The sequence below is a fragment of the Folsomia candida genome, unplaced genomic scaffold (genome assembly GCF_002217175.1).
Source record: "Folsomia candida strain VU population unplaced genomic scaffold, ASM221717v1 Fcan01_Sc013, whole genome shotgun sequence".
Classification (NCBI taxonomy): Eukaryota; Metazoa; Arthropoda; class Collembola; order Entomobryomorpha; family Isotomidae; genus Folsomia; species Folsomia candida.
In genome coordinates, this window is record NW_019091205.1 from 3,640,693 (window position 1) to 3,711,839 (window position 71,147).

The 71,147-nt window shown below is 36.5% G+C and overlaps 9 protein-coding genes and 1 long non-coding RNA gene across 11 annotated transcripts in view; 7 read left to right on the forward strand and 3 right to left on the reverse strand.

The window, feature by feature from the left end:
- The window catches only part of LOC110855593, a 1,672-nt gene extending 377 nt beyond the window's left edge, over positions 1-1,295 (forward strand). Inside the window, exons 1-4 of the mRNA XM_022104001.2 lie at positions 1-41; positions 297-426; positions 676-725; positions 811-1,295. The exon at positions 1-41 is cut by the window's left edge and continues 377 nt beyond it. Of these exons, the coding sequence (XP_021959693.2) occupies positions 1-41; positions 297-426; positions 676-725; positions 811-876 (287 nt within the window). The 3' untranslated portion in view covers positions 877-1,295. The remainder of the gene's footprint in view (positions 42-296; positions 427-675; positions 726-810) is intronic.
- Positions 1,296-3,726: 2,431 nt separating this feature from the next.
- On the forward strand, positions 3,727-6,674 carry LOC118437515. Its single transcript, XR_004836142.1, has 3 exons — positions 3,727-3,929; positions 4,074-4,175; positions 4,476-6,674. It is a non-coding gene; the product is annotated as an uncharacterized LOC118437515 (long non-coding RNA).
- A 6,716-nt stretch (positions 6,675-13,390) lies between these two features.
- On the reverse strand, positions 13,391-17,379 carry LOC118437441. The gene is made up of 4 exons (XM_035856444.1): positions 17,134-17,379; positions 14,860-15,011; positions 14,599-14,734; positions 13,391-13,928 (listed from the first exon to the last, which is right to left on the reverse strand). Exons 1-4 carry the CDS (start codon positions 17,210-17,212, stop codon positions 13,594-13,596), a joined length of 702 nt encoding a protein of 233 aa, XP_035712337.1. The 5' UTR covers positions 17,213-17,379; the 3' UTR covers positions 13,391-13,593.
- A 715-nt stretch (positions 17,380-18,094) lies between these two features.
- Positions 18,095-21,997, forward strand: LOC118437298. 2 transcript variants are annotated; one of them, XM_035856233.1, is made up of 5 exons: positions 18,095-18,716; positions 19,236-19,385; positions 19,843-20,452; positions 20,898-21,114; positions 21,195-21,997. In XM_035856233.1, exons 3-5 carry the CDS (start codon positions 20,105-20,107, stop codon positions 21,281-21,283), a joined length of 654 nt encoding a protein of 217 aa, XP_035712126.1. In that variant the 5' UTR covers positions 18,095-18,716; positions 19,236-19,385; positions 19,843-20,104; the 3' UTR covers positions 21,284-21,997. Both variants share the same exon structure in this region, with proteins under 2 accessions (XP_035712126.1, XP_035712127.1).
- A 1,525-nt stretch (positions 21,998-23,522) lies between these two features.
- Positions 23,523-26,317, forward strand: LOC110855671 (L-gulonolactone oxidase). The gene is made up of 4 exons (XM_022104081.2): positions 23,523-23,687; positions 23,758-23,872; positions 24,066-25,332; positions 25,673-26,317. The coding sequence occupies exons 2-4, from the start codon at positions 23,760-23,762 to the stop codon at positions 26,168-26,170; spliced, it is 1,878 nt and encodes a 625-aa protein (XP_021959773.2). The 5' UTR covers positions 23,523-23,687; positions 23,758-23,759; the 3' UTR covers positions 26,171-26,317.
- Positions 26,318-28,278: 1,961 nt separating this feature from the next.
- LOC118437301 lies at positions 28,279-32,908 on the forward strand. Its single transcript, XM_035856238.1, has 7 exons — positions 28,279-28,389; positions 28,474-28,584; positions 29,024-29,249; positions 30,132-30,305; positions 31,492-31,709; positions 31,791-32,105; positions 32,506-32,908. Exons 1-7 carry the CDS (start codon positions 28,300-28,302, stop codon positions 32,632-32,634), a joined length of 1,263 nt encoding a protein of 420 aa, XP_035712131.1. The 5' UTR covers positions 28,279-28,299; the 3' UTR covers positions 32,635-32,908.
- Positions 32,909-43,579: 10,671 nt separating this feature from the next.
- On the forward strand, positions 43,580-45,895 carry LOC110855595. The gene has a single exon (XM_022104004.1). It carries the CDS (start codon positions 43,580-43,582, stop codon positions 45,893-45,895), a length of 2,316 nt encoding a protein of 771 aa, XP_021959696.1.
- An 18-nt stretch (positions 45,896-45,913) lies between these two features.
- On the forward strand, positions 45,914-48,712 carry LOC110855596 (ATP-dependent DNA helicase pif1-like). Its single transcript, XM_022104005.1, has 4 exons — positions 45,914-46,022; positions 46,240-47,111; positions 47,215-47,976; positions 48,452-48,712. Exons 1-4 carry the CDS (start codon positions 45,914-45,916, stop codon positions 48,710-48,712), a joined length of 2,004 nt encoding a protein of 667 aa, XP_021959697.1.
- Positions 48,713-51,474: 2,762 nt separating this feature from the next.
- On the reverse strand, positions 51,475-52,318 carry LOC118437385. Its single transcript, XM_035856350.1, has 2 exons — positions 52,217-52,318; positions 51,475-52,146 (listed from the first exon to the last, which is right to left on the reverse strand). Exons 1-2 carry the CDS (start codon positions 52,287-52,289, stop codon positions 51,749-51,751), a joined length of 471 nt encoding a protein of 156 aa, XP_035712243.1. The 5' UTR covers positions 52,290-52,318; the 3' UTR covers positions 51,475-51,748.
- A 4,592-nt stretch (positions 52,319-56,910) lies between these two features.
- Positions 56,911-59,500, reverse strand: LOC118437425. Its single transcript, XM_035856418.1, has 6 exons — positions 58,973-59,500; positions 58,583-58,879; positions 58,325-58,483; positions 58,062-58,252; positions 57,841-58,006; positions 56,911-57,763 (listed from the first exon to the last, which is right to left on the reverse strand). Exons 1-6 carry the CDS (start codon positions 59,184-59,186, stop codon positions 57,579-57,581), a joined length of 1,212 nt encoding a protein of 403 aa, XP_035712311.1. The 5' UTR covers positions 59,187-59,500; the 3' UTR covers positions 56,911-57,578.
- Positions 59,501-71,147: the final 11,647 nt, after the last annotated feature.

The window sequence follows — 71,147 nt, forward strand, 5'->3', positions numbered from 1 at the left end:
GGAAACAATTATGGTCGGATCAATATCACTGGCCGATTTTGGTAATGTGTTATTAAATACACTTTTAAAAATAGTGTCACCCTTTTAAAAAGAAGATGAACTCTAAATTCTAAATTAGGTAAATAAACTATGCTAAATAAATCCAAAGCAATGTTAATTTGATACAGAGTAAAGTTTTCTTACGACTTCAGAATTTAGAATTTATACATTTATTTTTCAAAATGGGAACATTATTTTTAAGAGTGTGGTAAAGATGTACACCTCCTGCGTGACCTACATTATGATTTTATCATTAGATTTCGAACTCTCCATGCGAACAAGATTGTCGTTGCCCGGCCTGGCGAATTCGACCCGTTTGTGGCTCAGACGGAGTCACTTACAGAAATCACTGTTACCTTCACTGTGCCAGAGTTTGCACCGGAATACGTAAGTGCTTATGTATGTATGTATTTATGTATGAAACTGATTGAGAAAATTAGTTGGTGACAAAATTGTTGCCAACCAATATAGATATGTACACTATTATATATGTAAATATACATTACCAAGTGTGGTAACGATTTGGTACTTAAGAGCTTCGGTTCTATGTACTAAAATTTCTCTCCACTTAATCAGAAATTTATACCACGTTCTATTTAATTTCCCGATTTTAATTTGAGGTTGAATCATTTTCAGGTATCCAGATTGTTCATGAGTTCCAGTGCTATAGACCACAACGCCCCTGGGTATGGAATTTATGTGTGGAAATATTTGGAATATTTATGAAACTTGTAAATATCAATTTTTAAGTTTGTCTAATTTAACGAATAGATTCCAGACAGTAGTCCACCAGCTAAATCACCTACAAACATAGGATGGGGTTGGATTCCCCGGTAAAACTGGAAGAACGTATTAATTTTTTGGTATTACCGAGCCACCGTTTGGTATGGAAATTATACCGGGCCGTCAAATTTGTTATCGATATGGGAAAACTTTAACACCGGACTGATACCACAAGGCCTTAAATACTTATGTATGGTAGACTAATATGCGAATATTACTTGGTATTATTTCAATACCGGATTTTTAAGGGTGCATACATATGCAATCAATATAACAGCATCGTTTAAATTGTTATGTAAAAATGAGAAAGATTTTATTTAGCATTTTTGGTGACATGTGTATTACAGTTTTTAATAAAACTACTGCTTAATAAAGTAAGGTGCTTAAATCTGTGTAAATCAAACCAAATTTGTATGTAGATAAGTCATATTTGCAAAAGTAATAAACCAGCTTCTGTTTGCTTTAGTAAAACACTTGTGAAGAATGTTGTAGAACCGTTTTAAACAATTAAATAATGGGCATACTCACTTTCGCATGGCGAACTCAAATCTTGCAAATTTAATATGACACCATATGTGGCTTTAAGTTTGGCGAAATTCACTGAATTTCAAACAATTTACGGGATTTTCACCTTTTTCAGGAAATCTATATTGCAAATAAATGAGCATAAATATTTTTATATCGCTGTGTTCACTAAATAACTTACAAAGACGTTTGACGTGAGCACGCCTAATTTGACATCCACGTACATATGTACATACATATTTAAACATGCACATCTGCATGTAGCACATGTGTTTACTTATTGGCATACCTATATGAACACATGTCGACTATATATGTGCATTCAGAAGCCTATATTTCCCACCTAACAATGTACAACAAAAAAGTAGTGTTGATCTTGTAAATGTACTCTCAATTCCACGTACATTAAGCAAACTATACTAAATCCCGAGCAAACTTTGGTCTTTATCAAGTTAACCTTACCCTGGAATTTGTATAGGTTGCTTAATTTTGAATTTAGCCCGTACGTACTTTTTAAAAGGGTGACATTATTTTTAAGAGTTTACATACAAATACGCATGCATGGATACATACATTTTTCCTTCCATTTTTAAGGCATAATGCACATTCAAGACACAAAGGGATGTACATATTTAATTGTGCAAATGTATAGTTATTCTGAACCAGCGAATTTTGCAGTGGTATCAAAAAGTGGATACATGCATTGCATACATTTTATGCACATGCAGCTCAACAAAACCAGTATCTACCTCAATGAACAAGTGTGCATAGGCATCTCTCTCTCCTCACTCACGCACTGGTCTTGTTAACAATGCAATTTTTTCGCAACAACAATGGCACCACACCCAAGTTCAAACTGCATTGTTAACGATTTATCATTCAAATATTGACTTTCTAAATATTTATTAATGAATTGATTTGATATACATGCGTTTCTACACGTTAGAAATAAATGGAGCCTCGTCCAACTGAGTTTTTAAGAAGGGCCCGTAGCTCAGATGGTAGAGCGCTCGCTTAGCATGTGAGAGGTACAGAGATCGATACTCTGCCGGTCCATAGCCACTTTTTTGACTACGTTTTTGCTGAATTTTTGGTATTTTTAAATAGTCGAAATCGATATGATGTGCTACAAATTTAATTTACTTAATATTTTTCCACGATTAAAGACGCATGCTTATACCTGAAAGGTTATTAATCTTGTTTGATACTGAATTTTCTTATGTATGAAATTGAGTTCATTTGTCATACTATGCAGTGCTGAAACATTGATACAGATTTTAGGAAAATTTGTATCCGAAGTAAAATACATATTGAGAAATTCAGTATTAAAATAATACCAATCCGTATTCATTCCGGCAAAGTGTTATTGAAAAGATGTACCGACAGTGTAGCAAAAAGTAGCTGGGTATAAATGTTTTACCATACATGTAGTAAATTTGTACGGGCCGGAATAATTTTAATATGTACCAACTTAAATACCGAGAAATCTATACTTGCCTGATAATACCAGATTTTTAACAGTGTACCGCATTACAAAAATAACAGTGAGATCAATTAAGACTCCATAAAAGCCATATTCTTCATCACGCACGATGCCCATCCTGCAAAAAGTTTCCCTAATTACCCAATTAATACAGAAAAATGGCCTTGCAAGCTGTGGCGTCATGTCTTATTTCAGATGAACAACTTACATATATATTTCCTTGGGATGGAAATGTACGAGACATCAAAAACCAATGTTCCACCTGTTTCGGGAATTTTTTACCTGAACCTTTTTTCGAAATCTGTACATTTTTTTTTTCATCCGCCATTCCTTGCACGCACTTGCTACATTTTTATATCCGTAAAAAATAAAGGTCAGGATTTTCAAGGTTAGACAAGAAAAATTGCCCTCGCAGATCTAAAATGTTTCCCTTTCTTATCAGTCATCATGGAGCGACAACACGCCAAACTCTGTGGGGGGCGTGCATTAAGCATTTTGTATATTTTCAAAATTTCCTTAAACCCAGGGAAATGTCTTCATTGATGCCTAAATATGCTCAAATTAATGTGATACCTTTTCCCCAAATTCCATGACCATCCTTATGCACGGTACCTCAGAATGGAGGGCCTTACTCGAAGAACGACGATCATTTTAGTAAAGATTAAATCTATTTCTTGACACGAAAGAATGATGGGTACCCTTGAGTGGCCTATTTATTTTTATTTCCCATCCCATGATTGATCTCATCTCAAACACTTTTCACGTGAAAATGGAGTGATCCTTCCCAATTAAGAAGGAATGCGACCCTTTTTTCTCGACACTGTTTCCATGGAAACGGAGAGATAAGCCAAAAAGTGACGCTTACTTTGTTCACATCCACATTTGAGTCTGGCGTCTCCTCGGAGACTGCAAGAGTTCGATGAAGTCTCGTAATTTCTCGTAATTTTTTTTAAGTAAATCGTCTCACACAAATATGTAAAGTGGACAAAGTTTAGTGCATCCTTGAATTTGCGCATAAATTTTGGATTGATTTGGTGCTATTAAGCATCAAAGTTTATACAAATCCAGACCTGAAATACAGAGGTTAAAATCGTAATTGGTGAGTATACTTTTTCTCATAATTCGTAAAAAGCATGGCCAAGTTTAAATAACGAGAGGGTTCTGAATTTTAATTTTTTACGGCCATTTTTTTATTTATTTTTTCATGCAAGAGTTAATTGTCTTTGATTCCATGCACTTGCAGAAAATTTCCATCAAAAACGAGACGTCATTGAATGATCTGAAAATGTGGGAAAAAAATTCCAACAAAGCTACGAAAAGCTGAAAAATTCTCCGATTTCTCAAGGTGAGAAAATTTTGATCTCCAAAGATGAGTATATTCATTATGAGTGTTGACGTCGCTAGAAAGAAAAAATAAAACAGAGTTTGCAATTTCATAAAAAATAGGGGTGGGAAATTTATTAATTAGCTATTTTCAACACATCTCCAAGTTAATGTTGTATTTAGGTTTTTGAAAATATTATGTTGCGATTCGGACATGCGAAGTCGTACTGAATGATAGGATTGATACATGTCAAACTCATGGGTACTTTCTGGTTGGAACCGTGTACACAGAATGTGATCAATTTACATATTAATTTTACAGATTACACGTTTGGAAAAATCTGTTGCAGTCATCTCTGTCCTTTTTCGGTAGAGGTAATCTACAAATCCACGTCCGAGTTGTGCATGAAGAACGGAGAAATTACACGTGCGAATTCTGTGACACGAGATTTTCCCAGTCATCAAATTTTAAGGTTCACGTGGAGGCGAAACATAGGAGCTGATCCATTCCTGCGACAAATGCGGGTTCATGACCTCCTTCATTCTTGGCCATCCACGCAAAATGGCACCAGTCTGCAAGTCATGAATGCTACTTCTACCAGAAGAAATTTGTCCTTTTTTCCTGGTTTGGTAAGACACATTCCCAATCATGCCCTGAAAAATTAGGATACATTTGGTAGATTTGTGTTTTTAATTGGGGTAGATTCTGTGCACCAATTAGTTTAATTGCACAATTATTTTTTCCGTATGTATTTACAAGATAGTTAGAAGATAGCCATTAAAAATGTTAGTCGATTGGTAAATATCTCTCCTATAACTGCATTTGTGGCGTCGTTCACCAAACTAACGACACGATCGCCAATTTGATTTATATTTACGAGGTCTTGCCTAAAGACCACCGGGATTTGCTATCTTGGTATGATATGTAAATAACGACCAATATTAAAACTATAACAAAACAATGGTATAGACTTCCTTCCGAACCACTTCTTTCAGCAAGCTCTGTGTACAATATGCCAATTAAATGGTACATGTATAAAATTATAAATAGGTATGGAAATTCTTACATGGCGGTTTAAAATTGCCAAAAAGTTAAATACTTTATTTTCCCAGGATTTTTTTTGGCTCTTACGTTTTTTCTGTAGAACTCGTTCACCTCCAAGATCGCTGCATTAATTTTGTCCATCCTAATATGGACAAAATAAAGTATATTGGAAACAGATTTGCACACACCTAAAAATTAAAGAAATCGATCCCTTTTCACGTAAAAATCCTGATTTCTTGAACTCATTATGAAACTCTGGTACAGTTTCATGTAACTCATAAAAAGTATGAACTTTTAGACAATATAACGGCTGCATTTGCATACTTTACTCTGTTAGTTTAACTTTGATACAAGAAAGAGGGATTCACCAGAATCCCATTTCACGGGGTTCTGAGGGAATAGTTTTTGAGGTACTTTTATCATACAAGGTTAAAACAGTGTTACTAGTATTAGACGGTGGACGGAATCACGTGAAGCTACTGATTCTTCTTCCCGTTCCAACATTTCGATTAAAGTTGATTACCTGATAGAATTAACAAATTTCATTGGTGTATTTTTCAAGTAAGTATGACGTTGATTGCAAAAATTACATGATCGATAATTTGAACTTCTCGGTGTAAGTACCGGGTAAAGTGGTATTGGATGCATATAAAAATTTAAGAAATACTCGGCCGAGCACTCAAAAATACTCGGCCGAGTCCGAGTAGTGAGAAGACGGCCAAAACCTGCCGAGTACTCGGTGCATGTCTAATTAGAAGAGATGAAATGTTGACAATTTGATAAACCAGCATATGCATACTTAATACATATGTAAATATGCAAACTTAAATTAATACGTACATAATTATATACGATTCACACATCGAAATACTGTATACACATGTTTCTACTACAATTTCTTGAATTTTAAGAGGCTTTCTCGAAATAAATGGGTTTTGTTTTATGTATAAAGCGATTTATTCGAGCTTTCAAATCTAAACTTGCAGGATCATCAGGAAATCAGAATTTTAGCAATTTTTGCGAATCGAAAAATCATATTAACAAAAATTTGCCATCTTCATACATACATTTACCATTATTTGAATTGCAGCAAAGCTTTAACCGTGTAATCGATAATGGCCTGATTATACATGCATACAAATTCTTTACTAATCTTGATTTGAATCTCTCTACCCAATCCGATGTAAATTTGGACAGGTTGCATAGCTCGTAACCGCTTCCGGTACATTTTTCCGGCTACCGTTCCCAGTCGTGAGTTGACATCACTCATCCAAAATCTTATCATTCCTTCACTCAATGACGTACATTCAACAACAAAGCATAACACGGTGTTTAATAGTGTCGTGACCAACACGGTGGAAATGGGAAACATTGGGTAAACACTTTTTGGGAGATAAGTCCTCATCGTTATTGTTGTCGCCGTGAATAATTTTACTTATTAAGTAGCTTCAGCTACTTTATGTGAAGACTTTGTCTGTCTGTCTGTCTGTCTGTCTGTCTGTCTGTCTGTCTGTCTGTCTGTCTGTCTGTCCGTCTGTCTGTCAGCAGGATATCAGGAGAACGGATCGAGATAATCGAAATCGGTTTTCGCCATCATACATAGGACCCCAGGGGGAGGATCCTATCAACTTTTGGGGGCAACCGGACCACACCCCTTTGGCGACAGGGGGTGTGGTCGGGGCAAAATGAGATTTTTAGTGCAATTTAATCTATAGGTGAAATAGAGTAAAATTATGTGTTCCGGAGTTGTGCCACACCCCCTCGGCGCCAGGGGGTGTGGTTGGGGCAAAATGAGATTTTTAGTGCAATTTAATCTATGGGTAAAATTAGGTGAAATTGAGTGAAATTAAATGAAATTAAGTGAAATTAAGTGAAATTAAGTGCTTCCCCGATTGTGCCACACCCCCTCGGCCCCAGGGGGTGTGGTTGGGGCAAAATGAGATTTTTAGTGCAATTTATTCTATGGGTAAAATTAAGTGAAATTGAGTGAAATTAAATGAAATTAAGTGAAATTAAGTGAAATTGAGTGTTTCCCCGATTTTGCCGCACCCCTTCGGCGCCAGCGGGTGTGGTTGGGGCAAAATGAGATTTTTAGTGCAATTTAATCTATAGGTGAAATAGAGTAAAATTATGTGTTCCGGAGTTGTGCCACACCCCCTCGGCGCCAGGGGGTGTGGTCGGGGCAAAATGAGATTTTTAGTGCAATTTAATCTATAGGTGAAATAGAGTAAAATTATGTGTTCCGGAGTTGTGCCACACCCCCTAGGCGCCAGGGGTGTGGTTGGGGCAAAATGAGATTTTTATAAAAAATTAATCTATAGATGAAATAGAGTGAAATTAAGTGTTCCCGAGTTGTTCCACACCCCCTCGTCGCCAGGGGGTGTGGTCGGGGCAAAATGAGATTTTTACAAAAGATTAATCTATAGGTGAAATAGAGTGAAATTAAGTGTTCCCGAGTTGTGGTGGGACCGTTTGGGGTGAACTACGTCTGAAGCTACTTCCGTATGCGCGTTTGCGACGGTTTATTTTGAATAATGCTATGATTTTTATCTGATAATTTTAAGGTTTTAACTGTATGTAAATTAATGATTTGAGATTATTGGGCATGGGCAATGACACGTTATGAAACAGTTTTATGAATATGAAATTATTGTATGTATGTATGTATGATGGAAAATGCTTGTGTAACAAAAAGTCAAGACAAAGTCGTATGTAAACTCGGGCCACTATTTTAGCCAGTGAATGTAAATGTAAGAGAATGATGTGGCAATCAAGAAAAGAGGAGTTTTTAGTCAGGGAAAAGAAGAAAGAAATTCAGACCCGATCGAGCCGAGGAGGAGGAAACTTACCTTCAAATTAACTAGCCAGCTTTTAAATATTTTCTCGATATTTTTAAACAACTAAGGTCTCACTTCAAGTCGATATAAAGTCAATCTATACGTAATCGCCCTATGTAAAATAAAGCTCCGTTTTGAGTTTGTAAGCCCAAATTTCAAGTAGTTTCGCGTATCATTTCGCACGAGTGCATTTACGCCTACTTTCGAACTCGGCATAATAAGACGGAGCCACCCCCATCGCCATCATAAGTTCCTGAGGTCAAGCTGAGATATCCCCCCAATGAGCAGACAGCTCACGCCCCCAGTTATGGTGACCACGTTGACAAAAATTACGACCGACCAGCACCCAAAGAGAAGGAAGGACGCAATGACGGCGAGGTAAGGTCCGAGTCGGGCGAATCCAATGATAATCGTGTTATACAGAATTATGTAAATCCTATAATGAGTATAAAAATGAATTTAATAAATCATAATTCACAAAAAGTGTAAAATAGACGATTTCTTCATTAAAAATTGATTCAATTCAAAAATTGGAAAAGCATATTCCTTCATTGCTCATTTATTTAAAATTGAAAGATAAAAATTTATTATGCAATCGTCCTACATTCATTTTGTCTCAAAGGCACCTTATCAAATGGATATTAAAATATAGTGCACTCACAGAAAAATCGACACCGAATTGACACCATACCGGTGTCTATATATGACTCTACCGGTTTGGTGTCAAATTGACACGGCGCGGTGTCAATTACGTTGCACACCGCGGTGTCAACCCAACATGCCGTTGTGACAATACCAACACCGCGAATGGAAAAGAGGTTGTGCTCAGTTATGTTGACTCGACACTGCTAGGTAACGAAATATGTGTATTTTAATATATGCATGTCACCACTCGGTGACAAATCGTCCCCGGATTGTGACAACTGAAGTACAAGTTTTAGTAACAAATATTTTATTTTACATTCAGTAATATTAGCCCTTAAAAAATTAATCAAGTATTTCAAACATATTCACAAGTAACAAATTATTACACTTATTAAATTAAATAGTAAGTTTTACTTCATACCTTATGCACTTTTACAGAAAAAGCTTATGTTTTTAACACGGTTGACGGTGATGGTCTGAAATATGAGTAAATTTTTCAGTTAAATTAACTTTGAAACAAGATATTTCATAATAATTAAATAGGTTGCCGGTTGGACAAATCTTTATTCGTCACTTTTGGCTCCTTCGTTGGGTCCAGCGTCGAATTTTAGCTGTATTAGAAACAATAAGTTTATACATCTATAGATGTATAAGGTGACAAAGATAAATCAATTCATTCTTCATAGACATGAAATGAATAAATATTTGCTCAAAATTCAATCATTCAAAAAATTCTTTAAAAAATTTAATTCATAATTTATGAATTTGTTGAGTAAAAAATAAATAAATTATTCATTCTATCTTGGATACATCAATGAATGTAAAGAGGTATGAATATGAAACAGCTTGAAAGAAACGTTAAGATAATCAAACTCAATAAATCCAACCAACCTGAAATGCGGCTTCCCCGACGTTCCCATTTTCTCATAATCCTTCCCCAAAAGCCGAACATCGTGCCTCAGTAACCACGACGGACACACGAAGATGCACCCCACCGCGAGAAATATTCGTCCCGACGAGAGCGTCGCTGCCATTACCATGACTACGGAAAAAGCCTTAAAGGTAAAATACCAGAATGACGAATACCTCTTCCAGTCTGGCCGTATAAAGTGTTCCACCACGAAAGTTAGCGGATCCAGGCCTTCAATTACTCCAAAAATGCCCATCGTTGGGGCCAAGTAGGCCCAAAATAGGGGGACATAGCTGAATACTTTTACCAACAGGGTTTCCCTCTTGGTCAATTTACCCCGATCCCTTGGACTCATAACATTCCCCCAATTAAGTAGCAATTCCTCCATGTCAAATAAAGAGTTTACTGTGGAAACGACTTCATTCTGACAAACCAGGGCAAAGCATGACAGACAGATGGCACCACCACACCCCATAATGGATCCTGCTACGGATAACATTTGCATCGGTGTGGCAAACAAGTCTTGATCTGGATAATGACCAAGTTCCATATATTTTTTGAAGACGTAGACAACTTGGGCTAATTTGGGGAGGACGGCGCAAATCCCCAGGGTAACGAGGCAGTCGAGTCCCCATCCTAGCAGGTCTTTAGAGCTATGCACGGCAATGAGTCGGTGGGTCTTTTTACTCCAAATTATTTGAAGTTTGGTGAATTTTTCGATTTTTAGGCTGTACGAATCTATAATTTGGTAAATTACTTGAGCCATTTCGACCAAACTGGGAGCGAGGAGAGAGCGATGTACTGGTTATTCAAGGGACAAGTTGTGTCGTAAATAAATGGCTCGGAAAATTAATTTAATAGGTTTGCAAATTATTTATGCTACATTGGTAATTCTGTGACGAATATATGTACTTCTGTATTTCAAACGTATGTATCACATATCCAGTGATAAGTAGTTCCGCTTTGGTAAAGTCAGCTACATACTTATTCTAATTGTATATGCAAATTGCATCTATTGGTAGAATATTTATGTAATGCGTCATCTAAGAATTTTAATGGGCACACATCTGTACATACAGGTAAAAATACCACGCAAAAATTACACTAAATTACATACCCACGTTGGCTAAACCTAGCCATATATTATTCATAATTCAGTTATAGCATCATGCATTAAGCTAAAGGGCGCAAAACACTCTGCACAAATAGCTAGCTAGTATAATATCCTTAAAATTTCTAATCCACGCTAATACTGCCTGACACAAGATCTTCCTTAATTCAACTATCCCAATCACTACCGAAGTGCAAATTAATACCCCCCATAATACAAACAGAGTAAGAATCGCATCCCCCAATCTTATTGGGTTGTCCTCGCGTTTGGGTAGGATATAATTCGAATAACGTGCATACCTTCTCGTCACCTCCTCAAAATCTAGACACGCCTGAATCCCAGATTCAAACAGGGATTGAAAATATTGCGGAACTTTAGAATTTCCCTCACCCTCAAATGTCCAGCCGCCCAAAGCATATTTTTAGATGTCCTTGCCTCTGTAGAATTTTCTCCAAAAATATTTTCTGGACATGTCCTTAAATTTGTAGCCCATTTCATAAGCGTCAGAGACAAGGACGGATTTTCCGCACTTCAAAATCTCATCATTAATTGTATTTGGTGGCACTATCGACATGTTATCCCAGTTGTTGACATGAAAATCAGAGTACGTAAAGTTGCCGAACGTAAGTGAGTTCCTCTTACCGAGGAGTAGGATTACTATTGTGTCCAGAGGAATTGATTCTATCCATTGGTGAAATACATCACCAAACTGATGCAGTTGGTGATCGATAAAGTGGGAAACTATATCGAAAGCGGTTACAATGATTAACATAAAAAAACCTACCAAATCCGGGGACAAAATTTTGTAACAATTCGTTGAATCTGGTGGCCTAGAGAATCGCTGACCCATTTCTTGAGTCGTCGTAGAAATCCACCCGGTTAAGTTGACTCCTTCCTTATACTTATTGAGAATATCTTTTTCCTGGCAAATTAAATCTTGAAAAGTTTCAGGTATATTAGTTTCAGGAAGCGGAGAATTTAGACTAGAAATCATTAACCCATTATAGCAATTGGTTAATATGACCGAAATCATAATCCAGCTTCCAATCACAAATCTGAAAAAATGTTGTCTCTCTAGATGCACAGGGACATATCCAGTTTCTTCGAAAATATTCGCCAAAACAAATGACCATGGACAAAAGGCTTGGTATGAATTAATATTTTTTAATTTTTTGAATAGAATGAGAACAATTGAAACAGTAACAACTGAAGCAACAAGCATTCCCCATAGTAATGGTTGGAACGGAGATACGTAGAACTTAAACGATATGATCGTCTCGGAATAACAAGTTATAAACCGGTAGCCGTGAAATCTAAATGCCACTAATCGCCTTCTGGCCCATTTCTCCGAAGTACTATCCATGAAAGAAATCCCCAACCTAGCACCGTATGTGTGCCTCCTCGGGTTATCATGATAATGCAGACTTGCATTAGCGTGGCAAAAGACTGACTGTAATAGGTGTTGATAAACTGATGTGTTTGACAATCGATTGAACGGGTTAGCATAGAAGGCTAGTTTACTAATATCTACGAATTCGCTGTTCATAAACGCAACAGTTATTTCTTTTATATCCAACCTCCAAACCATAGGAATGGAGAGTAAATTGCTGAACAACGGGACAATCTCTTCATTTGCGCTATTTTTACAATTCATCGTGTAAATGCTCTTTGACATAACGCCGATAGGTTGGACGCAAAGACTGAATGTCCCATCTTGAGATAGGAACAAAACTCCAAGGTAGTCAAATATGGGTGAACCTGCGTCTGGGGTTCTGTACGGATATTCAAAGATTGTATTAAATTTTGATTTTTCTGTAGCGGAGACCAAAATTTTGAACACATTTTTATAAATGAAGCTTGACGAGTGCACAGGTTTCCCATGTTTATATTGATGGTCTGATGCACCCATCCATCTTGTGTAGTATGGCTGATGTAAAGTTAAATTTCCAGGAAAGTAAAACTCAAACACAATAAAACTGACTCTGCATTTTGAATTTCCGAGTTTTGATAACTCCATGGCACTTTTTATAGGAGTGCTAGAATAATCAGACCCGTTTATGTGAATTAAAGTGATTGGGTGAAAAGATATAGAACTACCAGGTTGAAGAATGTGGTCACCAATGTTATCGTAAACAATCTTTACATGGCAATATTCTGATCTAGGTAGCAACTCAGGAATGCTAACATGCCTAAAATCCTCAGAAAGTTTGCATATGATTTCGTCAAGTAGCTGCAGTGAAATGAATAGCGCGATAGTTTTTAACCGCACTGAAATTGAACCGAACATTTTAACTTTCACATTTTGTAGATTTTATGAACAGCTTATTTTGATGAGCTGGATAACATTAATGCAATTAAACATCGCTTGGTGATTTATGTATATGTATGGATAGAAATGTATGTATGTATTTACAATCAACGGCGGAAAAATAAGGTATGCAGGTAAACAGGTATGCATGTTCACATTTCGTGCTTATATATTATCCATTTTCTTGATGAGATTTTGCACATAATTTGTTTTTTACATGTATACACGTGTCACCTACTAAATAATTCACTAATAATGTCACTCTAAATAATTCGGTATGATGTACTAACGACCTTGTGATACCTGATTGTACGTTTGATAAATGTATAAGACCCAGCCTCCACAATCAACTTGAAAAGGAAAAGGATTATGCAATGCATGTTTCTTGTTTAAATAGCGGCGGAAATATTTACAAACCCTGATACTTTATTGACCCAAGCCATACAAAAAATTTGACATTCTAAAAAATATATTAATGTACAAAATTTACCAAAAAATGTAGCCTGTCTACTTATGTATTTAATAACAATCTTTAATAAAAAAAAATGTTCTCATTAAACGAAATGCCAATACTTTCTAATCGTTTAAAAATAAAAATACATAATAAACCCAGAAATCCAGGTTAAAAATCCGACAACTTGCTTCCTGGCCGAATTCCCTTGTCCATTACAACCATTTCCGGAACAATAACATTTCTCCAGGACTCTTACATTCCCAACGATCGGATATAAAAAGTTGTTAAGTCCTCTGGAAATGCATTCTTTCCCATCGGTTCGAATTTCACTTGGTGTAAGTTCACATCCCCGCAAAATTACGAGACCCCCGTCACCCTCCAATTCACCTGTGTATGTTACACAGGACACAATCTGAGGGCCCTGATTGTGATTAGGTGCCTGCCCCATGGAATGTCGGATGCTGGCTGGAAGAAGAAAATGACAAGTTAGGTTTTGGCATTGTAGATTGCATCAAAGCACAAGGTTTACATATGCAACATGAGTGTGAAAGGATAGCTAAATACTTAATAAAATGTGGATATTTGAATGTGTATACATAGGTCAGACACTAATTACACCACAAAGTTTTTAAACATACATAAATACGCTCAAAAATTAGAAATGTATATAAAAATTAATTTTTTTAAAAATTTATGTATGTATGCTGATAGAATCCAGGTACAAAGTTATATGAATTTACAATGCGTGTATGTACATATGTATGTGTACACGGTAGAAATACAGTATTAAAATAATTCCAAGTGGTATTGATATGTGACTCTACCAAATGAAGTGGTATTGATACACACGTACAGATTTACAGATACTACCGTATAGAAATACAAAGCTTGATATTACAAGTTTGTCATACCGTTGGTAGCAAATTCTATAAACCGTATAAATAACCTAGTTAAGTTTACTAATACCTCAGTTTAATACCAAGAGGTGGTAGCCTAAATACCGAGAAATTAATACGTTTTATACGATACCTGATTTCAAACGTGTAGCTTTCACCTCACTTTCGAAAAATTCGGTTATAATAATATTTTACAAAACTAGCACAATTATTAAATTTTCATTAAAAAAAATATTCACCTTCGACCTCAAGGTTTCCGAACCCGAAACACTCCTTTTTCCTGAATCTTGGCAACGGTGGCGTCTGAGCACATGAGCTGTGTCGTAGAGTTTGGAAATGTTTGAAAATATGAACACGTGTAGCACTCGAAACGACCTGAAAAATTGTTTGATTTGTTTCCTTGGAAAATTATTGCATTCATAAAAAACGATGAAATTAATCAGCTCACTTGGAATAATATGAACGTTATGTGGTATTGAAGGAAAAATATTGCAGTCTACATTTCTCGGTTTGTCGCACATGCTGGACCGTGGATTGAAGTAGAGCCCTTTTTGGCACGCGATTATCCAAATGGTTCCATTGTCACATTGATAAAATGAAGAACAGTTGGACGGGTTGGCGGAAACATGGCCATGTCGTGTACAAGATAAATCTGCAGATTAAATTAACTTCGATAATTAGCTGGATTTTTTTTCAAAATTTACTTTTCGAATTTGGTTTCCTCCAAGCTATTCATGTACATATTTACATAAATTTATAAAGTTGTGTAAATCACAATTGTTTGACGTAGACGGTGTATAAGGCTACACTCTTAGGCAACTGGTATTGAATTATTTCGAATCATTACCGGACGGAGTACATATATGATTCTACCGGCATCGGTAATATTGATCATTACGGCGTAGTAATGAGGTGGTAATGAAATCTATACCACTCAGAATCAAACTATTACCAATCCTGTAAGGAATTATTACCAAATCAATACCAACACGGAGTACATATGTGACTCTACCGGATGCTTTACAGTGTACCTATACATATACTCTTACATAGGTACATATACTCTTAGAAATTCAGTATTATTTAAAATAATCCCAAGCGGTATTGTTGTTGGCCGCACTTCTTGTTGATCTTGGTGTACACGACATTGATATTTTATGGTTATTATCCTTCTTAAAATTTCGTAAGCAGATTGTTAAGTTTGAAAAGTCGTTTTCAAATCCCAAGAGATTAACATGCGGTACACCAGCCGGTACCAAACTAGCTGCTCTTCTGTTTATTATCTTAATTAATCCGATTCTGAATGCATTAAAAATCAAATTACTTGATATTAACCCCAATTTTTGTATAGCTGGATACATTGATGATTTGGTTATTGCTGAAAGAGTTATTGGTAATGCACCCAAATTGCAATCTGCACTCAATATTTTGAGTGAAGAGTGTAAGGCAGTTAAAATAACGCCCAATCCTCGTAAATGTGAAATATTGGTAGTTAATTTTGGTGGAAGAAGAGTTAATTTTCCTACTAAGTCCTTTTGTATTGATTCAGTTCCTATACCCGTTGTAAAGAGCTTAAAAATTTTAGGGGTGACTTTTTGCCCAAATTTTAGTTGGGATAGTCATATAAAAAACATTGTTGCGAAAGCAAACTCTAAATTATTTCAGTTAAGAAAATTATTCAATGCTGGCTTCTCCAGTAAAGAATTATTAATAGCTTACGGTGCATATATTCGGTGTAATCTTGAGTATTGTTCAGTTGTGTTTGGCTCTGGCTTGAACCAGAAATTAGTTTACAAAATTGAAAGTGTTCAGAAAAAAGCTTTAAGTATAATTTTCCGAAAACGAGTTGATCATTTAAATTATGTTGAATGCATGCAGGAAGCTGAGTTGATAACTTTAAATGAAAGGAGAGAATTGGCTCTTAATAAATTTGCTTACAAGTTATTTTTTGGTAGGTATAGGCACTTTTTGCCGCAATTCCAGCGTGCTTCGTGCAGTGGTGTGTCATTGAGGTCAAACAAGGATTTACTATTTCAACCGGTAATTAAGTCGTCAAAATTTAAAAATTCCCCCATTAATATGATAATCAGCAAAATTAATGACGAATGGAAATCAAAATCCACGGTTTTTGGCTTGTCATTTGAAGCTCTAACAAATTTGATAGATTATAGCTAACTTTATACAAACTAAGAGTAGATAATATCTTACGTACATATATATTGTTAAGTTAAATATAGTAATTTAGCCCTTAGTTATTGTTATTTAATCATTTAAAGTAAGTTATTTCTGTTTGTAAGCTCACGAAAATAGGCTAGTGTGCTATGCTAAAATTTCATTTTGTGCATTCCCTAGTACTAGTAAATGAGGGTAATAAAGGTTATTACTATTACTATTACTATTGATACGTACATATGACGCCACCAAAGTGGTATTGATAAGTAATACCGTGTAGTAATAATAAATAGTTTGGCATTAAAGCGCTATCAAGTAGGGTACATATTTTTAACAATCAGTCTAATTTTAATACCAAGCGGTAGTAACCTGAGAAATCTATATCTACACACGTGGTTACACCAGATTTCTCAAAGTATAGGGGTTGACAAAATCCATCCCCAATTTGCAGACATTGTGATACAATATTTTGAAACTATTTCCAAACAAATATTTGGTACACAAAATATTTTGGAAACATTACCAAAAACTATTTATACCAGATTTCTTACAGGTTACATATAATCATTTTACTAGCCCTTTATTAACCAACTTCCTCATACCTGTTTTTGTCACCATTGATGAAATACAAACGAAATAACAAGTTATCAATCCACAAACGAATTTGGTTTTGAAATACATTATATCTTAAATGGAACGCTTGATTCAGTACGTTTTAGGTTAAAAATATTATAAATGTGTGCTTGCTAAATTTTTCAAACTCGAAACAGAGATTTGTTCTTGAATATTATTTTTGCAAATGTACTTGTACTCGGGAAAGGTGCAAAAGCAGTCAGGAAATTGGCCTGTGAGCAACGGTGAGTATAATAAATTTAAGTATTTATTATCATGTAATCTCTTCCTTCTATTTACTGACTGACACAAAGCGAGATAACAGTTCGCAAATAAATGTAGCAGGAAAGTGAGTCATGAGTCAGATGTAGATTACATAAAAGCATTCGGTTTTCGCAACCAATACCTGCCTGACTCTACGAGATTTATAACAGGGTGCTAATTTATTTATTAAGATAGATGTATATAATGAAATAGCCCTTTGTTAGAGCTCTAACGATTTTCGAGTTTGATGGCTTAAAATTTCCGTAATTTTGTGTACATCAAGAATATGAAATAATATTGGGGTGGCGCATAGTCAGTTTTCGCGATACGAGCCAAAATGTGAGAATTTTGTTTTGCTAATTTTGGATTTTGGCTCAAACTTAAAACTTAACTGTCTTAAAATAAAAGACACACTCAAGCAAATTGTGCATGGTACAGGTATCAGCTAAATGGCCTCGTTACACATTTTAAAAATTCGTTTTCATCGTACACAAATTAGTACTACTTTTCTTATTTGGTTTATTAAAAATCACTGTCCAATTAATTTTTAACCTCACAAACAGGAAAATATGTAACTAATTATAAAGGATTCGTGTACCTACGAAATTAAGATGTTTCATAAATAATTTTAAAGTCATTCATATACGTAAATATTTTATCATGCCCAAATATACCCATATGCTTGGGTATTTTCTCTTGAAACGAAAGTATTTAAATGAAAGTTCGTTGCAAATGTCATTGGTTAACCAATTTTGCGAATAATTCTACCATTTTTGGTACAAATGAACGGATTTGTTTTATCCGAGCGTAACGGATTTTCTTTTCCTTAGTATATGTGTTCCGGGTTCACGTATGTACTCGTGTGCTCATATTTACCGAACACCCGACCAAACTTTACCCGGGTATCGTATTGGATATATGCAGGTACACCAGTGCGTAAGTTTTTATCTGCATACATATATAGACATATTTAACCCCGAATCTCATAGAATTCTCCAACAGCCTGCTGACCACACGCAGAAACCCAAATATTATACGTATTCGAACCAAATTTTATCTGGGAGAAAAATTTAATTTTAGGAAACAATGGCTTTTGCCAGTATTGGAGGACACGTGGTCGCCAGTAAAACCATGGGTAGAAAAAATTGTGTCGGCAGTTCGTCCCAAGTTGACAGGAAATACATGAATTTACGCATCGATCTGCCATATGGACGAGGACAGAATGAATTTTGTGGAAAGTTAAAAATTACTCAGAAACTTGGGTGGAACGTCCAGAAAATTGAAGACACGGAGGAGTGGAAATATTACGGTAAATTAAATATTTTATCTAACCATTCAAATATTTACACTCTTAGAAATGGGGTTACAATTATAGCCAAAAAGTTAACGTATGTGACTCTGGTTATAAATTTGTCACAGAGTGGTTACAATTGTGACCGACTAATTATGAAGTTTCACCGACTTGGTATTATTTAAATTGTCACCAGAAATAATAAATTTATAACGCGTTGGGGACAAATTCATAACCACGGCGGTAGAGTTACATTCGTTTACATTTTGGCTATAATCGAACCCCCATTTTTAAGAGTGTAGGGGTAAGAACAGAGTGGATATGAGAACAACAGGATACAGTTTTTCCCCAAATTTTACTTAAATGCTAAAATTCATAAGGAAACACTTATCAGTAATTCTCAAAAAAAAATTTCACCATATCAGGGTAAAAAAAATTCTGCAAAAAATATGCTTTGTGCCCATAGAAATTTACCCCTTAAATATATTATTTCATACTGGATATTTAATATAATAAAATATTTTCGTTCATGTTTAGCCCTCGTGGTTGAACTTCAAGCACTCGTGAAAACCACCAACGCACGTGGGGAACGGTGTCACACCCTTTTACGAGAAATTACCCCGGAAGCAAATTCCAAATTTATATGCAACTCAAAAATATTTGCAGTGGTGTCTGGAGAGGAAAATGGTATGCGAAATTAATCGAAAACAAGGGTATTCATGGTCTTATTGTGTCACATAAATGTGCAAGAATGTAAGAATTTTCAGTGATAAAAAAGTTACAACTTTTACAATTTCGTAATTTTCATAACCAATGAAAATTTCAAAATCTCAAAATCTCATAAATCTCAAAATTTCATAACCAATGAAAATTTCCGATCAAGTCATACCTATATTACAGGTATACATGACTTGTTCGGAGATTTTCATTGGTTATGAAATTTTGACATTGAGATTATGAGATTTCGAGATCTTGAAATTTCGAGATTTTGAAATTTCGAGATTTTTATTGGTTATGGAAATTGTGTAAAAGTCGTAACTTTTTTGCCACTGAAAATTCCACCATCTACACATTTTCTGGTTTCGCAACCTTATCGCATCTTTCCTTAACCAAATTTAATTTAATAAATTACGTTAATATTCAGGAATACGGAAAGGCTTCAATTTGACTCAACTTCGTCCATCAATCCTGCTCCGAAATCCGGTCTCGTTTCCGTTCAAAATCCAACTTCCACAAAATCCACTCCCAGCCACCTTAACATCTCGAGCCATCTCCATTGACTACTTCCTTGTCGCATATCGTCGCACGGACAATGGCTATGAACCCCTTCTCAACGAGAATTGCCAAAATATCGAGGCCATAACTTAATCTCGTTTGAAAACGAATCTGAAAAAATTAATTGGACCATGACCACCAAAGAAATCAACGCAACTTTCACCTCCCCACAAAAATTTTACAAACTTTACCAAAAACAAGGGCTCAATTTCAAGCTGACTGTAACCCTTGGAAAAAATTACGGATCCGAAATCTCCGCCGAATTTATCATTTTACTCGTCGAAAAGATTTCGCAAGATGGCGTAACACTTTTCCAGGAAACTGAACTGGATTCAAAATCTGAGACTAAAAGAAACCCAAGTCTCACATTTTCTGGCAGCTTGCTCGATCCGAAGAATAGGACGGATAATAAAACGCTTATTCGTGCCTCGTTTAATCCGGGTGGGGATGCAGGACTAAAAATCCAGCATTATTTAAGGGTATGAATGAATTGCAAATATTTATTGGATGACGACATTTATCTAACAATGCGATGGTGTGAAGTGTAACCCTTCGATTTGGTTGAAATTTCGAAATTATGTGGTTTATGTCAATACTACCAACGTTTCTTGAGGCAGTTTGTGCGATGGTCAAAATTTTTCAAAATATATGAGGGAAAAGTTGAAAAATGTGCAATTTTTGCACGGGAGGAGAATGTATGTAACTTTTGCTTCCTCCGCTTGGTAAAAATCGCCCATTTTTCAACTTTGACTTATAATCAAATATTTTGACAAACTTTTATCCATCGCACAAACTGCCTGAAGAAACGTTGGTTGTATTGACTAGGACCACGTAGTTTCAAAATTTCAACCAAATCGGAGGGTTACACTTCACACCATCGCATTGTAAGAGAGCGTTCATTATTTTTTAACATTTCTATTACAGTTTAAGGTTATCTTCCCGGAGGAATTTGCTAACTCGTTGAAAAATATAGAAGGAGAAGAGGAAATCTTTATCGGAACGGGGAGAATTTTGGGGGAGGAGGGATCCAGATTTTTTTCCAGGATGAGGTCACAATCCATGTCATCTCTCCTGTCGCTTTTTCCACCATCATATTCCCGAACGCAGAGTCGGAGAGGATCGTTAATGTCACTGGAAACTTGTGAGTGTTCAAATGGCAATATTTGTATTTTACATAAAAAATTACGAAAGTCTGACTATCATGGTTATTGAATTTTTTAGTGCCTCCACATTATGACGAGTTATGTAGTGGAGTTGGAGCATGTGAATTAAGGGACGAAGATAACGAACAGGTTGTAAATAAATTCTAACGGGGCCGATTATCGAAAATTATACATGTGAAAAAGTCGCTATTTCGATTATTAACTTCAGGAATTTATAAAGAAATATTTATCAATATTTTACCATAATGTTGACCGTAAAGATGTCCATTGTCTTTCTATTGGAAATATTTAACTTACAAAAAAATCGTCGTAATTGAGAAAGGATTAAAATAAGTAAGACTAAGGTTTATTAAATAAATGTAAATTTACTTGTTTTTATATCAATCAAATAATTTCATATTAAGTTCTAATGGCAGTAATACAAAGATGATAAATGATTCCGATGGTTTGTTTGCAGCGTCATATTGGTGAGTTGTCTCGAACCTTGTCATTATTATCACTGGCGACATGAAGTCGAAGATTGTACATAAGCATATGCATTAAAATTTGTGCAACTTGATCCCGAATAATTGGTGGAGGTATATAGATAATCGGCCTATATGTACATCCATATGAATATCTATTAGTCACGACAAATTTAGCATTTATCTGATTTTAGAATCTCAGCGTATATTTTACCGATTTAGTAATCCATTTGTTGAAGAAGGCTTTTGTTTGCAAATTTATTCTGTAAATGGTGATTTTTTTTACATCGCGATGCAAATATAAAATTTGAAGTGAGCACTACTAATGACTAATGCATACGAAACTAGGTAGGTATATATGTGCATACGTATGTACATATGTACACAGATATGCGAGCCCCAGCCCAGCAACTTATGTATGATGAATTCAACAATCTATCTACGTATTTAATACATATCTATGTACAGATGTATTTGTACTCATTCATCGATGAATACATACCATCACGTCTTAACTGTTGCAGGAATGAAAGGATTCGTATTATCAATAAATGCCAAGTTGAGGCAGGATTTAAAAATTTTAGTTATCATACCATAATAAGGCCCGTGCATAATGGGTATCATGAATTTGTACGGAACATCTTGGTCGAGGCATCCAGTGTGGAAAAGATGTAACGATCAAAATTGACGATACTGTTTATGTTCAGCCCCAAGTCGAGTGGCTCAACTATGATTCTTCTCATCTTCACGTTTTTGAGTATTCTCAAAGGTTAAAAGTGACCAGTGTCGTACTTATATCGAATATATGAACTGTATCTATCTGTATCTATATATACATAAATATATACACACATTCATACATACTTACATATGCTACTACATATTACGATTACTGAAGCAAACATGTATCCATATTTTGTGACATGTGACCCTTTTTTACATGGCAAATACATATTTGCTGAAATTAGTTTAAAGCCGATCTCACAGCTTAAAACGAGGGAGCTAAATACATATGTTGCGAGATGAATTGGGCTTAGGAATAAGTAAGCATGTATAATTGTAACTTTATATATTTATACATATTTATCTTGCATACATTTTCTAATATGAGTTACAATCTTATGTAAACGAAATAAAGTTTTGCTAATGAGGCATCCTTTGTTGGTGTCAAGCTCTGATTTTCTTCTTATCAGTATAAAACTGTGTCAAATGTAATGTTTTAGAACTTTACGGTACAATGAACAGCATTATCTTCGAATGGAGGTTGCAGAAAACTACAAAGCAAAATATTTTTGCGCAAACAAACAGTTTTTAGTATTAATTCATTCAAGCACAGTTCCGTGCACTTCAAAAATCTAGCATAACATGGCCATTAACATAGACAGGGTGATTTAAATGTCAGGTTACAATGGAAAGTTTGTCAATGGGAACAATTTGCAAATCTCCATTAGTTACTTAAATTTTGCATCTCAAATTCAATATTTTAAGAATTTTGTCATCAGTTTTCCATAAGTTTTGATAAAAATTAAGAAAAATCTCAATCCCAAATCCGTAACTAATGGAATTTTACGAATTTTTCCCATTGCAAAATTTTCCGTTGTAACCTGACATTTAAACCACCCTGTATACCTTCGCTTATGTACACCTTTTGTTTTATAACTCTTTTCAAAACCAATTTGCAAATAGTCTAGAAAAGGAATCTATTTAATTGCATTTAATTTGGCACTGTTTGAGACTAAAATGAAGCAAATCGGTGCAGGACACTCAAAAAATTTCCCCCGTATTTTAAAATTACATTGAGAATAAAACTGAGATTTGTATTACGTTGAACTTTGTCTTGTAACCTTTACAAACACATAATCGGGACGTGATAAATTCACTCATGTACATTTTGCTGGCTCGTTATCGTATTTTGCAAACTTACTCAACTTTACGTAACGTGTACAAATTTAGTTATATAATAATTGCTTCATTTAATCTGATATTAAAAACTTAAAAAATGTCCAGAACTTACTTGATCCTCGTATGATCCACATCTCAGCGAGATTAAGACGGAGAAAATTTAATCCACAAGTTGGAAATTTTCGGTAATCGTTGCAAAAATATCTTCGTATTAACTTCATAAACCATTTCTTGATTATTATTTTTTTATTTAAGCGATGGAAACCCGGTCGCCAAGATGGGCGCTATTTTTACTGGCTGCGCTATCTTCTAAACCCATTCTATTAACTGAGGCAAGTTTAGAAAATGCGTACGGTCCGCCAATTGACTTGTAAGTATCTGACGTGTATTACCAATAAAATTATACCCAAACGTAAAAATTTTCACCAAACTGGTATTATTTTAATACTGGATTTTCAATAGTGTTAAAATTTACAAAATGGAACAACAATCAAATTGGTTCAAATTTTTTCAAAATTATGCAAAAGATATATTAAAATTTTCCACTAAATTCTTCCCCCCAGCCTGACCGGCCTTCAATACACCGCTTACCAAAAAGGTCCCACGTGCTCCCCAACCTCTCCCATTCTCTACCCTCAAACCACCTCCGACATCCAAGCCATCATCTTAACCGCAGCCGCCCTTAACACCACGGTCAAAGCCTTCGGTCACCGCCACTCCGCGACCGACATCATCTGCACGGACGGGATTCCCATCGACATGCGCGCTTTTCAAGAATTCTCCTACGACGCGGCCACCCAAACGGTCACCGTCGGCGGGGGCATGTATCTATACGACGCGACCCAAGCCATGGCCCTCGAGGGGCGCGCAATACGAACCATGCCCGCCTGGGGTAACGTCACCATCGCGGGCGCCATGGGGACCGGCGCGCATGGATCTACCCTCCGCTACAATGCCTCCATATCCGATCAAGTCGTCGCCCTAACGATCGTCGACGGTACCGGGACCGTCCGCCAGATTACGTCCGATTCCCCCGATCTACCCGCTTTTCGTCTGCATCTCGGTCTACTCGGGGTCATTATTAACGTCACCCTCTACACAGTTCCGTTATACAAGGTCACCGCGGTCAATACCGTGGTCAATGATGACATCCTACTTAACGGACAACTCCTCGACATGGTCCGCGCCGCCGACCAAACGACGGTCTATTGGTACCCTTCCCTGGGGAAGCTGGTCATCGGAAATTGGACGATTGTCGATCCCGCCACGCCCGGAGAGGCGTGGACGAGTGATCACGTTCCCCCAACGTCAGACACGCATAATTTATACGCCGTACCCTCTTTAGAGATCATCCAAACGTTAAATGACTCCTTAGGATTGCAGGTCTTTCAGGTTTACACGTTGGCCTCGATGTACACGGACGTTCCGGATTTCGCTCCGATTTACACGACGAATGGGTTGACCGTGTCGAATCCGGCGACGGGATTTTATGACGTAATGTTTGCCCCGATTTGTCAGGAGACGGGATTTTGGGCGTGCCCCTGGTTCCACGCGCCGAATCAGTATTCCTTCACGGATAACGAGATTGATATCGATGTCAGGAATTTGACGGCTTTTGCGGCCGATATGAACCAGATTTTGGCCACGAGGACGGCCGCGTTTCCGTTTGATGGGGTGCTGCTTAGATTTTCTAGGGCGAGTGAGACACTGATGAGTACGTCGTTGGGGAGGGACACGTGCCACGTGGAGTTTTATATGATGAGGAGAAGGGATTCGTATAATGATACGAGCACAGGGTTGGCTTCGTACCAGGCGATTCTGCAAACTTTGGTAAGTTTGGGGTCCAAATTGCGAAAAATCAGGTAGTAATTCATATCATATACTCACTAGAACATAAAGCCCACAAAATCTGGCAGGTTATCTGGCAGAGTAGCAGATTTTAAACTTTTAGATAAATTTGAGTAATTTTTTCTCTAAATATTTTTGCAAAATGAACAGTAGTCTAAAAATCAATATTTATTAGGCTTACTCACGTGATCGCCCTATTTGGCACCACAGATTAGGGATTAACGTTGCAGAATAAAAACATTTTATGCGAAAATTATCCAACCAAAAGGTACAAACTAGCAAATCACGCTAAATTACAAATTTGTTATTCGATTTCAACCAGGCCTACAAATACCGAGGGGGATCCCACTGGGGAAAAAGTGGTCCTTTTTATCACTCCTCGGAAATGTTGGACCTTAAGCTGAATCCCGCCGCGAGAAGCAGTTTCATCTCCGTCATGGAAAAATACGACCCTAACGGAATATTTCTGAACAATTTCGGCCGCCGATTGCTCGAAACAAGCTCGGACGCTGATATCGACCCCGCCACGACACACTGTGCCCTGCTGGATAATTGCGTCTGCGCTGAAGACAGCGACTGCGCTGCTGGAACACACTGCCAAAAGTTTAGTCCCCAATTCAACTATAACGTCTGCGTTAATCCGAACGAACCAAATATCCCGATCAATTTGGGGAGCATTACGGCCCTGGCGAATTATAACGGTGCCCTCAACCTGCAACAAATCCTTTGCGCAAATACCCTTTCAATTGGACACTCGACTTTGAATTCTGCCCTTAAATGTCCCCCTCTCCTTGGCGGGCTTCTTCCAACAATTGGATAACTAATTATAAGAATGATGAATGCATACAACAATAAATACTTATTTGTGACTTCATTTATTTAGTGGATTGAATCGTTACTTCATACCTATTCAAAATATGTCTTCATTCAAAATATATTCACGCGGTTTAATAATTGGATAAAATTATTTCTCTATTACTTGTGCAATCAAAAATAATTTTTGTATGTATGTATGTCGCACTTGCGAAGACATAATGCATGCATATGTATATGTATTATTTATTTAAACGAAGGGGTGACTCATTCCACACTTACATATTTAGCAGTACGATATTATAAGTAGATATTCAGACTCTTAATTTCAGGGAATGATTAATCATGGTAAAAACTATTATGTAAGAGTTTTTTTATATCGGTAGTAACTCCTCAATCGGATAATTCATACATTTACATATATCTCGCTAGCCAGAATTGATTACATACAAAAGAGAAGTATATTTTTACCTATATAAGTAGGAATGTTGGTCACTGCATAAAACAGTAGTGGTAATTCCAATCTACTTAATAAATAAATTACCCATAAATAGATATTATTACCTGCAATTTATTTAGTGATGACAAATTCGACTAAAGAATTAAGCAATTACTGCGTACCCAATAAGTATTTCAAGTGTGTATTCAGTATTCATATTTAGAAGACGAAGATTAAATAAATTGTTGACTACGAAATAAACACTTGACAAATCATATATGCATAGGATTGAAGCCTGCTGCGGGACAGTGCGTAAAGAATGTGATTCATTCCTATGATAGAAGTATCACTGTATTCGGCATGATATATATGTAGGAGCATGATGCCATTTTTGTACATACATATAACAAGGAGCATACGCCTTACGCTGTGGGATTCAAAATTCGCGGAAAATTAATTACATACAGGCTTAAATGGAAGTCGGACAGTTTCGCGAAAACCCTTTTGGCGAAAAAAATTCGCCAAAAAAATCCCGTTTGACGAAAAAAAATTTCACCCACTTTACGGCATTTTTAGAACAAGGGTTTCAAAGTACCTTTTGGCGAAAAAAATGCCACATTTGGCGAAAATGAAGATTTTGTGAGTATTTATGTTAAATCATAAAGATAATACGACAATAATTTACATATTTTCTTTATTTTCATACCTTAATGTATTTGGATGAGCACGTTATCAATGGTGTCTGCTCTTCTCCCCAGGAAAACAAGCGAATGTTATCAAATTTTATTTGAGTTTATAAAACACCATGTCAAAAACTATAATCCTTCCCAAACTATATTAAACTTTGAGGCCACTGCGATTGTGTTCCTTGAAACTTAAACCACCCATCTGGAAATGTATGTATTATTTGCAGCGCGAGCAAAATGCTATTGAGAATATTCTTTATAAAATTGATAACGGTCAACTACCCAACTTACAAAGAAAAAAATATAAGAGATTGGATCACTTTTTTCGCAATGAATAAGTATAGGACTCGAGCTAATCATGAAAAATTTGTAACTTGGTTATCCAAACTTGCCAGAAGCTGCCCCACCTATAAGTTCTAATTTTCTGGAATTTGAATTATCAAATAGTCTAAATATGCAATGCAGTTAATTTTAAGGCGCTTGACATGAATAAATGCGAAATTTATATTTCGCCAAATGTGCTTTTACGAGTTTTTAATTTTCGCCATATGTTACAAAAATTTCGCCATCCGGGACTTTCATCATAATTTTTTTATCACTTTGGCGAAAATTTATTTTCGCCAAATCAGGTTTCGCCAAACTGTCTGTCAATCTGTCAACTGTATTAAGTTTGCTACCGCTTGGTATTAAAATTATTCCAATAAGAGAAAATTTGCTACTGAAATGGGAAAACTTTAAAATCGAGCTATTATTTACTTACTTATAAATACCACTTTGGCAGAGTCATATATGAATACTGCTTGGTACTATTTTCCTGCTGGATTTCTAAGAGTGCAGTGAAGTTTCAGGTACGCTATACGTACATTTATTTATATACTTTAATAAGACGTAATTAAATATATAAAGTGTGCAAGCTGGTTTTTATTTTCATGCAATACTATTTAGTATTTATTTCTTAATTGGAAATTGTATTTACATGGTGAAGGGATAATAAAATTAATAAAGGTAAACATGGGGATATGTGTAAGCAAGTTGGTCCAACTAATTTTTGGCTATCCTTACCACGACCCAGTTTTCGACAAAGTTTTCGACAACGAATTGGTACTGCATAAATACTGACTACTTCATATTTCAGATTAAATGTGTTGCAATTCACTTTCAAAATGTATTATCGTAATTTTATAGTTGTTGCAAAACGTATTTTCATTCTGTAATCTGAGCACGATAAAAACGGTCCGTCGCGTCAACCAGAAGTGTCGCAGGGCCGCAGAGAAAAGATTTGCGGAAATTAGTCAGGTATGCAATCATTTTGTACGTACAGTTAAATAAAATGTCCGGTAAATACTCCGTACAGGTATTGATTGGGTAGTAACTTCCTAGCCGAATAGAGGTAGTTTATTTCTGAATGGTAAATTTGTAACTATCGCAATCTTACTAAACGGTAATGCTTCTTACTACAGCATTAAATATTATGTCGCATTATTAAACATTCATGTCGTTACATAAATGTCGGTTACATATTTGTCGTATGACCGTTAAAAATGGGATCAAGTTAAAATACACTCTGTGCCGATACACGTACAATTGGGGAATAAACAATAACAATGGGGAATATCACCAAATCGGTGATATCTTTAAAGTATACTTTATTACTTTGCAGCAACGCCCGTTATTACCAGTGCCAGTAGAGTCGTAACGATTTAATACCAGTTTTCTAATGGTGTATAATTTAAAGGTGGCCATCAGCCTAGAGCCCAGTTCGGAAAGTCCGCATGTGCAGTTAGGGATGGAAAAAATGCTGTACAAGCTGGAATCGGCGGATCATATCAAAATCTTGATGCACGATTGGCTCGGATCGTTCAGAAATTTTAAATTGGAAGCATACATCTCCGCGGCTGAATTGATCCCAGGATGGAGCTGGACCTCTGTCACGCCAGAAGATATGGAACAAGCGTATAACTGTAAGACCAAATTTCATATTTCGATACTCTTTAACTGGTGGAATGAATTGTAGCTGCATACGTACATACGTGCATACATGCTCTTTTTCCACGCATATTTGAACTTTTACAGAAATTAAGAATTCTGAGAAACTACATACGCCTCCATCAGTCTTAGATTGGGCATTTATCATTCCACCCCTACCCTCTATTTTGAATACTGGATTTCTTAGAGTGTATGTATGTATGCAAACCATACCTGTTGACGTTCATTCACCAATAGTGAATGAAAATGAATTTCCTGTCATTTGAATCAAAATGACTGAAGGGCTCCGTCATTTCAGATGAATGACTGAATGAATTAAAGGATTTTTCACTTCTATCATTTTTCATCATGTGCTAAATACATGGGGCGAAGTAAGAATTGAAGTCCGATGAAGTTAAATGAAATGAATTTGAACTAAAATGACTGAATGTGATTGAAAATCTTCAATCAAAAATCGAGATGACTGACTTTTGAACAATAATTTGTTTAACAGGTGTGATATATTAACAATTTAACATGTGTATTTTAAAGTGTCTGAAAAAGCCCATGAAATAAATGCAGGAAATATTTAGTTGTTCTGAAAGTACATATAATTTCTTTCCACTTTTGCTTAAGAAATGTAAGAAATACAAAAAATCTAATTAAGGGTAGTATGTACATATGTAAGGTCAATCGCTATTTGGCAGCCATAACTTACATTTCTAATACTATAAATGTCTTGAAATTTCTTGCACTACAATGTACATAAAAAATGTGAAACGATATACGAAATTGGACTCGTGCGTCTCCTCCTTACGTAACCTTTTGAGTGGTGGACATACATACTTTTTACCAACTTACATACGTTTTATTCCCAGGTTTGGAGCAAATTTTGCGGAATCTGTGGCGCACTAATGGATCACTAACTTATTCCTTGACGATGCTCATGACTATGGATAATGCCAACCTTCCAAGGGATTTGTTAACTTCAATTATTGAAGCATGTAATTCATTCCCACATGTCGAAATTGAACCAAAACATTACGTAATGCGTAAGTAACTACACTCAAAATAATCTGGTGTCAATCCAGTGCGGTGTTGTCACATATAGACACCACGCGGTGTTGATGCGGGCAATTAACACCGCGCGGTGTCTATATGTGACTTCACCGCGCAGGATTGACACCAGATTATTTTGAGTGTAAATAAAAAATGGTAATTCTAAAAATGTATGTATAAGTTGGTATGTAGTGTTTGCAGAGAAAAGGAAACACCTGCAAGATATTACTGCAAGAAATTGTTGTTTTCAAGCGTAATTATCTTGCACTAGTGTAGAAAATGCAAGAAATTTTTGAATAATCCCCATAACTATACTCTGAGTTTACTGGGCTGCTCCTAACACTTACAATGCGATGGTGTGAAGTGTAACCCTCCGATTTGGCTGAAATTTTGAAATTAGGTGGTCCATGTCATTACAACTAACGTTTCTTCAGCCAGTTTGTGCGATGGTTGGAGTTACTCAAAATATTTGAGGTCAAAGTTGAAAAAACGGCTAACTTTTTTCAGGCGGAGTGAGAAAACTCCACTTCCATTCTCTTCCCCTCGCATTGATTTTAACTCCGAAAAATTATAGATTTCATCAATGTTAATTTAATTTATGATAGAAAAACATTAATTATTCATTGCACATGCGTCTTGGTCTTTGTTTTCAAATGAATTGGAAATCAGAATAACCAACGCTTTCGAAATGGAAAGTAAGTTTTTCCATGTTTATTTCCCGTTGATGAATTTATAAATTAATGTTTGTCTGAATTTTTAATACAAAGAAGTAAAAAGCTCACTTATTCAATTATGAATTAAATTTCGCGAGTATAAGGCCTGTTAATTCCTATTTAAGCGGTAATAATAATGTTTTATTTTTGTTATTTTGCATCACTACTTATGCTTGTGTATGAAGGCGTATGTGTGAGTGAGAAACCTGAATAAAATCAATGCGAGGGGAAGAGAATGGAAGTGGAGTTTTCTCACTGCGCCTGAAAAAAGTCGGCCGTTTTTTCAACTTTGACCTCAAATATTTTGAGAAACTCCAACCATCGCACAAACTGGCTGAAGAAACGTAGGTTGTATTGACTTGGACCACCTAATTTCAAAATTTCAGCCAAATCGGAGGGTTACACTTCACACCATCGCATTGTTAGAATTCACAGAACACACAAATAAATAAGCTCTATTTTTTAGGAAATACAATCAATCTCCCTAAGCTGCGGTGTACCACGTTACGACTTAGCCTGGAAAGTTTTGCAAAGGCTTTATCAAATTTTGAAAATGTGAAAAAGCTCATTATTGAGGACGCAACATACATCAAGCTGAATAAAGTTGTTCAAGCCATTATTGAAAACGGGGAAGAATTCAGAAATCTGGAAGAAATTGATGTAACCGTTAAGATTAATTTTGACGTAAGCGATTTGACATTGGAAACTTAGGTAAATATTTTAGGAAACTTACATTTTTGCTAAATTAAACAAAATATAATTTAGGAAGTACACGCCATTTCTGAACTGTCTCGATTGAAACGATTAACAATTCGAATGATAACAGATTTTGGAAGTGAGACATTTAATATGTGCCAAAGTACAATATCCGCTTTGGAAGAAGCCCTTGCAAAACATGCCCCAACCCTGGAGTTTCTTCATTTGAAACTGATGAGAGCGAAAGTTATGTCGGGGTTGCGCAAATTTGACTCAAATTTAAAGTTCCCAAAATTACGGGAACTTTACTACGACACAAGCTTGACCTTTGTTGGGATTGGAGCTCATGACGTTGACATTTTTGAACTGAATGGAGCAATCGAGGTTCGTAAATAGTACAATTTTAGAAATATTCTCATTTTTGGATCATAAATTTCTTGCAACCTATGACGAACAAGGGCATCATGTTACGTACAAAGTTGAAATTCCTCATTGCGCTTTTTTTAATGTGAAAACACGGCGTGTTCATTACCGGTTCGCATCGCAAAATAATTTTCAAAAGAAAATTCCAATCATTTAAATATGGGGATGCTAGTAGCAAATTCTCAAAGAAATTTCAGAACCAATTTTTGTTTGCCAGCTTACAATTTTTTTTTGCTAACCTGGGTAAGAATGCGGGGTCGTGATTAATACCCTCAGTGTAACAACGGGGTTACAAAAGCCAGAGTTCCTGGCAAACTGCAATATATTTAATATAGAATGAAATGATTAACTTTTGTTACAGAGTGGGAATTTATGCACAAGGTTTCCTGCCCTGAAAAAGGTTGAATTTAGTTGTCGACACGTCTTATCCAATCTTGAGGGCATGCACGATTTCAGAGCCTCGATTAAAACATGGTATAATGAGGCGTGAAAGAGGCTGTCATCAATTCGAGAAAGATTTTACTGACAAAGAAATCAAAGGGATACTTTATCATAACATTGGATACTTTAACATAAATATACCTAGAATATGTACATAAAGTGTTACTGGTATAAACTCGTAGGACGCATTAACTTTGTAAAATTTAAATTGCATTTTTATGAATAAAATAATGTGTCACACTTAGAAATTTGACTTCCATGTACCGATAAGCTTTTGAAAACGCCAACACCAAGTACCCACACTGTTAAAAATTTGGTAGAGTCACATATGTATGTAGATACTCTATGTTGGTATTCATTTGGTAATAATTTATACCAGATTAGTAGTAAATAAATTGTTCCAGAGTGGTAAATTTTTCATTATCACAACATTACCGAACGGTAATTCTCGCTAATACCACTGCCGGTAGAGTCACATATGTACTCCGGTCGGTAATGATTTAATACCAATTTTCTAAGAGTGCACCGGAACATTTATATCATGTATAGACACTGTCTCTGATGGTTTGGGCAACCACATCGTTGCCCTTGGACTGCCCCTGGACTGCGTAAATATAAAGCGCAGAACAGCTAATCATACTCTCGTTAAATACTCCCGGTAACAATTCTGTCTTTATGATACCTTTGCATTTATTACTACATAAATACTTTAGTGTTTACATCTTGCACGCAAAGTGTATTCACGAACTGTTTAACTTTACTGATTGGTTTTCCATCCCGCGTGCTGTGCTTGGTTAAGTCAAATCCTAATTTATATTTAGCTATACATAAATATGTATATGAACCTCATACATATACATTTATGTTTAAGTTTCCGCCCTTTAACCGTCGAAATGTCTAATCAGCAGGTGAATAGTTACCTAAACTCCGCGTGTTCAAGGAGGTTATAAATATTGTATATTCTTGCATATGTACATATGTAAGGATTGCCTTGCTCCCGAATTATACTTCTACGTATTCTTTTTCCACCTATATCCCAGTAAATATTTTACATCGACATACATACGTCTTGTATTAAAAACTTGTTATTATGGCTTCGCTGTCACGAAGCATTTGAGGACACAATTTAAACCATAAATTGATACATATGTAAATACACTTTTAAAAATAAGCTTACACTTTATAAGTAAATGCACTCTTAATTCTAAAATGAGTAAGATAAATTAAATGCAGAGTAACGTCGACTTAATGAAGAATATACATTATTCCAGGAATAATATACTTTACTTAATTTAGAATTCGTAGTGCAATTACTTTGTAAAGAGGTAACATATTTTTTAGAATTCATTATATTTATTTATGAGCAAGCTTTAGTGAACTATCGGACGGCCGGACGAACGTCAGGAATTGAAAGGATAACCCACTTGGAGAAGGGCGAGTGAACATTTCAGGTACTGAAGTCTGTTTACATTTCAGGTTTGCAATTTAAAAAATAATCTGTATATGTACAATGATTCCTCTTTTCCGTCTTCTTGTGTCATTTTACTTCTTCATTTCGAACCACCCCGTATTTTCCGTTAGTTCCCCACCTAACACACCGTTTTTAAGCATTCCCAACTTTTTTGAAAACTGTGAAATTTACTTTATTCATCAAACATTTACTTGCAATAATAAAACTTCTCCAGCTGATAAATACTTTGACGCAATGCGGAATAAAAATCTCTATACACCATTAACTATTGAAGTGAAATACATCAAAAGCGGAAAATACAAATATAATTTCACCCATAATGAAGAACTTTATAAACCGGGAGGAAAATCTGGAAGGGCTAAGGTCACATTTATGAATTTGGTGATATCGATTAGCAATTCTGAACAAGATGATCTGCACCCTCCAACTCTTCCAAAACATCAATTATTGCAGGCAACTAGATCGACTAATCCACATTTTCTCTTCATCTTCGTGAAATTTCCTCTCATGGGAGAATACTACTTAAATTATGCAGCAGAGTATTCACCAGCCATCCTAGTGTTTGTAAACTTATCAAATCTTAAAGACATTTTTATGCCGTGCATTGTGTGGTGCTCAGAGAGGTTACGTATAGCTTTAGCCCAATACCAAATACATACATATTCTAGTAATTAGGTTTTTCCCAATTATCTCGATAACCACTCATCATTTATAAATTCCGGATGCACCATCATCCTCTCCAACAATCCCTCTATTCAAACTTATATTTTTCAAGTTGTAATTTGCAGTAATTTAGACAACTTATTCTTGCAAAGAGTTCTCCGTTTGTGGAGTCATGTTTCAATCGAGTACTCAGCGAACGCAAGGAACATTCTGGGCTCGCGTTTCGACCTTGAGACAAAAAGCCTGGGCTACCATACCCGACACGACACGACACGCACTGTGGTGGTGATACACCCAATCACCCCATACAAGGTAACCAACCCTATATACGTATACCAACAAATCTACGGTGTTGTAAGGCTACCTCGCCTTATCAACCGCACGGCTACCTTGCCTCGATAGGGTTAGCTTCGTTCTGGGTACAAATTAGACTCCGTGTCCGATAAATCAGGTATTTTCATTCAAATTAGTCTCTTATCTAAATTCTATTCATTTCTCCTTCAACTCAATCGTCAACCAAGCTGAGCACTACTTATTCTCCGGGCAAGCATTCGTTAAACTTAAACCAGTATTCGTTTCTTAATCGGCATTTCTTTCTCACCTCTTAAATCGTTGCTTGTCTCGTCTTCATTTCTGCATATCGGTCACTCTTCCATTCGAACCCACAATACGAGGGCGACTATAGTTAAGGGTGCTAAGAACCCGGGCTGAGGAGCTTTGTGGACTCCAAAAGTGATAGCATTAGGAGAGTTATTAGAATTGGCACGGGTTTTGCATATTTCTATAGCTCACTTTTTGATTCATCATAATTGTCTGTACTTCTCATACTTGGATACCAGTAATCAAGGCCTCTTCTCTATTTGATCTCGCAGCTCTGTGGGAAACAGTGAACACTAAAAACCTCCAAGGTGGTGTCATGCTAACTTTGATCAGATACAAAAAGCCCGGCACAATTTGTGGCTTCAGTCTGGCCAAGTTTAACGTAACTGATACTGCCATCGATTGTACGTTAAACCTTTTAAGTGAACGCTACAATTTCACTTTGTTTCCTACAATGGGAGTGGCTCTCGAAAATATTAACCGCATGAAAGGTATAATTGGAAAGATAGATTTTGAAAAATTTCTGAGGGATGAATTCCTCGATGAAGTAGAATCAGAACAACTATTAATTTACGACGTCGAATTATATGCAATTAATTTCGTAATCGTTACCCAATTCCCGCACGCGGAAAACAGCATTTGGGGAGTCTTTACCCCGTTTGAAAGTGCCATCTCGTGGTCCACTTTGGCATCATGTATAGGAATTTGTGTAATCCTGCAATTTCAAGGGAGGGGATTACCCAATAAGTTTAGTGGGCTAAGATCTGTGCAGGACTTCATTATGATTCAGTCGCTCCTTTTTGGACAAGCTATTGCTGACGAGATTATCAAAAAGGTTAAGAACAAGCAAGTCGCACGCCCTCTTTTAGCAATTTGGTTCTTCGTGTGCTACCTTCTCATGGAGAATCTCTATCAAGGTACTCTCTATTCCGATTTGACCGTCTTGTATCCTCCCGATGTTCCAAAGACGGCGGTGCAACTTGTTGCATCAAATATGACAATTATTACAACTAGTCAAATTCATAGATCCTCCAAAATTTCTAACATGACAGAGTCAACCTCGTTCTTAAAAACCTCCTTAATTCCAGAAGTTTTGAGGAAGAATTTCGGCCCAGATGTCAACAAATTCCTAAATCAGATGAATGCTAACATGGAATACATTCATGGTGGTGATAAAGACATATCAATGGTTAAAAATATGTCGAAATCGTTAAAAATTAGGTCAAATAGAACCTCTAGATGGATATCAACCATAGGTACGTTTGCAATTATGGATCCGCCCCAAGAACTGGAGCTGTACGTCCATTCATTACGTATTCTCGGTAAAAGGTTGATCATCCAGAATAACCCGGATGCCTCATTTCGTGTATGCTTACTGACATTTGGTCGTCGAAACTTTATATCTAAAAAAATTCAAGGGTTTCTGCGGAATTTTGCTGAGACTAGTATACTAGTTCAGTTCAATTTCCTTGACAAAGCAAATAAAAAGATGCAATTTATAAAACAATTAGGGGGAGAAATATATTCGAGATTTATTGCGAAATTGAATTCGAACCATAAGGAGGTGACAACGTTTCATGAAATTGGGAATGAAAATAACGACGAGAAGGCTGTCGGGGCTTTGTGGTACGTGCTAGCGTTATGTTCCGTCGCGATTGCGGTGGCTACTGTTATTTTTATTTGGGAATTGATTGTAGGATATGTAAAAGTTAGAGTGGAATATAACAAATTAAGACCGATACAATTAAGCGATGTTCGGATGGTCGATCCCAGAGAAGTCGGCTACATAAGTTAGGAACTATTTGTTACAGCCGTTTGTACTACTGGGTAAAATATATTGAAGGTCTAATGCTAATTATTTAGGTGTTATGAAGCCGGCTTATATGATCGGCGAACCAGCAAATACTTCACATTTTTTATTGTATGTAGGTTTTCACGCTTAGTCTTCATACTTAGTTCAGCACGCTTAGAAAAATATTCTATTATAAAGTAGTTTACTTTCATACATTTATTAAGGGGTGAAAGCCCTTTATAAGATCGTTATGTCCGTCTGTCTGTCCGTCCGTCCGTCCGTCCGTCCGTCTGTCTGTCCGTCCGTCTGTCTGTCCGTAGCTCCGATAACTTTTGACCGAAAAGACATAGACACTTGAAATTTTAAACGTAAACTCCTAACGTCAATGGACAGGACGAGTTCGAAGATGGACACTGTGACATCGTCCCCTGTGACGATGCCGTCGTCACAGTGACGAAAAGTGACGAAAAAGTGTCACGTGTCAGTTTTGACATGTGAAACATCATTTTTAACTATTTTTCAATGAGGAATTCGAAAATTCAGGTCATTTTGCGGTTGGACGTCACCTGTGACGATGACGTCGTCAAGGTGACGATAAGTGACGAAAAAGTGTCACTTGTCAGTTTTGGCATGTGACACATCATTTTTAACTAATTTTCAATGAGGAATTCGAAAATTCAGGTCATTTTGTGTTTGGACGTCACTGTGACGATGTCATCGTCACGGTGACGAAAAGGGACGAAAAAGTGTCACTTGTCAGTTTTGACATGTGACACATCATTTTTAACTATTTTTCAATGAGGAATTCGTAAATTCATGTCATTTTGCGGTTGGACGTCACCTGTGACGATGACATCGTCACAGTGACGAAAAGTGACGAAAAAGTGTCACTTGTCAGTTTTGACATGTGACACATCATTTTTAACTATTTTTCAATGAGGAATTCGAAAATTCATGTCATTTTGCGGTTGGACGTCACCTGTGACGATGACATCGTCACAGTGACGAAAAGTGACGACAAAGTGTCACTTGTCAGTTTTGATATGTGACACATCATTTTTAACTATTTTTCAATGAGGAATTCGAAAATTCATGTCATTTTGCGGTTGGACGTCACCTGTGACGATGACATCGTCACAGTGACGATGACATCGTCACAGTGACGAAAAGTGACGAAAAAGTGTCACTTGTCAGTTTTGACATGTGCCACATCATTTTTAACTATTTTTCAATGAGGAATTCGAAAATTCCTGTCATTTTGCGGTTGGACGTGACCTGTGACGATGACATCGTCACGGTGACGAAAAGTGACGAAAAAGTGTCACTTGTCAGTTTTGACATGTGACACATCATTTTTAACTATTTTTCAATGAGGAATTCGAAAATTCAGGTCATTTTGCGGTTGGACGTCACCTGTGACGATGACGTCGTCACAGTGACGAAAAGTGACGAAAAAGTGTCACGTGTCAGTTTTGACATGTGACACATCATTTTTAACTATTTTTCAATGAGGAATTCGAAAATTCATCTCATTTTGTGTTTGGACGTCACTGTGACGATGACATCGTCACGGTGACGAAAAGTGACGAAAAAGTGTCACTTGTCAGTTTTGACATGTGACACATCATTTTTAACTATTTTTCAATGAGGAATTCGAAAATTCATCTCATTTTGTGTTTGGACGTCACCTGTGACGATGACATCGTCACGGTGACGAAAAGTGACGAAAAAGTTTCACTTGTCAGTTTTGGCATGTGACACATCATTTTTAACTATTTTTCAATGTCAAATTCAATGGTGACCTCCATTTTGACCTCAGAGGTCATGTAAAGGTCATAGGACATATCTATTTCAATTTCAACTGAAATTTAACCCCGAATTCAATGGTGACCTCCATTTTGACCTCAGAGGTCATATAAAGGTCACATAAGGGTTATCAACTGTTAAATTTGACACAAATGAGACACAAAAGTCGAAAACACGTCAGAAGTGTCAATCTTAACAAATTTTCGAACAATTTGATATTCTCATTGACGTATGACACTCCTTTCACCCCTTGGTTACATGCGTTGTAACGGTTTATTAATACCTTATTCAATTATTCTAGCGTTGAATATGCATATGTACGAAAAATATTTAAGCAAGATAATAAATATTAAAAGTTGTTGAAATCAGTAGGATGGCTTACAATTAGTGACCGGGAGTTCCGGTCGGGGACGCTGATTAGTCCCCACACTAATTAGTTCACAATCCATTTATTACCATCATAAAATTCAAAGCATAATCAAAATTTAACTTCTGAAGTATATGTACATAATCATTTAGATCGTGAAATCTTGTTAAAAAAATACGAGGATGTATTATTATTATTTTCATATATATAGTTATTCATTGTCATACACAAAAGGAAATGATGCTACTAATGACGACGCGAATCATTTATATCTACATGTGCCTAAACGCCTGAAAAGCAGCAACAAAATCTAATATTAAATACATAGTTTTAGCCACTACTGTCAAGATTTTTACTGATTTTATGTGTATAGTATGTAATTATTTATCCCACAAACTAATTTTGAATTTTAAATAGGATGACCAGGATCCCGATAATAAATAAGTATGTAATTTAATTTACCCACAAAACAATTACCCTCGAGTACCCCATTCTAATCGTAACAATTTCCACAAAAAGTACCAATACTCCCAGTAACATTACCGTCCCAGAAACAATAAACAAACTAATTAACTCCTTCAACAAAATAAATTCAGTCGACGATAACCTTAATCTTCCCCGTAACTGACGTCTCCACCTAGAAATCTTCAACTGAGCCACATACCTTCTCCAAAATTGTGAAAACCCACCCTGCTCAATAATTCCAATATTTTTCAAAATTTCTCGCCCAACCACCAAATTCGCCGAGAAGTACATCGCATGGTTGATAAACGTGTCAGGCACCGCGGAACAGATTGCTGTCGAGTTATTATTCATAACTTCAAGCAAGTAATCGACCTCATCCCGCCACATGAATCGGTGCATGAAAACATATTTGAACCTTTCGCTTCGTAATAAAGGTAATAAATCAAACAAACTTTTGTTCATGGCATGCACCACGTGCTTTTTGTCGTTAAATTCCTCATAAATTTTCAACCGCTCCAAATCAAGTTTAAGCCAGGTCTTCACAGAGATATTATCCCTCGTTTGGTGCACCATCTTATACCCGGATTGCAACAATGGGCAAAATTTTGCATAAATTCTACATTTCCTGGGACAATGATGATATGGCTAGTGAAATATGTTTCGTAAAACGCGCCAAGAACAGTGAACGAAATGTGCAGTAGACTAGGTTCACATAAACCGGTACATGGTGTGGCATGAGTTGTCGAGAAACTAAAAACGCTCTTACACGTGTCCAATAAAATCAAAAATTAGTGTATACATGCATCAGCGTTTTTTCTCAGGGTGCCCCAAATTTTTCATATAGCCCCAAATGGTGGGAAAAATCATTTTGGCGTTACTAGTACACTAGATTCCTCCAAACCTGGCATACGGTCCTCATTTGGGATTGTCTAGAGCGCCTGAGTGAATGGAGTACCTAGGTTGAAATTGGTAATGCCAATTACCAGACAATTTTGTCAATTTTTTTCGTTTTTTCGAAGTATTTTGGAAATTTATTAAATGGTATCTTTCTACCTTCATATCTCTACAGAAACCCTATATTCTGCATCGAATGCCGTTTCATAGATCCTCATAGTTCAAATATTAAGGGTACTTTGTAGGAAGATCGATTTTGATAGAAGTTCCCAGCAAGTACCCATAATACTAATTTTCTCCACTAGTGTCAGTTCGATTTACCCCAATTTTTGATATGTTCAACATATTTGGTAGCAGAACAATTGTTAATTGCAAAAAAGGGAAAAATCGGCCTGCGTGACCTTGTTTCAGGGGTCAGGAGGAAACTTCGGGCAGTAAAGTCTCACATAACCCCATAACTGGGGTATCGTTGGAAAGGTTTCGGAGAGAGGATTCAGAATATATATACTTTGTAGGATCTGGGATCACCCCCTGATTGTTTACAGACCAATGAATATTATTGAGTTTTATTTTTCCAGGGATACAGCCGTTAACACAGGAGCAGATTGACGACTAACATTACAGTAGATTGATGAAAACTCGAAAATATTCTTATGACTCTGGAACAACAGAGAGCAGTCATAGACCCTATAAAGTATATACATTCTTATTCCGTATGCCGAGACCTTTCCAACGATACCCCAGTTATGGGGTTATGTGAGACTTTACTGCCCGAAGTTTCCTCCTGACCCCTGAAACAAGGTCACGCAGGCCGATTTTTCCCTTTTTTGCAATTAACAATTGTTCTGCTACCAAATATGTTGAACATATCAAAAATTGGGGTAAATCGAACTGACACTAGTGGAGAAAATTAGTATTATGGGTACTTGCTGGGAACTTCTATCAAAATCGATCTTCCTACAAAGTACCCTTAATATTTGAACTATGAGGATCTATGAAACGGCATTCGATGCAGAATATAGGGTTTCTGTAGAGATATGAAGGTAGAAAGATACCATTTAATAAATTTCCAAAATACTTCGAAAAAACGAAAAAAATTGACAAAATTGTCTGGTAATTGGCATTACCAATTTCAACCTAGGTACTCCATTCACTCAGGCGCTCTAGACAATCCCAAATGAGGACCGTATGCCAGGTTTGGAGGAATCTAGTGTACTAGTAACGCCAAAATGATTTTTCCCACCATTTGGGGCTATATGAAAAATTTGGGGCACCCTGAGAAAAAACGCTGATGCATGTATACACTAATTTTTGATTTTATTGGACACGTGTAAGAGCGTTTTTAGTTTCTCGACAACTCATGCCACACCATGTACCGGTTTATGTGAACCTAGTCAGTATAGTTACGAGAAGGAGTGCCTTTTTCGGTACGTAAATGTCTTGCCCGTAAAACATGCCTAAAACCAGGAGGAAAAAATGCGACCATCAGAACCAAGAATTGTGCAGTGGGTCGTGTCCACAATTGAATTTGGCGCTTGATTACATGTGTCTCGCATTGCCCAATAATTATCCAAATTACTCGCCCGCTCCACCTATCGGCTTTTTGGGGTACAATGTTGCATTTTTCGCCGCTAGATGGTGATTTTGGCATTTCTTCCCAAAACGTTATGCAAAGGTGTGACAGCGACTAAAACGTTTCAACGCACTGCTAGCACGTTTTTAGGTCACTTCGCGTACCTTTATCGAGAATGGTTGTGTGGAAATTTTGTTCCGCTCTACAGCAAAAAAAATAACGCATTTGTTTTCAAAAGTATTTGTGTTGTTTATCACACTGACTTTGAAATTGATGTTCAAAGTATTTCCAGCCAATTAATCGTCAATTTAGGCAATAACCCAGGCGCCAATTTTGGAAAAAGAAATTTCGTTTCGTTTCGGGTTTTCAAGGTGAGTTAAAATAATAAATTGTTTACAAACTATTCTATGGTTTGTTCAAGCATTATCTTTCCGAACAAATTGTGTTAATAGCCGAATTAATCGAATTTTGTAAACTTTTGTTTTGATTATCAAAACTCGCGCTCAAATTTGTAAGTCTCGCATTGCTCCTATTTCCCTCATTTCAGGACGGATAAGGCAAGAATTGAATTCTATCTAAAACTACGATTGTTGTTTACAATTTTTATAAAGATCAAACAAGTGGTATTTACAATAGTTCATATTTTGCAGTGTCGATCGTTCCACAGCACTGCCAACAGCAGTTGTGACTTCCAAATCCTCTGGCTTCTTTCTGCTCCGTCGTAGTCTCCACTAGGTAAGTGATTCATAAATAAATCATCAGCTTTATGATTGTCCCTTTGCATCATACTAAATTTAACTGCATTTATATTATAGGAATTCATAACTCCCTGTGTGTCACCTTAGCCTAATACATGCTTAAGACTAAGGCTAAGCTAAAAGTGAGTATCTGTTCTATGATTATTTTTTTGCTGGGCTAAATATTTTGTTTACAATTTGATACTAACAGCAATCTGTAAATTTAAGGATCGACGACTGTAGCTTGCGCTACACCCTAGGCCGAAGTGGCTTAGTTTCCATTCTCCTCCCCCACATTTTGAGACTTAATTACCAGCCTACGCTCCCCCTGAGGCCAGTCCCTTTCATTTTCATTCTTCGCCCATCTTTGAGGCTTCGGTGATTTTTTAATTGAAAGGCGTCAATCACCTTTGAGACCAACTTTTAGAGGCTTGGGCCAACTTTGAGACCAACTTTTAGAGGCTTCGGCCAACTTTGAGACCAACTTTTAGAGGCTTCGGCCAACTTTGAGACCAACTTTTAGAGGCTTCGACCAACTTTGAGACTAACTTTGAGACCAACATTGAGAGGCTTCGGTCATTTATTAATTAATTTCCTAATCTATACAACGGACTGAATTAGTAACAATGAGCAGAAGGAAACAGACCTTCGTTGTAAGAGATGATGCTTCGCAGTCCCAGAATGACATGGGTGCACCATCGCCTAAACGATCAAAAGATGCTGCACGAAAGCGACTAGAGAGAGAAAATGAAAGCGAAGAGCAGACTGCGGCTCGACATCTCACGAACTCCCGAAGTTATGCAAAATCTAGGGAAAACGAAACTGTCCCCGAGACTTTAGCAAGGCTAGAACGGCGGAGAACTAATCGAATTAATGCAGCTGATCGCAGAATACAAGCTACTTGCCGAATGGCATTAATCAACGAAATAGACGAGTCTCAATTTCCCTTACACAATATTGGACAATTTGATGTTATTTGCAATGACTGCAATGCTATTCATTTTGAAAACGAAAGAGCAGGAGATGGAAAATTTACTGTTTGTTGTAATAAGGGTAAAGTAAAATTACCCGAAATTCAGACCAATGATTACATTAAGGGATTGTTGACAGGAACAGACCCTGATTCAAAGCACTTTTTTGATAACATCCGATCCTATAATAGTGCATTTGGTTTTGCATCTGTTGGAGCTCAAATTAGAGCACCTCCAGGTTTCGGCCCGTACTGCTTTAGAATCCATGGTCAAATATACCATAGAACAGGAAGATTACATCCTGAAGGGAGTGAACCTAGGAAGTATGCTCAAATTTATATTCTTGATCAAGAACAAGCTACTGCCCAGAGAATGAATCAACCAGCCAACGCAAGTTGTAAAGAGCGCATAATGACAAAATTATTTGATATAATGCAGCACAATGATCTTGCAAAAGCATACAAAATGTTATATGAAGTTGAACAGGAGGAGAAAGATAAGGCAGCTCGCGAAGGACGAGTAGAAAATCAGATTTCGATGGCCATTTTACAAAACCGAAATTCTGATCCAAGGCGATATAATGTCCAACGGAGCAATGAAGTTGCAGTTATTTTTAGCAACACAGATGGAGAACCCCCACTAGAAAGAGATCTATTGGTTCACCTAAGATCAAGAGGACAAAATGTTCATGGAACTAAAAGAATTAGCATTCTCCATAAAAATTTAGATTCGATGACATATCCAATTTTTTATCCTAATGCGGAACAAGGTTGGGGTGAAGATTTGACCCTGATTAATACTGGCAATACGAGAAGAAACAAAGCAAGAGTGGCTGATGAACTTGCAGCCGACTTGGCAATTTTTAATCCTGCTGAAGCCCCTGTAGCAACTAATAAGCGGAAACGTGTAACTTTGAAAATGTATTATTCGTATTTATTCTCGATTAGAAATCAGTTTAGTCCGATTCTAAGCGGCGGAAAACTAACTCAACAATATTTTGTTGATGCATATGTGAAAGCAGAGGCTAACGATTTAAATTATATCAGACACCATCAAGGTGATCTACGAGCTGATTCATATTCATCATTAATAGATCATGTTTCTGAAGCTCATGATGCAATACCTGGAAAAAGAATTATTTTGCCCTCAACATTTGAAGGGAGCCCGAGAAATATGAATCAAAAATACCAAGATGCAATGACTATTGTTCGCAAGTTTGGGAAACCGGAGGATTTGTTTGTCACAATGACTTGCAATCCGAAATGGGATGAGATAGTTCAAAATTTAAGAACCGGAGAGCGAGCAGAAAATAGACCCGATTTAGTAGCTAGAGTGTTTAAACTCAAACTGAAAGAACTTCTTGATGATTTGATCGAAAAACAAGTCTTTGGTACAGTTTTGGCTAAAGTGCATGTTATCGAATTTCAGAAACGAGGTTTACCTCATGCTCACATTTTGATTATCTTGAAACTGGAAGATAAACCTAGAACAGCGACGTTGATTGACAAAATTGTTAAAGCAGAAATTCCCAATAAAGATACACATCCACGACTATTTGAGGTTGTGACAAAAAATATGATTCATGGCCCGTGCAATAAGCCAGGATCTAGATCACCATGTTTAATAACTAGACTTAAACCTAAATGTTGTAAAGGATTTCCAAAGCCTTTCCAATCAGAAACACAAAACAATGTCAATGGTTATCCAGCATATCAAAGACAAAATTTAGGTACCGTGGTACTCGACAACCAAACTGAAATTAATAACAGCTGGGTTGTCCCTTACAACCCTTATTTAAGTTTGAAATACAATTGTCATGTTAACGTGGAAGTGTGTGCATCTATAAAAAGTGTTAAATACCTCTTTAAATATGCCTACAAAGGACATGATTGTGCTAATGCACAAATAAGTATCGATGAAGTACAGACGCATGTCGATTCAAGATACGTCAGCCCACCTGAAGCGGCCTGACGAATTTTTAAATTTAAAATGCAAGATCAAAGTCATACCGTTAAACGGTTGGCTGTGCATCTTCCAAATGATCAATCAGTCACATTTGATCCTGATGAAATTGACGAAGCAATTCAAAAAGCTGAACGTAGAGATTCGACTTTGATGGCTTGGTTCAAGCTAAATCAGACATGAAGCTCGAAATTTTAAGTATCATGAAATTCCAGAGCATTATGTATTTAATGCAAAATGTCAGTGGGTGATTCGCCAAAGAGGACAAGAAACGACAATTGGTCGAATGTATCCCGTAAATATGAGAGACACTGAAAGGTACTTCTTGAGATTATTACTTTTACACGTAACAGGGGCAACGTCTTTTGATGCCCTCAGAACATTTAATGGACAAATATTTCCGACATTTTATGAAGCCGCATTGGCTAGAGGACTTACTATGAATGAAAGCGTTTGGGATGACACTCTTAACGATGCAGCATATTCCTCTATGCCAAGACAACTCAGAGAGTTATTTGCATATATTTGCGTGTTCGGGGGTTTCGCTGATGCTAGAGATCTCTGGAATAAGCATAGAGAAAATTTAGTCGAAGACTTTGCTAGAGTTCACGGTCATCCTCCTGGATCCACGTGCGAAGGCTGTGATAATTACACCCTGAGAGATATTCAAGATACCTTGATTGGCCATGAACACAAATGTTCCGACTTTCAACTTCCTGATCCGCCTAGAGATATGCTAATAAATATGATTAACTTTGCTGAAATTGAAGTTGAGAGGGAATTAGGGGAACAGCTGAACGCTACCCTCAACAGCGAACAAAGAGCAGCATTTGCTGAGATCGAAACTGCAATGAAATCTGAGGTTGATGGCAGTAAATGCTTCTTTTTAGATGGGCCAGGAGGAAGTGGAAAAACTTATGTTTACAAGACATTGTTGAGTCATGTTAGAGGACAAGGAGAGAATGCCCTACCAGTTGCTTCAACCGGTATTGCTGCAAATCTTTTAAAAGGCGGAAGAACCTACCATTCTCAATACAAGCTTCGTCTGAAAATTGACGAAACTACCGTATCTGGAATAACAATGATGAGTAAAGATGCCGATATAATCAAAAAGGCGAAATTATTGATTTGGGACGAATCAACAATGGCACCTGCTCATGCACTAAATTGTGTTAATCGATTACTTAGAGAGATTATGGAAAAAAATGTTCCTTTTGGAGGGAAAGTTTTGTTATTGCCGACAAACACTTCCAATTATTTCTCACGGAGACGCAGTTGCAGTAGTACAAGCAAGCATTAAGTTCAGCCCATTGTGGAATAAATTCAAGGTTTTGAAATTAAACAACAATGTTCGATCACTAGATATTGAGTACAGCAATTGGCTCATGAAACTTGGTAATGGAGAACTGAAAAATCAAGATGGTTTGAACGAAAATTTGATTGAAATTCCTGAAAGCATGTTAACCTCCGAAAATATAATTAAAGATATTTTTGGCGAAACTCTGACTCCAGACAACGTAGAACAATTCTCACAAAGAGCAATATTATGCCCAACCAATGACGAGGTGGATAATATTAATGAAAAAATCTTGGAGATATTGGAAGGCGAGGCAAAGACATACATAAGCTCTGATTCGTTGGTTACTGACGAAGACTCTGACAGAAACGATTATCCTGTAGAATTTTTGAATAGCTTAAAACCCTCAGGTTCGGCACCGCATGAATTAAATTTAAAGAAAGGCGCTTTGATTATGTTATTGAGGAATTTGAATACAAAACGTGGTTTGTGCAATGGAACTCGACTGAAAATAATTGATCTGAAACCAAATTTGATTATTGCAAAAGTGCTTACAGGATCGGCAGAAGGAAACGTTGTATTTATACCACGAATTGATCTTATTACTGATTCCGATCTGCCTTTCCAGCTGAAGAGAAGACAGTTTCCGGTGAAGCTTGCCTTTGCTATGACTATAAATAAATCACAAGGACAGACTATGGACAAAGTAGGGATTTATTTACCAACTCCAGTGTTTGGTCATGGACAACTTTATGTTGCTTTCTCTCGAGTCCGAAGATCGTGTGATGTGAAAGTACACGTAGTGACAACTTTAGAGCATGGGAAGCTGTTACCAGATTCGAATAAAATATTTACAAGAAATGTAGTATACAAAGATATCCTATTCCGATGAGTTGTCCGATAGGCGGAGCCACAAGCTAGAATAAAAAACTAAATAAAAAATTAATTCTGGATAGTTTAGCGACAATTTATTTAATATTCATCGGAAACAGCAGATACATAAAAATTAAATCTACTCCAAGAACACGCTAACAATGGATGCTGCTAATTATATTTGAAATTTTAATAACTTCGATTGAAATTATGAGTCGATTGTGGGGCGATTAAAAAAGTTGCCCAGGGTAGAAAAGGGCGAATGAAAATGATGCGAAGTTGAAGTATCAATTGTAACTTATTAGTTCGGACTGGGTTTTAATCCATGTAATCTGATGGATAAACGAAGGGGGAAAGCATAATATTAGACAACTTGGACTGAATTAATTGTGTAGAAAGTTGCAACAATGAATCCAATAATTGCACTGCCCGAATTTTGGCTGATGAGGGGAAAGTTGGAGAGGAAGGGTTGCGTGGAGATTTATGATTTGATATTTTCTCCAGTAACGCCTTCAATCCATTTCATTGGGCTCTATATTCGAGGGCGGACCGTGTGTGGAATCCGATTGGAGACTATTAACAATAATGCATATGCCAAAGCCGAATCAAATGATCTTAATATCTTAATGAACACGGGAAAATATGGCAAAATATAGGATGGAGGCCTGTGCAATATGGAGGATTGTCAGGATGCAATGGTGATTGTGCCAAAATTTGCAAAATGAGATCTTTTATACTATATAATATGTAACCCAAAATGATGTCGAAGATAAATGCTCTATTTGGTGAAATAAATCAAAATGTACGTTCTATTAATTTTATACACCGTAAGCAGATGTAATTGTTTCATGTAATTATGATTAATGAATTAAAATATTAAACAAACAGAGGGAATTTTAAATATTAAATAACTTTATTTATAAGTTTATCTTAAAGAAAACAACTGAACGGATTAGCGCATATATATAAATATATAATTCGAATTAATTAATTACAATAATTACTATTAAGTACGTGAGGCAGCAGACGGAATGGAACATCGATTAGATATAACAGGAATACGTCAGATTTTGGAAGAAACCAAGAAGATGAGGCGACGTCGTTTAGCTGAAATATAAAAAAACCATTGTTACGGATGTAATCGACAAATTATTACAACAATTTGTGAAAAATTTCTATAAAAATTTGCACAACAATAAAAGTGGTCAAAGGGAAGGAGAAATAAGTATGATCACTATTTCTGATTGACACAAATCAAAACGACGCACCTTTTAATAAGCCGCTTAACTATTCCTTCAGCCATCTTATCAACAACAACATTGATTTTTTGGTCCTGTTGTTGTTTGTATTCAGCTGCAAACGGATTGTTCGTCGTCTTGGTGTACCCCATCACTTGCACTGCAAATTCAGATTAAATAAAATTAATTACATTGGTTAATAAAGCATTGCAAACAATAACTAATATTAGCATTCTAGCATTGCAAATATTATAAACAATAATAATTAAATTTCGTTACATATTGGAGTTACAAATTGTTTTCTTACCATTCTGAGTACGGATGTATGACATCAAAGGCGTCCCTGCATTCGTGACGCCTACGATAACCTGTTTAAAGCTGGGGGCCAACTCAACTTTGAATACTCCTAAGAGATAATTTAAGTATTAGAAGGTTAATAATAATAATCATTAATTCATAAGCTTAATCATTTTTGTATTACTAACCGTTTTCTTCATCAAGTGGAAAGAGAAATTTCATGGGCCGCACACAAATGGGACATGTGGGTTGTACTGGCACCAATTTCTTGAATTCGTTCTCCCCTTTTTGGGTGCGGCAGCGCTCCAAGATGCAAGCGAAGTGGAAGGGGTGGGAACAGGTTTGATTGGTGCTTGATCCACTAGAATACAGGTTTCCGATCTTGAGAGGACCAAGGCAGATCATGCAGCTGTCTTCTTTCGAAATAGCTGGAGCTGTGAAGTTAATGTCATAATAAAATGTTAATTCAGTAATAAAACGGAAATTAATAATAAAATAAATAAATAGGGAATAATCAATAGAATAAGTAGGAATTAATAGAAGCAATAGAACAATAAAAAAACATTTAAGACTTTAATTACAAATTCGCATTATCAGTGAAAGCACTCAAATATCTTATTTAATACTCAAGTATTTAACCAACCAAACCAAGTTCCAGTATTATCTGCGTGAACCCTCTTTAAGAAATTACATATTGAATTTAAAAGACTGAAATTCAAAAATCCAATCCCACCATCCGTATCCAAGAATTCCAAACTATCCATTTAAAAATTTATTCATCAATTTGCCTCTTTTAAAAATGCAAAGGTTAAAACAAAATATAAATAAAACTTACCCATTTCTCTCCAAAAACAATGTTGATGATTAGGATAAAATATTTTACGCGAGCGAGCTCTTCATTCGGGGAGATCTGACATGGGAATGAGAGCAAAACGTGTTGAAACGCCAGCTACACAGACTCCCAGCAGAGCAGTCAGATCGAACCTGGAACGCATATTGAAGTCTGGCGTAGTACTGCGTTTGCGTGACGTTTGGTTCTGATAAATCTTTGATGGAACTTACAAGCACGAATGAATTATGGGGAGCCACCACCGAGAATGTATTTTTTTATTTTGATTAGCCCAACTTATCTGTAGTTTTAATAAAAATTTCAAAACGGTTACAATATAAGGTGTTTGCTCCCATTCTAATGTAGAGTTGAGATAATAAATGTTCAAATGCAATTGAATTGAATAAAATACTAAACTGTGTGAAATGTTCTAAGTACCAGACGTTATGTATCCTGAGTCTTCTTGCAAAGATAAACGTGTTTTATTGTTTTATTCCTCAGTATTGCTGCAATATCGTAAATGGGATGAATAAATTAATAAATTACGAATTTGAGCAACTAAGTAATTAACGAATTAAGCATATTAAATCACTGATGAACTATAGCCGATATGAATATTTAATTAATTTTAATGTCAGACTGAATTATTTAATGAAATAGAATTATTATTATTTAATAGAATGAATTATTATTTTATGTTTGAATAAAAAATGTAACTCCTGTTTGCAGTGGAAATGAAATTTTGCATGTATGTATCATAATTATAGGCACATTTATGAAAATATGACCTAACAATGCTAGCATCTGAGCACAATATGAAGATTAGTCTCTGTTAAATACAACTCAATTTTTTATCTGAATTACTTAAATGAGATTAATGAGGCATCGTCAATTAAATTACGGCTTATTAGTTTAGAATTCAAATTGCAACAACTAAAAATAATATTTTGGTTTGCATAAGATAATCTTAATTAAATCATGATAATTCTAAACACTATAATGGAATAGTTTAAACTAATTCTTGAAATGAGATTATGATTGAAAAAGCTTTAAATAGTTTTATTGCAGTATGAACTGACTTTATTTCATGAATTATTACTTAAAAATTTACATAAAATGTATACTTTAAAATAACAACTGTTATAATTGTAAATCTTTTATACGATTAAATTAAAGTTGGTATATATAAAAGATAACTGTAATGTTGGGCTTATGAAGTCGATCGTTAATAGTACAAAAGTTGTGATCTTAAGATGAATTATTTTAATGGAAATAATTAAACTATAAGAGTGAATTTAAATGCAAAATTATTAAATATAATTGACAAATTAGTGCGTCCCTTTCACTGATCCATGATCTTCTGCTGACTCTTCTATTTTCCTTGCTGTCTCCGTTTCTGCGACTTTCTTCCATTCATCCGCTTTTCCATCTACTACTTTTTCCTCTCCTGTTCCTTCTCCTGTTTTTTCATTTTCGCCTACCTTCTCATCTGTGTCCATTAGGGCGGGATTATTTTCTGAAACAGCAGCAGCAGCAGCCAGCAAAACTTCCTCTTCTCTGGCAGCTTTCTCAGCCTTCCACAGAAGAAAGTCTGGATCTTGCAACTCCATCCGAGCTTTCTTGACTTCGGCCTCCAATCGGTTCTGCTCAATTTTCTCTAAGCGCCGTTTTCTGTTTATTCCAGCAGTGTTGGAGGTACCACACGATTGGCAAAAGCTCATAAAGCCTAAATTTAAAAACAACTTATAAACACGTACCTAGAAAAATTAATTGTTCAATAAAACTTGCTGACTTACTGTGGATGAAAGAATCACAAATTCGGCATCTCCCCCATTTGCTGTTCGCATCAAAGCCATCACGCAACATCATCGGCGCCTTGCATGCTTTGTACGGGCATTTGTCTAAAATTAGAAATTCAATGCAAAATTGTTTAACTATGAAATAGAAATTTGGTTAATGATACAAGCAGGTTGGAATTTACCTAGACGCTCCTTGGCCTGCCTGTAGATGACCAATCCACATTCAGCACAGTGTCGATCATGAGGGCCCTTCAATTCCCTTGGGGCTTTGGGGTCGAAAATTCCTACGGCACCAGGTGCGAACGTTCCCAGGGATTCAAAAGACATTTTCTGCTAAATAAATTACAGCAATATTTTATTTGGTTTATTCATAACTAATAAACAGGTTAATACTATAACTAATAAAGTGCGGCAAAGCACGATACATAAGTAGCGCAATAATGCTTAGAATGCATCACAATATAAAGCAAATAATTAACCGATTCAAATTTTAATAATGCCTAAAAACGAATTAATTAAAAACAAATTAATTATCTCTAATTGACCACATGCGCTATACTGCAACATGTAGACCACACCACAAAACATGTTTTGGCCAAATTTCATGCAAATCGCCTTAAAAATGGCGAAAAATACCTGGATTTCATTCATAGATTAATTTGCGCTATAAATCTCAATTTGCCCCGATCACACTGCGACCACACCCCCTGCCGCCGGTGGGGTGTGGTCCAAAAGTTTACGGGATCCTCCCCCTGGGGTCATATGTATGATGCCGCAAACCGATTTCGATTATCTTAATGCGTACTCGAGTTTTAGTGTTGACAGACGGACAGACAGACTAACTAACCGATCGCATAAAGTAGCTTGCGCTACTTAATAAATAGGTCACTATTATGGACTAACTGTTTGTTCAAAAAATTGAGACAAAAGTCCTTAAATTTTTCTAAATGAAATTTTATTTAGTGCTGTGCTAACAAACTCTGCCAGATAACCTCACAGTTTTTTGTCCGTATTTGTTCCTAATGAACGTAATTATGAAATATTGTATTAGTAAGGAATTACCTGTTCCAATGAAGTAAAACTCGGAGCTGATCACTAGAATTGCGTCGTACACTAGGATGCAATATAATCCCTGAGTTATAAAATTTAAGGAGATCCAACTTCGTCTGAGTTTAGTCGTCGACTGTACGGAGTTGGCAAAAGCTTACAGGCTTATATACACGTGTTGATCTATAAACGTTTCTTGAATGAAATTGGCATACGTAAACGTTTGCCTATGGCTGGCATACGTAAACGTTTGCCTATGGCTGGCATACGTAAACGTTTGCCTATGGCTGGCATACGTAAACGTTTGCCTATGGCTGGCATACGTAAACAGGATTGGACAAGTTTGGAAATGTTCGACCTGACTATAGTACAGGTTTGAATTTAGCGGCCGGGTTCACATTGCCCCATTTTCACAAAGTGCTCAATTTAGTGCCACCTATCGATATTTGAAGAATTTATGTTGTGCAATTGTCGTCTAACATCAGTAAAATTATAAAAGTAAAATTATAAATCGAATATTCACTACTTTTCATTTGATGGAGCTATTGTAAATGTCAGATTTAAAGAAATCGGACTGCTTAAATTTTTTGGAGTACGCCCACCACCACCACCGTGTGAATATGCAGATAGTGCCGTATGCACTGGCCCATATTCCATTCTTTATTTCGCACAAACCACATTTATTCCCTTCAGTTTACGGCCCTTATTTTGTCTCATAAAAAATCTCACCAGTACCCTGCCGAAGGGTCGCACGCGGCCCAGTTTTAAATTTGAACCCGATTTCCTTAGATCTGACATTTACAATAGAATGTAAAAATGAGAATTGTGAGTAAATCCGAAGGCATAGTAGAAGGGACAGACGAAATCCCTAAGGCAATATTAAATTTTAGAGTTATATAGGCTGTTAAAACATCGACTCCATACATGGTTGCAAAATAAGCTCTGCATTGGGAGCCCGCTGGGCGGGCTTTGAGACTAGTGATTTAAGAGATAATACCCGCCCAACATCGTTATATGAGAGTACTCCCGCCGAGATCAATATGAAAAATATCAAGTTGCCCCAGATCCACGGTGTGAACGGTGTAATCCACGCTGAAAATTTTACCTTGCCATGAATCGTGTCAAACTTACAGTAGAAAAAGTGCATCCTAGTAAAACCGTGGTATCGAAGGGTATTAACAAATTCGAACCTAAGCGGGCCTGTGCTCGGGACTGCGTTGAAGTTTAGGCGGAATTTTGCACAATGTTTGGACCCTTGCTCTCCCGGGATGAAAGAGACATTGAGCCGTGCTTGTACCCAGGTGGAGAGTATTTTGCCTTCGTTGCAGACAAAAAGCCGTATATTTTGCAGTCTTCTTTTAAACTTGCTGTTTTCTTGGGGAAATTTAGGCCAAAAAGAGGTAACACATTTCGCATTATGGATATCTTTTGCAACAAAAATTCGTAAGCTGATATTTCTGGACAACCAATTCCCAGTGTAGCTAATAAATTCACGTGTCAGTGTCAGGTCTGTTTCTCACGGATCTTCTTAAACCCAGGACTACAAATTAAGTACTTAAACACAAATGGAACCGATGGTGGGGCTTGTTTCTGTAACTTTCGAGGATTTAAGCAGGTTTTAAATTTTTTAAAGGCGAATTTTCCTTAAATGAAACAATACGGCGCTCAATTCTCCACTTTCCGATGGTGAAGATTCGCGTTTTTATGAACTAAAAAGCTTAAATCCGCAAATTCTTCGGAAGTGCGAAAGTGCCAAACTACCTGTTGTTTGTATTGTGTGATTTTTTTATCCCGGATTTTAAGAAGACCTGTGAGAAACGTGTCGAACCTATGAATTGTAAGCGTTCTTATATCTCCGGTGGAGGACAGTCTTTGCCATTCATTCTGGCAAAATACGCACCAAAATGCGAATCGAATCGGTTTAAAAATATCCTTTTCCAGGTTTCCGAGCAATTGAAATATTCGAGCTGGATATTTATAATCGACACATTTTTTCACACTGAGCAAAAATGGGGATGTCGCGACTATAAGGAATGGTTCAGGACGGAGAGAAAAGTTTGAGGTTTGTACGAAATTTCGGATAATACCATCTTTTTCAGAAAGTTGAGCGACGATAAGGACATTTACGCAGCATGGCTCATAAAATGAAATGACGGGATTTTGTAAAACTCCCCTAGTCGCCAAGATTGAACGGCCCGACAGTGGTATTCGAGTGGCCAATAATGTCGGCCGAAGGTACCATCTTGTCCTCGTGTTTTAAGTCGGGCCGTGGGTGGCCAAAATTATCGGGCCGAAGGTTGGAAATGTTTTTCCCGACCTCGTGCCATCAGCCGCCCACCATCCTACCGATCCAATGCCATGGTTGGCCCCAACCATTCCCCAACGAATTTTAATAATCTCACACTGTTTATTTCTGATTTAGTTCATTTATTTGATATCATGTAGTAATGGAAAACAGACAAAGTTCTCTTTAAAGGGTAACAAAATACATCTATGTGCAATTTGTAAACAATTCAGCTCACAAGTTTTTTTCATTTCATTTCCTAAAATAAAAATTCCTAACTTACAACTACTTATAGGTTTTTCGTATAGTGATTTTTTGTTACTAAATGTTTCGTAATGAACTATTTTAACATTTTTAAATCTATTGTACGTAATTCTTCGAACTATAATAATTTGACCAGAATTCAGAGAATAACAGCTATTTACAATTATTTTGTTTGCTTGAAAATTTTCGCGTTTCTCGTCTAATTCTCTCTTAATAACGTTACACTTTTCGTTTTCTACGATTCTTTTTGCAACCTGTTGGAGATAAAATGTTTTTGTTCTTGTCATTTTCTTCAGTTGCTGCATGAAATTTTCAAAACCAAACGCACTAATATTATCTAATTGTCCGAAGTTTAGAGCGTCCTCATGAATATGTGATAAACCATGGACATTATAAACCATAAAATTACTGTCATATACGACTCTGCATTGTAAAATAAATTTTGTCAACAACCGCCTGGCTAAAGCGTTCCACTCGGGGTCATCAGCATTGGCCGATAAAAGAATAAACATAGCACAATGAAAATAAAGGAAATGAATGTAATACTTCTCCGGTAAGACATTTTTCAGTGCTACTGGACCTGTGTACAGCATTATCGTTCTAAATTCCGTGGCCTTAAAATTATCAATCTCATTCAAACTTCTTGGTCTTCGCTGAAAATCACGAGGCATAAACGTTTTGAAATTTATAAATCTGTCTGAAATTTCATTAATAATTTTACTCTGCATTCTATGAGGCAATTTCCCTTTTGCCCACTGTCGCAAAAGTTTTCTCATGACCCCTAAGCAACACATGTGCATATAGTCATATGGAATCTGCGAGACCAAGCCAATTTGCAATTTTGATAAAGAAGTAGAAAATTTATGATGATTCTCGTCTAATTGTGAACGAAACGATTCATCTGTACGCGAAGCTGAATTTAATTCAGTGTACACTACACTTTTTCCAAATTCGCCGTGTTGAACACATTTCTCACACCCTGAATAACTATTATGATTCTTAATTCCCTTAATGAAACTTCTAGCTGGAGCATCAGCAATAATACAGGAAATTCTGAAACGAAATTTCTTCCCTAAATGATTAAATCCATCCTTCTCTAGTGTAATTGTCTCAGCAATAAAATCATTTAGAAAATCTAAATTAGTAGGTTTTTGAACTCCGTAAAATAGCCCTATTACAAAAATTGAATTAATTTTAAGTTGATCAATTTTACCAAGAAGCGGCCAAAATTGGGATCTTGTACTCCTACTTAATGGAATACCATCCACACCTACAGATATTGTTACAAGATTTTCGCCAAAATCGTGATAAAATTTGCTAAAAATTGTTGATTTTGGCTGAACGAGGTGAGCGATATTTGAAATTGATCTCTTTAAATTTTTTTCTATTCCGAAATATACAAATTCTCCACCAGAAATAAAATCAGTTTCAACTACTCGGGGAGTTTCTAATAATGTTCGAGGATCTAGTGGAACTGTTAATTTGAGACTACTAGATAATAATGATAATAATTCTTTTAAAGCAACATGTGTAATATTATGGGACAAAGCCCATCCTCGAAGTTTTTGAGGAAATGGTGTTTGCTCTTCATTGAACGATTCGTTTTCACTGAAACTTGTAAAGCTATAACTATTATTCTCTGAATTTGACGAATATTCTACACTATCATGCAAACTACTAATTATTACTTGAGATTCTGAAACTGATTCACCATCCACACTTGATACTGGCGCTAGAATAGTAGAGGAGGAAGCTATATTTATATTATGAAGAAGGGTTGCCACTTCCGCCTTCCTTCTTCTTGCCTTTGTTCTGTTTGAGGTTAGCATTCTGTCGTCGTTTTTCTCGTCCGCCCTCTCTGTCTTCAGCACCCTTTAGCCACGATGCAACATAACTTCCAATTTCCTGGTCCGTAGATAAACTATAACCGTTTGTGGCACGCACGGAATCTAGATTAATCAATTCATTGAAATTCCAACTTCATTAAATTACAACTTTGGATCTGTACTGTCACTCAAGATCTTACCTCTTATAATTTGATAAATTGGCTCGTTGTTTAAAGCAATTTCAATATCCTTCCCTGCTCCAGTGACAGTAATGATTTTTGCGAGACTATTTGCAAAAAGTTTTTTCAGTATTCTGCTAACCAGGAGAGAGAGCCTTTTTGCGCCAATGAGTGCCAATTCCGTGACCTAAATAGAAGATTATTATTACACTAAACTTATTTAACTAATTTTATACCCTTACCAAACAGTCACGATTTTCCTGCACCTGAATCCACACGTTTAATGACTTAAACTCAGCAACAGTCACCACAGGAATTTTGTGCAATTTTATTTTAGTTGGGGGAGATATGTTAATCCCACCTGACCTTCTCAACAGTTCCGTGACAAGTTGTTCCAATTTAGCCAAACGATCAATAACGATTTTCTCAAATTCTACGAATAAATTTTAGATACATAAAGCAATGACTTTATGTATATCTGTACAAATATATATAAAATAGCTACCCGTGTCATTTTTGCCAACTAAATCCCCACTAAAGCCTGGAAGACTGTTAACACTTGGAGGGATATCACTTAAATCAAGGTTGGAATTTAATGCCACCGTTCCGTGATCAACCAATATCAACTTAGGACTTGATATAATTGGGCAACTATTCGGACCAACTAAAATCGTAAATAAGGAGGAAATCATATATAATTTTACATAATTGTGAACAGAACAGTCAATTTAAAAACACTTTAAATAAAAGAATGTTTAAATACCGTTGGACACACTCGGCGAGTGAATTTGATCGTGGTCAGAATCACTTGAATAATTCGGTTCGACTGGTTTTGACGTAGTAATTGAGGTAAATGACGTGCTTGGAATTTCGATGTCGCTATCAATTGGGTCCTTACTCGGCGACGACCCAGAAGATTCAGAGTTTACTTTTTTCTTTTGTTTATTTCGTCTTCGTCGCCTAGGACGACGACTTTCATCCTCATCCACGGTAGTTTCAAATGTCGACTGATTTGATTTCTCGGCTAAACGCAATACAACAAGTGCATCATCAAAAGTATCTGGAAATAAAAAAGATAAGAATTTTGCGTATTAGGAAATAAAATGATAAAATTATTATCTCATCTAAAATTATTATCGCTTTATTAACTCACCTTTAATTTTCAAAATTTTACAATTATGTCGTGCCCAACTCTCTTCTGGTGCCTTGTGTTTTTTCACCATAGAAGTGACGTTGGGTGATGATGGCCAGAGGACTGTGGATAAGTCTATGAGCCAACTTGTTGACACTATCGACACAGAGTTATCATCTTCTTTAAATTCGACGATGGCGAATTTATTTTTTGGAGGAAAAGTGATTTTAGCCATGCTGGCAGATTCTCGTGCTGGAAATGGACTTGAAAGTACGATTGGCGCTGTAGTGGATAGATGGCGCACTATGGTATTTTTGGCCACGGATGGTACGACCTCGTGCCGACAGTTTTTGTCAGATGCAATTTAAATATACTTTTGCCAACCTTGTCCCACCCTCGGTAGGAAGGAAGTAAATGTAAAAATTTCTACATGCACTTTTTGCTTAAAACTTGTCTGCAAAAATCGGGAGGGGAATGGTTGGCACAGTCGGCCAACCATCGCCCAACTATGCCACCCTTTAATATCCTTCGGCCCGATAATCTTGGCTACTTGGGTCTGAAATTTGTACCGTTTTTTAAATGAGATAAAGTACTAAGGAGGAGACGCGACATGTCAAATGTATTTTCCAAAATGTCTAAGGAAATTTGGTTGAAGGTAGAAAAGTGGAAGATGCATGGGCCAAAGATGGACAAATTGAAACCTGTCGTGGATGGGAAGATGGTAATTATGGCGTAAATGGTAAAAATCGCCATCGTAAAATTCCCAGAATTTATTTATGGCAACATCTTAACCCAATGACAACGGTAATATGTATGAACATGGCGTTGTGCAAGAGCAATCATCCACCTATGATATGTAGTTCGCTTTGAACAACTCATTATGTAAATAGGTAATCATACTTACTGGATTACATAAAGTGTGGAAATGTTTTTCCAGTGGTATTTTTATCAACAAGTCAGAATTCCTGTCAGTGAATTATAGAATTCCTAGCCTATAAGTTTTAAGCCATACATCGATAGTATGTCGGCCCAGATCTCATAAATATTTAAGATTACATTTAGATATAGTAACAATGTCTACGCCTTTTCTACACTTCGTGTTTGCACCACACTTTCCTGACTTTTTGTGCACGAAATGCCAACCGTAGTTGGGTATATATAAGCACTTTATAAATAGCCTTTCTTCTTATTCCCTGACATAAATTTTCCACCGTTGAATAAATAAGTACTGGAGAGCGTCGCTAAGTTACACCTAGACTTACACAAGGACAAAGTGATAATATGGGCATTATTCCCTTAGAAGATGTCCAATGAGACATCCAGGGATGGTGTATAGAGTGAAGCTTATCGGAGGCAAGCGTGTGAAAACAAATTAAGTTTGGTTCTCAAATTATAAAATTCAACTGATTTCGACCAATCGATACTTTTATTAGGCATCGAATATTGTTACATATGCCATTTTTCCCATACGCGGTAATGTAATGGAATATGTTTGAGAGCAGTATTTAGTATGTTTAGTATTAGTTATAGTATAATAGTAATAGTAACGGTGCATCAACGTTCCAGGGCTAGCTCCCTTAGACTGAGACCAATACATTGTTATTTGCCATATTTTTTTAGTTGTAAATACATAAATAGCCTTATAGTTAGATGTTTGTATGGGCGCAGCTGGAGCAAACTAGTTAGATAAGTACAATCTTCGAACGATGTAATGCTAACTTGCCTCACAGTTTTGACCAATTTCATCCAACGAGGTCTCTGCGTTTAAGAGCTATTTATAAATACTAGATCAGACATGTACGAGGCCTAAAGAAACCTAAAAAGTAGTTATCTTATGTAGAACCTCAAGAAGGTGCGTGGTCTTGTGCTTCCGTGCCTTGGTAAAAGTCATGCCATGAATTTAAACATCAATAGAAATATCGACATACGAAGGGGATATATGTGTCAAACAAATGATGAGGTATTATACCTACTTATATAAGGTATTATTGTAAAGAAAACAGCAAACATCGTGACAAATATATTTGTCTACGTGCAGAAGCAAGCACTATCATTAATCATAATTGTAAGCCCTCATATGCTATGCATTCTATATCCAAATGTTTTCGTGCAATATCTTGAACCAATCTAAGCCAAGGGTTGGAGAAAAATAAATTTATATATATTGTAAATGGCTTTGGTAAAATTTCACGACTTGTATATCTGTCGCAAATAATGTTTTGACATTGCAAAAGATGGGTTGGAGCTGGAAATATCCACCAGTTTTACTACACTGTGAAATGTTCAAACCGCATGCCATGAAGGACTAGATCGTTTAAGAAGGTTTGAACGGAACATTTCCATAATCAAAAAAAAACTTTTGCAAGAAGAAAATATAAGTTAAAGATCTAGCCTTTCTGGAAGAGGGCTACACCTGTACAACAAAATGTGGATACAACTTAGCTCAAAGTGGCAACAAAAAGATCAAAAAGCAAATCAGCAGGATCAAAAATGGCGAGAAGGGGTACCCTTAAAGGATATGGATTGGTCTGGGATGGTTTCGCAGTTCTGCATGAATAGCAGTCTACACGGGTTGCAATACGTGGGACAACCGAGACGACATTCCGTAGAAAGGTGGGAAATTTCAGATAAACGAGATTTTAATAGCTTTACTTACATTTAAACTGTACGCAATAATTAGGATTTTTTGGTTACTTTCGATTGGCGCTGCTGTCACTTGTGCGACCGTTTTAATTCTCCAAATATGGGAAAAATATCGTGTCACCCCCATAATTACGGTATTCCAACCGGAAGCGACGCCAATAAATCTCTTGCCATTTCCGGCCATTACAATTTGCAACATGAACAATGTGAAGAAGTCCAAGGCTGTAGAATATCGAAGGTTAGCGGAGTTTTATTTCATTTAAAAAATACGTTACATACACTCGGTGGAACTGCTGATCATCCTCACCTAGTGCGCTCGGTTCCAATGGTCACCGAAAGGGGGACGGCCGACCAATACCAATCAAAATGGCATGAAATGTGCAGAAATATGTTATCAATCAGTCTATTCATCAAAAACTTGTAGAAAGTTATCTAGATGCATTTTATACGACATTAACATGGAGAAATTCATAAACGGGCTCGCAACTACTGCTCATCCGCTTAAAGCAAATTCCATTTATTTTTAGATTTACCAACTTAATTTTACAATTAGTAGTTTGTGTGACCACCCTTGGCCATCAGGACTGCATTGACTCGATTTGGCATCGATTCCACTAATTTCGCTGTTGTTTCCTTCTGGATGTTGTTCCATTCTTCGTCCACAATTGAAATTAAATTTGTTCTGGAAGTCGGGTTCCTTTCAGCAACTTTTTTCTTCAAAATTGACCATAAATGTTCAATTGGATTTAAATCCGGGCTCTGTGGCGGCCATTTCATTACGTTTACCCGTTTTGTTTGCAGCCAATTCGTGACCAATTTGGACGTATGTTTGGGATCCCCGTCTTGTTGGAAGACAAAATTCTTCCCTAGTCGCAGGCTGTTCCGAGATTTCATCAAATTTCGGTCCAAAATCCCTTGGTACACTTCTTTCGTCATAATTCCTTCAATTACTTCCATGGTTCCCACGCCTTTCCACGACATTGCACCCCAAACCATAATGGACCCCCCACCATGCTTCACGGTCTTCTTGGTACAGTTACTCTTGACTCGTTCTCCTGGTTTTCTCCAGACAAAAACTTTGCCATCTGATCCAAATATGTTTATTTTGGTTTCGTCACTCCAAAGAACTTTTTTCCAATCGGATACGGACCACGTGGAGTGACTCTTCGCCCAATCCAAACGCTTCTTAATTTGGGGCTTTGTCAGCAGTGGCTTTTTGGTTGCGACTCGGCCTTTAAACCCCATATTTCGGATCCGATTTCGAATAGTGGAATCAGAAATCTTCGTACCAAACTGCTGAGCCAATTCCACATTGATTTTTCGGGCAGATAAGAAGCGATTGGAATTTGCTTTCTTCTGGATAAGTCGGTCGACTCGAGGAGTGGTAACACGACGGCGGCTATTTCCCTTCAAATCAGTAATTGTATGGTATTTCTTCCATTTCGACAGCATGGATTTGATGGTGGGAATCTTCACTTTCGTCTTGTTGCTGATTGCTGTAGGTTTCAATCCTCTCTCGTGGTAACTTATCACCAATTTCCTAATGTCGTGCGACAAGTGTTTTCCAGGCATTTTCAGCTCTGAAAAACCAAAATGACAATGAATAAAATGGTCTTCATTACTTGAATTAATAGTAATCAAGATGCACTTACCCGCATAAAAAAATGATAAATCAAGAAAATTGTTTCCACTCGAAAATTGTGTTTTTGTTGTGGCGGATGAAGACTAGTTGCGAGCCCGCTTGTGTCTTACTCTATGCTCATTCCGTGTAAAATGAGTGCAGTTAACTTTTTGGAAGTTTTTGCTTAATTGACTGATTTAGTACATATTTCTGCACGTCTGATGCTTTTTTGACATATATTGGTCGGCTATGCCCCTTTCGGTGACCATTGGAACCGAGCGCACTAGGTGAGGATGATCAGCAGTTCCACTCAGTGTATTGCAGTCATAAATGAAGGGGGTACTAAATATTCGAATATTCTAAATAATCTCTTAAATGACGTTGTCACGTTTTTTGAATACACGCCACACTGGATGGAAAATTATGGCTCGCTGTAAAAATTTTATAACCAGTCATTAACACACTATTCCCAATCAGTAAGGGGATAAGGATAACCACTAGTAACAAGCTTTATCCAGGCTGCAAGAATTTATAACCAATTGTAAAAAATATGACCAATTTTTAGCGGATTATAACCGAACCCAATTATAACTGAGAAATTCTAACGCTAGCTACTTTCAGGTTATAGACGGAATATAAATATTTACTGTTTGTGTTCATTTTGCATAGCAGGGCTTTCTAATTAATTAATCAATCTAATTAATTATCTAGGTAAACAGCATGTTTAAACAAATTATTAATTACTAATTAACTTTAACTAGTACTACCGAAGAAAATTTTAATGACTAATTAGATAATTGTAAAATCACTAAAAATCACCAATTAGTTGGTCAATATTCTAATTCATTAGCTAATTAACCGGCTTAATTAGCAACCTGAGTTTAATTACTAACTACCAGCTAATTAGACAAACAATTTTACTTTTAATTATTAATTACTAATTAATTAGACATGTGGCTAATTAGTAAGCTCTTGTGCACAGACGAGTCACTAAAGATCCAATCAACCCTCACGCGAACCAAGATCTCTACATGCTCCACCATATTTGCGAGGCCTCACAAACTTTCAAGGATTTTTTCAACCTCTCCCAGAAGTACGATTCCATACCGGAAAACGTTATTGAGCCGGTAAGGAACTTCAGGAGAAACTTAGGATTACCACCCGGAGCTGGCTCGAAGTATGGACGAAGCGTGTCACAAGTTGTGAGAGATGTGAGAAAAATTATTTTATTTTTAAGGGCTGTCGTCACAACGTATTGTTTTAATTATACTTATAAGAGCCTTGTTTACACCAACACACAATTCGAGATTGTTTGTATGAATTGTATCTATGTTTGCATTGTAGTTCGCATAAATCCAAATACAGGGTGGTTTAAATGTCACGCTACAAATAAAAATTTTTCAATGGGAAAAACTCATAAATCTCCATTAGTTACTTGATTTTGGATTGAGATTTTTATAACCATTATGTATAAAACATTGATGACGAAATTCTTAATTCTTATGTTGAATTTTAGAGACAAAATTTCTGTAAATATCTAATGGAAAATTACGAATTTTTCCCATCGAAAAATTGTCCACTGTTGCGTGACATTTTAACCACCCTGTATATATACTTTAGCCGGGAAGCTCGAGCGTTTTGTACTTATACATATGCATGTATTTGTATAATTTGTATAAACTTTACGGGTTTCAACAATGCGAATTCTTTCATAACAAAATTATCCTAGGACCGGGGTTAGTTTGGAAAAAGGAACCGCAAGTTAGAATTATTTGTAAAACCAGGCTTTAGATGCGCTTGGTTTTTCTCAGCTGCATTCTGCACCACGTGACAGGGGCTCTGACTCAAGTATAAATACACTCTAAGAAACCCGGCAACTAATTTATTACCTGGCGGAGTAGCTATGTGACTCTACCGCAGGGTAATTTATTTATTATTGAGTAGTAGAAAATTACACTCAAACTACGGTGGTAATGAATCATTACCATGCGGAATGACTATGTGTGTCTACTACGTCGGTTACGATTTATCGTAGAAATGGTAGTAATTAGTTCAGGGAAATTCAAATTTAATACATAATGGTATTCACTTCCTTAATATTTGGTAACTCGCTCTTAGAATACTTAACGGTTATTAATTCTTGTTTATGAAATTTAAGGTCGCACAGAAATGTAAAGAAATGATCCTGCTATGCCTATGGGGCGGGAAAGTGCACCAGTGCAGCAGTCTGTTTAGCGATATTGAGACAAATTTCGGACATTGCTGTGTCTTCAACATGGTTCCAATTAATCTGTTGATGAATTTACCGTAAAAAATTCTTGTTACTGTACAGGGTGGTTTAAATGTCAGGTTACAATGGAATATTTTTCGATGGGAAAAATTCGTAAATTTCCCATAGTTACGGATTTGGGATTGAGATTTTTATTAATTTTCATCAAAACTTATGCAACACTGATGACAAAATTCTTAAAATATTGAATTTCAGAGGCAAAATTTCGGTAACTAATGGAGATTTGCGAATTTTTCCTATCGTAACCTGACATTTAAACCACCCTGTATTTATTCACAAATGAATTTATTTGTCAAAAAATGCTGGAATGGAGAAACTAAGTTTCCGCCAAGTTTCCTCAAAATGATAATAAGCATCGACGTGACAAATTTTATGTGAAAACTGGTTCCCTTGTTCCAACACTTTGACACGTTTTTGACAACACTGATCAAATTTGTCTAACTTAAAATTTTACAGGAACGATACCCGAGAAGCCAAGGTCCGCACAACGGACTGGGATTCCTTAAATTTTGACACGGACAATATAATTCTCGACAATGAATACACATTTGAAAAGGAATATGAAGAAATACACGGAACTCGGCCAAAATTTCCTCGCCGACAGCGTCGACCTGGTAAAAAAACAGGGCTTTCAATTTTACTCGATGCAGACAACGATGATTATTTCTGTGGAAATACGGACTCCGTTGGATTTATGGTAAATATATGGATTTTCCATTATATTTATAGCACATTCGGGAAGTAAGCGCACTCGATTTGTTCATCCTTAACTTTGTATTTTGCTAAAGCATCTATGGCATATTTTGCACCATTTTGTCGACAAGTTTCTCGCCCCATGGATTTTCCTCTTATAAAACTGTTGAAATGATAAGACAGTTTTTTGATACTCTTGAAATTTACGTTGTTCCAGCAAAAGCCTCCATGCACTTGCGTAAATTATCTGGGTAAAATTCCAAAACGAATTTTTCACCTAGGCCTTGGCTCATCTACCCCTGGACCTTCCTGACGTGGAGAATAAAGGTGTCCCGATCAAGCCTGGTACAGAAACGTATCTCAAAGTCGAGCCGGATGTTATCACTGCTGGACAGGAAATCAAGGAATTTTCAATAGTACATAAAATCGATAAAAATTTGACAGTTACAGAAGCTCAAAACGAATGGGTTTGTTGGGAAAGTGAGCCCTATGTGGGAAATTGTTATTTTAGAAACTTGAATCAAATTTCTGACTAAAACACAAAAGTTTTGAATTTATAAAACCTATATTGACTGGAGGGAAACAACTTTAAATTGATTTTTCAAAATTACTTTTTCGCCCCCAAAATACAAAACATGTATTTGTTGACTCCAAAGAATTACTTTAATGTAACGAATCATAATTAAACAAGCTAAGCTTGATGTGTCATGATTTTGATGACAGGTCAGAAGTTAGAAAATGGACACTCCGATTCATAAAAAAAGGTCATGACCTATTTTGGCGACGAAGTGGGGAGAGATTTTCCACATGGGAAACTTTTTTGTTTTAGTAACAAATTTGATGCAAGACCCGAAAATAACAATTTCCCATATACTGAGGGTTAGGCGAGATTATAGAACCTGTCGCAATTTGCCCATATACGCTCAACAATGGAGCTAATTCCAAATATTCGAAACTTTTCTGGAAGCTTGGTTCAAGCTACGCCGTGACCCAAAAGCTCAATTTCGAAATTTTGAAAGCGGGTCCAAAATTGGACCCCAAAGAGCTCAATGCTGTTAAAACAGTTTGCCAAGCAATAACGACGTACAAAAAATACTAAACCAACTCCAGGATGAAAACATTGTCATTTCTAATGGCCCAATGTCTAAAATAAAGGATTCAGTTGAAAAAAGGAACCAGGCAAGAAATTTGACGGCGCCACATCCGTCGAACGCATGCTCCCCGGACTGTGAGAAACCCGACGCACGTGAGAAAAATTGATGTGGACAAGGCAAGAATTTTTTTATCAATCCAAAATCAACTGGCCACGAAGTGTCAGGTCCCTGGGCGTACACTGAACTGAATTATTCACCAAGATATGCACAACTTCAGCGAGGATCAGAATATATGAGGTCGCCGCGAAACTTTTTCGGATTACGCTCGGATTACCACCCAGTTCGCAGCCATTCTTTTTGTAGTACTCGGAATTTAAATTATTTTTCATAAAGATAAACTAGTTACGTCCGGTTATGCGCCTCCAGTGCTTTAATTTAGATTTGGAACTTCAGATCGACACTTTTTTCAAATGGACATAATTTTTTTTTATGCATTTTGCAAACTTTTAGATGAACAGTGCTTAAAAGAAAATCTGCTGCCGGCTTTAAAAGCCCAGATTTTTGGTAATAATATCTTAATTCCTCATGAGAAAAGGATGAGGAATACGATGAAATCATTCAAAATATCCAGCAACGAATATTTCGCCCCAAAAATAGTAGTTTTCGACAGGTTCTATAATCTCGCCTGACCCTCAGTATGGCGCAGGGTTGAGCAACATACTTCGTCGAAATAAAGTATTTTGATCTTCTTTCTGCCCAGGGTTTAGACTTTCACCCATCTGTTACACCCGCAACAAGTAGAAAATCTACCTGAAGAAAACAAAAGTCACAAAAATACAGATCTTGTGAAGAAATTAACCCTTTAAACTGTAACGACGACAATTGTCGTTTTATAAGAAATGGTTTAATTCGGGAGTACGACAAAAGTCGTCCTGAAAAATCGTGGTCATGGCGCGGAAGGACGACAATTGTCGTTTCTAGGAGGTCATTGATTTTCACCATTTTCTCTACGCGACGTAAAATTTGTTGCAATTTTGAGGGATTTCTCCTATGCCAACACAATGCTAAATTTGAAGATTTTCTTCCCAAAAATTTGGATATTTCCCTATACAACGCAATGTTAAATTTTTGATTTTTCAGTTTTTCGAGTTTTATTAAAACCTCCTGAATTTCTCCTCCCGCGCCATGACCACAACATACTTATAGTGTCCCCGATTTAATGCATTTTCTTGTCGTCAATCATACACGTTAAAGGGTTAACGTTGTATCATTGTCAAAATACATTATTTTCGGAAAATCATGACAAAATGTATTTTGACAGTGATCAAAAAATAATTTCTTCGCAAAACATGTATTTTATTGATGACTGTTAAACTCTGCACCTAAATTCTCGAATTTTTGTGGGTGTAACAGCCCTGGAAAGCCCAACCCTGCGCCAACCTAACGAACCCCAACGAAGATCAAAATACTGTATTTTGATGAAGTATTTTGCCGGTCCCTGAATAAGGGCGCAATTTTCCAGCAAATCCATTCGTTGTGAGCTTCTGTACATTTTTTGAAATTTAATTTACAGGAGAAACGCAAGTGCTACTTTGGTCAGGAATATTCCCTCAAGTACTTCAAGTATTACACAAAATCAAATTGCGAGAATGAGTGTGTAGCAAATGTGACGAATCGAAATTGTTCCTGCGTGCGATTCTATATGCCAAGTAATCTCAATTCTAATATTTAAATATTCCCGATTGTCAAAATTAATGGATGTTTTATCACTTATTCCCGCTCAGGAAGTGAAAATCAGCAAATATGCGGATTAATGAAACGCAATTGCACAGAGTCATTGCTAAGTAAGATTTTCGTCAAAGTTGTATTAATAGGTCAGGTTAATTAAGTAAGTTAAAGGAACTAAAAATGTTCTCTGCTCCCAAATGTAGACCGACTTTTTGAGGATGGGCTGGAAGCGGAGTGTCCAATGTGCCTTCAGACCTGCAATGATATCGAGTTCAAAATGTCATCTACCTTTGCCCCGCTTAGGCAAGACATTCCATTGTGGGAGTTCAAAAATGGAACCCAGGCGTCCTGGTAATTACATTTTTATATCCACTTGTACAAAATTTACTCAAGGTTGAGTAAACACAGAATGCCACAACCGTGGATTAAAATACTTATATCCCATGTTGATTACTAAGTAGTTTTGAAAATTTTACTCAACTGTTGTATAATCCTCTTTTTACTCTTTCTTAGCCTTGAGTAAATTTCGTACAACTTTGTTTAGAGTGTAGATATTAGGAAATTCCAATGATCTTACACGGATGATTTTCAAGAAACATTTCTTATTTTCTGTGGCATAATAAATAGTCTTTTATTTTTTAGGGCAGGACGAAACGTGTCAATCCTACACGTCCATTACGTATCGGCTTCGACATACCCAAAGCAAAGAAAAGAATTGTACGGATTGATCGACTTAATCTGTAAGATATCTCCGGAATATGTACAAAGCATTCGTGATAAGTATTTATTAGCAAATTTTTTAGTTGAATTTCTTACTCAAAACCCACTAAAAACCAATATAAACAGGTTAACCCTTTAAAACCCCATAAAAAAACATTAAAATACGTTAATTCGTAATTAACATCCTGGATCTTTCCGAACCCTTCGGGTTAGGGAAGCCGTGTTATTTATTTAAAACCATAAACAATACGGAGAATTTGAAATTTTTTAATTCGGGGCGGGTTTAGAGTTTTTGGAAAATATTTTGATGCCGTTCGAAAATTTTTTTGCACCACCACACAAACGAGACAGTATTATCTGAAGCTTATACATGAATACTTATCCTGCCACATGTAAGTCGGACATTAAATATTTTTTCAGCCAACACCGGCGGGTTGCTTGGTCTCTGTATGGGATTCAGCGTTCTCAGCATACTAGAAATAGTCTACTTTCTGACTCTCCGTCTCTACTGTCAGTCTCGATCGGGAAGGAATATCAGCCGAAAGTTGGCGAAGCGTGGGAAAAAAATATGGGGAGAAGTAAAACATTGTTGCCGTCATAAGGATACCGGCGAAGAGAAAATATTCTATTACAATAATGGCAACGAGGTGATTATTCGGCAAGAAGGAAGTAATGCTAAACAGGTTGTTAACGATGTTAAGCCCTGGCCAAATGAAAAGAAGATTGTTTGGTAGAAGGTGTGGAGTATCGTGACACTTAATGTAGGATTCAGTAAATCTTAGGCCGAATTTTTAAGCCAATTTGGCGTAATATGTATGTATGAAAAAGGGGAAAAATCATCAAATGTAAAGTGGACCGAGCTTCTGGCGTGATTTATGTTTATTTCTATTCAATAGGTAACGTGCATATAAATATAACATCAAATTTGGCTAGCAAGATTAGAATCTACGAAAATATCAGTAAAATTTAACACAAGCACAACTCCACAATAAATTCCAAGGTAAACCACAATTACATATTACATCTAATATTACTTAGAAGTTGAACAATCGTAAAAGTTGCACAAATTGGAACGAAATTAAATTATATTTGCTCTAAACGGAAAAAATAGTTTGATATAAATGTGTCAGTTTCACTAATAAGCAGTTGATGTTGATTTAGTCTAAATAAATAATGTGCTCGTGCCATGTGTTATTTATGCATCAATTTACTATCAGGAAACTGCTTAACTTGTAAATATTTAGCGTATTTGCTTAAATCTCGAAGTAACTTATTTATATGTGAGTGAACTAATCGATTGTTACTACAAATAAATATCTACTGTAAAATTATGTACATAGTCCGAAAGGGGACAAACGGTATTCATTATACATATATACATACTCGGACCATAAGTGCCCGTACATG

Bases quoted from the DNA above. Each gene is read 5' to 3' on its own strand.
- LOC118437301 (XM_035856238.1), top strand. From the start codon at position 28,300: ATGGGGATATGTGTAAGCAAGTTGGTCCAACTAATTTTTGGCTATCCT. The intron at 28,585-29,023 runs GTATGCAATCAT...TATAATTTAAAG, and splicing joins GATTTGCGGAAATTAGTCAG to GTGGCCATCAGCCTAGAGCC. The intron at 29,250-30,131 runs GTAAGACCAAAT...TTTTATTCCCAG, and splicing joins TATGGAACAAGCGTATAACT to GTTTGGAGCAAATTTTGCGG.
- LOC110855671 (XM_022104081.2), top strand. From the start codon at position 23,760: ATGGAAACCCGGTCGCCAAGATGGGCGCTATTTTTACTGGCTGCGCTA. The intron at 23,873-24,065 runs GTAAGTATCTGA...TCTTCCCCCCAG, and splicing joins TACGGTCCGCCAATTGACTT to CCTGACCGGCCTTCAATACA. The intron at 25,333-25,672 runs GTAAGTTTGGGG...GATTTCAACCAG, and splicing joins AGGCGATTCTGCAAACTTTG to GCCTACAAATACCGAGGGGG.
- LOC110855595 (XM_022104004.1), top strand. From the start codon at position 43,580: ATGAGCAGAAGGAAACAGACCTTCGTTGTAAGAGATGATGCTTCGCAG.
- LOC118437298 (XM_035856233.1), top strand. From the start codon at position 20,105: ATGACCACCAAAGAAATCAACGCAACTTTCACCTCCCCACAAAAATTT. The intron at 20,453-20,897 runs GTATGAATGAAT...TTTCTATTACAG, and splicing joins AAATCCAGCATTATTTAAGG to TTTAAGGTTATCTTCCCGGA. The intron at 21,115-21,194 runs GTGAGTGTTCAA...TGAATTTTTTAG, and splicing joins GTTAATGTCACTGGAAACTT to TGCCTCCACATTATGACGAG.
- LOC118437385 (XM_035856350.1), bottom strand. From the start codon at position 52,289: ATGATGTTGCGTGATGGCTTTGATGCGAACAGCAAATGGGGGAGATGC. The intron at 52,147-52,216 runs GTAAGTCAGCAA...TTTTAAATTTAG, and splicing joins TTGTGATTCTTTCATCCACA to GCTTTATGAGCTTTTGCCAA.
- LOC118437425 (XM_035856418.1), bottom strand. From the start codon at position 59,186: ATGGCTAAAATCACTTTTCCTCCAAAAAATAAATTCGCCATCGTCGAA. The intron at 58,484-58,582 runs GTATTTAAACAT...TTACGATTTTAG, and splicing joins CTCGCCGAGTGTGTCCAACG to TTGGTCCGAATAGTTGCCCA. The intron at 57,764-57,840 runs GTAAGATCTTGA...TGATTAATCTAG, and splicing joins AATTTATCAAATTATAAGAG to ATTCCGTGCGTGCCACAAAC.
- LOC118437441 (XM_035856444.1), bottom strand. From the start codon at position 17,212: ATGTATTTCAAAACCAAATTCGTTTGTGGATTGATAACTTGTTATTTC. The intron at 15,012-17,133 runs GTATGAGGAAGT...TTTAATCTGCAG, and splicing joins ATCAATGGTGACAAAAACAG to ATTTATCTTGTACACGACAT. The intron at 13,929-14,598 runs GTGAATATTTTT...TTCTTCTTCCAG, and splicing joins CGGAAACCTTGAGGTCGAAG to CCAGCATCCGACATTCCATG.
- LOC110855596 (XM_022104005.1), top strand. From the start codon at position 45,914: ATGCAAGATCAAAGTCATACCGTTAAACGGTTGGCTGTGCATCTTCCA. The intron at 46,023-46,239 runs GTAGAGATTCGA...TACACGTAACAG, and splicing joins AGCAATTCAAAAAGCTGAAC to GGGCAACGTCTTTTGATGCC. The intron at 47,112-47,214 runs GTTTTGTTATTG...AATAAATTCAAG, and splicing joins ATGTTCCTTTTGGAGGGAAA to GTTTTGAAATTAAACAACAA.